This window comes from Ursus maritimus, unplaced genomic scaffold (assembly GCF_017311325.1).
Source record: "Ursus maritimus isolate PB19 unplaced genomic scaffold, ASM1731132v1 scaffold_5, whole genome shotgun sequence".
NCBI lineage: Eukaryota > Metazoa > Chordata > Mammalia > Carnivora > Ursidae > Ursus > Ursus maritimus.
In genome coordinates this window covers 85,868,652-85,940,740 of record NW_024426663.1, presented here as the reverse complement: position 1 = coordinate 85,940,740, position 72,089 = coordinate 85,868,652, and the positions used below count along the sequence as shown (strand labels likewise).

The following is a 72,089-nucleotide window of genomic DNA, read 5'->3' as shown; positions in this document are numbered from 1 at the left end:
GGGCTCGATTCAGGGACTCCAGGATCATGACCAGAGCTGAAGGCAGATGGCTAATGGACTGAGCCACCCAGGTGCCCCAAACAAAATTTAATTAAAATAAATTTGACATCCTCATTTGGCTTTCAGCTATCAATGAGTCATCACCTCCTTGCACTTTTTCCATATTCTACCACTCATATGGCTCTAAGTACAGAATCCTTTTTGCAGTGCTCTGAGTTCACCAAGAATCAGGTTTTCAACTTAATTTTTCTGCCTGGAATATTTCTCAAACTTTTGCCTACCTAACATAGGAGGAATTAAATAAAAAATAGTGGAAGGAATAGTGGGACAGGAGAATGGAACAATGCATGCTTATTCAAATGTGAACTTTCTATCAGTATTCACGGTTGGCTTCCTAGCAACTGTTTGAAATTTAAGTTTATTAGCTGTATAATTTGGAAAATCACTGATAAAGCTATTCACAAGAAACAGTCATCCTTGGGGGTTGTTATTCTTAAATTTGCCATACCAGGCAATTAATCATAATTGTTGACTTATTAAATTTCTTGGGAAGATATCTCCTGAGAACTTGGCTTTTATGTGACATATCTGCTTTCCAAGATAAGTTCTGTGCTTACTCTACTAAGTCATTGAGCTGGCAAAACTTTAAAGCTGTCGGGGAGAGAGAAGTGATCTAATGAGCTAGTTTTGTCCCTATTTATTACCCAGAAGAAAACAGGAAAATATAATTCTTTGAATTCTGTGTTTGAATAAACATGATCCAGCCAGCCCTGGATTTCATCATTCACATGGTAGCTTATTCAAAATTAGTGGGTAATTCGTTTAATTTTGGAAAAGGAAATTGCATTAAAGCCTTATTTATTTCTGTGTATATATGACAGGAGGTGATAAGGTGAAGGCATAAATGGGAAGTTAGATATTCTACAGATTTTGAAATGCATCAGTTTCAGAAAAAAAAACATATATATACATACAGTAACTCATGGAAAAAGGAAATGCCTTAATACTATAGAAAATATTAAGGACATAACTCACCCAAAGCATAGCTTATTATAGCTTTTGCATAAGAATAAGTTATATATATATATCCTCAAAGTATTCATATTTTCCATTCGTTCTGATAATAAAATCTGATTGTTTTTTACTAAATTTAGATTTGAATGCTCATGAAATTAATCCAGTAGTCTAGGAAAAGTGAAAGTATCCCATATGGTATTAAGTTATTTCATGGAAATTTAATTGATTTTATACTAGGAAGACCTCACTTTTTTTACCCTTACTCATCATAATTAATGTTCTGTTATTTCAGGATTTCTAAAAATAATGGTTTCATTTTTGTCTTATCTTGTTCTTCTCTCTTGCTAATATACAATATATAGATACTTGATCCAAGAGTAGACTTTATTTTTTTTTATGATTTTTTATTATATTATGTTAGTCACCATACAGTACATCCCCGGTTTCCGATGTAAGGCTCGATGATTCATTAGTTGTGTATAACACCCAGTGCACCATGCAATACGTGCCCTCCTTACTACCCATCACCAGCCTATCCCATTCCCCCACCCCCTTCCCCTCTGAAGCCCTCAGTTTGTTTCTCATAGTCCATAGTCTATCATCCTTCATTCCCCCTTCTGATTACCCCCCATCATTATCCATTTCTTCTACTACCAATCTTCCTATTTCTTATGTTCCATAGATGAGTGAAACCATATGATAATTGCCTTTCTCTGCTTGACTTACTTGACTTAGCTTATCTCCTCCAGTGCCATCCATGTTGCAGCAAATGTTGAGAAATTGTTCCTTCTGATAGCTGAGTAATATTCCATTGTATATATAGACCACATCATCTTTATCCATTCATCTGTTGAAGGGCATCTCAGCTCCTTCCATGATTTAGCTATTGTAGACAATGCTGCTATGAACACTGGGGTGCATATGGCCCTTCTCTTCACTACGTCTGTATCTTTGGGGTAAATACCTAGTAGTGCAATGGCTGGACCATAGGGTACCTCCATTTTTAACTTTTTAAGGGACCTCCACACTGTTATCCAGAGTGGCTGTACCAACTTGCATTCCTACCAACAATGTAGGAGGGTTCCCCTATCCCACATCCTCTCCAACAATTCTTGTTTCTTGCCTTTTCCATTTTTGCCATTCTAACTGGCATAAGGTGATATCTCAGTGTGGTTTTGATTTGAATGTCCCTGATGGCTAATGATTTTGAACATTTTTTCATGTGTCTGTTAGCCAATTGTGTGTCTTCATTGGAAAAGTGTCTGTTCATATCTTCTGCCCACTTTATGATTTGTTTATTTGTTTCTCATGTATTGAGTTTGTGAAGTTCTTTGTAGATCTTGAATACCAGTCTTTTACCTGTAGTATCATTTGCAAATATCTTCTCCCATTCCGTGGGCTGCCTCTTAGTTTTTTTGACTGTTTCCTTGGCTGTGCAGAAGCTTTTTATCTAGACGAAGTCCCACAAGTTCATTTTATCTTTTGTTTCTCTTGCCTTTGGAGATGTGTCATGAAAAAGGTTGCTGTGGCCGATGTCGTAGAGGTTGCTGCCTCTGTTCTCCTCTAGGATTTTGATGGATTCCTGTCTCACATCGAGGTCTTTCATCCATTTGGAGTTTAACTTTGTGTATGGTGTGAGAGTGGTCACGTTTCATTCCTTTGCATGTAGCTTTCCAATTTTCCCAGCACCATTTATTGAAGAGACTGTCTTTTTTCCACTGGATGTTTTTTCCTGCTTTATCAATGATTAGTTGCCCAAAGTCCCAAGGGTCCATTTCTGGGTCCTCTATTCTGTTCCATTGGTCTATGTGTCTGTTTTTTTGCCAGTACCATGCTGCCTTTGTGATCACAGGTTTGTAGTACAACTTGAAATCCAGCATTGTGATGCGCCAAGCTTAGTTATACCTTTTCAACAATTCCTTGGTGATTTGGGGCCTTTTCTGATTCCACACAATTTTAAGGGCTCTTTGTTCCAGTTCTTTGAAAAATGTCATTGCTATTTTGATCGGGACAGCATTGAAAGTGCAGATTGCTCTGGGTAGTGTGGACATTTCAACTATGTTAATTCTTCTAATCCAAGAGCATGGAATATTTTTCCATCTTTCTGTGTCTTCTTCAATGTCTTTCAAGAGTGATTTGTAGTTTCTAGAATATAGATCCTTTATGTCTCGGGTTAAGTTAATTCCAAAATAACGTATGATTTTTGGTGCTATTGTAAATGGAATGGTTTCCCTAATTTCTTTTTCTTCAGTCTCATTGTTCATGTATAGAAATGCAACTGATTTGTGAGCATTGATTTTGTATCCTGCCACATTACTGAATTGCTCTATAACTTCTAGCATTTGGGGGGTGGATTCTTTCGGGTTTTCCATATAGAGTATCATGTCATCTGGAAGAGAGACATTTTGACTTCTTCTTTGCCGATTTGGATACCTTTTATCCCTTTTTGTTGTCTGATTGCTGTTGCAAGGACTTCTAGTACTATGTTGAATAATAATGGCGAGAGTGGGCATCCTTGTCGAGTTCCTGATCTTAAGGGAAAGGCTTCCAGCTTTTCCCCATTGAGAGTGATATTTCTGGTAGGCTTTTTATAGATGGGGTTTATGAGATTGAGGAATGTACCCTCTATCCCTACACTCAGAAGGGTTTTAATCAGGGAAGGATGCTGCATTTTGTCAAATGCCTTTTCTGCATCTACTGAGAGGATCATAAGATTCTTGACTTTTTCCTGTTGATATGATCTATCACACTGATAGATCTGTGAATGTTGAACCACCCTCCATCCCAGGGATGAATCCCACTTGGTCTTGATGGATGATCCTTTTAATGTACTGTTGGATCCTATTAGCTAGGATCCTGTTGAGAATTTTGGCATCCATATTCATCCGGAATATCGGTCTGTAATTCTCCTTTTTGACGGGGTCTTTGCCTGGTTTGGGGATCAAGGTAATATTGGCCTCATAGAATGAGTTTGGTAGATTTCCTTCTCTTGCTATTTTTTGAAATAGCTTTAGAAGAATAGGTATTATTTCTTCTTTGAATGTTTGGTAGAATTCCCCGGGGAATCCATCAGGCCCTGGAGATTTGTTTTTTGGAAAGTTGTTTATCACTGACTCAATCTCTTCATAATTAATGGGCCTGTTTAAAAAATCAATTTCTTCCTATTTCAGTCTTGGTAGTTTATAGGTTTCCAGGAAGGCCACCATCTCTTCCAGATTCCTTAATTTATTGGCATATAGCTGTTGAAAAAAGTTTGTAATGATCCTTCCTATTTCATTGGTGTTGGTTGTGACCTCAACCTTTTCATTCATAATTTTATTGATTTTGGTCCTTTCTCTGTTCTTTTGAATAAGTCTTGCCAGTGGCTTATCTGTTTCATTTATTCTTTCAGAGGACCAGCTTCTAGTTCTGTTGATTGGCTCTACTGTGCTCCTGGTTTCTGATTCATTGATCTCTGCTCTAATCTTGATCAACTGCTTTCTCATGCATGGATTAGGCCTGTTCTTCTGTTGCTGTTCCAGCTCCTTGAGGTGAGAATATAAAAACTGCATTTCAGATTTTTCTATTCCTTTGAATGAGTCTTGGATGGCTAAGTATTTTCCCCTTAGGACTGCCTTTACAATGTCCCATAGGTTTTGGACCATATTGTTTTCATTCTTGTTGGTCTCCTTAAATTGTTTAAAGTGATTTTTGACTTCCTGGCTTATCAAATCATTTTTGAGCAGGATGGTTCTTAGTCTCTAAGTGTTTGAGTTTCTTCCAAAGTTTTCCTTGTGGTTGAGTTCCAATTTCAAAGCATTGTGTTCTGAGAATATGTAGGGAATAATTTCAGTCTTTTGGTGTCAGTTGAGATCTGTTTTGTGACCCAGAACATGATCTATTCTTCAGAATGTTCCATGTGCATTAGAATAGCATGAGTATTCTTTGGTTCTTGGGTGTAGTGTTCTATAAATATCTATAAGGTTCCATCTTGTCTAGTATGGCATTCAAAGCTCTTGTTTCTTTGTTGATTTTCTACTTAGGTGATCTATCTATTGCTGATACTGGAGTGCTGAGGTCCCCTACTATTAATGTATTTTTATCTATATGTCTCTCTATTAGGGTCAAGACTTGTCTTGTGTATCTTGCTGCTCTCCTGTTGGGGGCATATGTATTTATAATTGTCATATCCACTTGTTGGATACATCCTTTAAGAATAATATAGTGCCCCTCTGTATCTATAACTATAGTCTTTAGTTTAAAATCCAATCTGTCTGATATGAGAATTGCTACCCCAGCTTTCTTTTGTTGTCCATTGGGATGAAAGATGGTTTTCCATCCCTTTACTTTCAGTCTGGATGTATCTTTCGGTTCAAAATGAGTCTCTTGTAGACAGCAAATGGATCGGTCATGTCTTTTTATCCTATCTGCAACCCTGTGACATTTTATGGGAACATTTAGGCCATTCACATTGAGAGTGATTATTGAGAGATATGATTTTACTGATGTCATGTTGTCTATAAAGTCTTTGCTTCTATACATTGTAACTTTCTGTTCTGTATCACTCTTGGGACCTTTTTACTTTTATAGAACCCCCCCCCCTTAATATCTCCTGTAGGGCTGGTTTTGTGGTTACGAAATTGGTTAATGACTGGCAATTCTGGAACGTCTTTATTTCTCTATCCATTCTGAATGACAGCTTTGCTGGATAAAGGATTCTTGGCTGCATGTTTTTCTCTGAAAAAGCTTTCAAAATGCCCCCCCAACCCTTTCTCTCATTCCAGGTCTGTGTAGACAGTTCTGACGTAATTCTGATACATTTGCCTTGGTACGTGAGAAATTTCTTTGCCCTGGCCACTTTCAATACTCTATCCTTGGATCTAATATTTGCGAAATGTACTATGACGTGACATGGCGTAGGTTTGTCGTGGATGAGTTTGGGAGGGGTCCTCTCTGCCTCTTGGACATGAATGTTTGTTTCCTTTGCTAGATTAGGGAAGTTTTAAGCTACAATTTGTTCAAATAGCCCTTCTAGACCTCAATTTTTCTCCACCCCCTTGGGGATGCCAATGATTCTGACATTGGAATGTTTCATTGAGTCAGTAATCTCTCGTAACCTACATTCTTGAGACTAGATTTTTTTTAGCCACGTTTCTGCTTTAGCTTTCTCTTCTACCAACCCATCCTCTTGTTTGCTGATTTATTCTTCTGCCTCATTTACCCTGGCCATCAGAGCATCTAGTTTTGACTGCATTTGATTCATAGCATTTTTAATTTCTGCCAGATTTGCGCTCTTTTCCACCCTTAGAGATTTTATATCCTGGTTAATATTTTCATTAATATTTTTTTCAAGTCTACACATCATCTTGACCATATCTCTCAACTCCATTTCTGATAATTTGGTTATATCCATATCCATCAGTTCCATCGCAGAGACCACAGACTCATTGTCTTTTCTTTGCTGGGGGGGATTTCTCCTTCTCATCATTCTGATGAAGAGAGGTTGTGGGGTTGTCCAGGGCCCAAATTATTGACCAGGACCCATGCAGTGTGCACTTGTTTTATAGGGACCTTAGGGATGTGGGCTTCTTGATATTTCACCCTGCTTTCTGGGGGAGGGGCTTGCCACACTGATACTCAGGCCACCTTCTTTGGGTAGAGTCTCCCTGTCCTCTGCGGGGGGTGGGGGTGGGGATGTGCTTTTGTTCTCTGGTGGCTTTCCATGGCGGTTTGCTGTGCCTCTTCTGAGAGTCAGAGCAGCAGTGGCTGAATCCCCACCTCTGTCTCAGAACAGAGAGTTCACAGTGTGCTCTCCACTGAGCTCTTCTGGCCACTTTAACTCTGTTTCTCTTGGTACTGCTAAACCCTATAGCATTCCGGGATGTGTGCCCCACTGCTGGCTTCCCAGCCCTCACTTCCATGGCTGGCGTGTCTCTGTCCTTTGTGTTTCTAACACTGCCAGCCACCAGCCACCAGCCACCAGCCACCAGCCACCCCTGTGCATGCCGGGGCTCCGTTTCAGTGTGGTTCGTGTGTACTCTGGAGCTCAAGTTTTCAGACTGGTCGTGCGTTCCCAGGCTCACATCTCAGTCTGCTCCTGGCGCCTGCGGGTCCACGAGTCCGCTTGCTTCCCAGTGCAGATGGCTACCGCTTCCCAGTGCCTGAGCATGGATGCTCCCTCCCCCTTCCATTTATCTTCTGATATCTGTGCACAGATTCACTGCTCCCTGCTTTGTACCTCAATACTCAGTGCTGGAGATATTCATTTGTAGAGATCCAGATGTATCTTCCTGTGTCTCAGGCTGATTCCGTGGGTGTTCAGGATGGTCTGGTACCTATCCAGCTCGACTCAGGGGATCAGCTGAAAAAGGGGACCCCTACTCCTCCACCATCTTAACTCCTCCCTGTAGCAATTATTTAAATCAGGTTATATGAGCCATCCAACTTTGTTCTTCTTAAGTACTTGCCTTTCTTGTGTTTTTGATACTTGCCATTCTTACATGTGTGAGATAGAATCTCATTGTTTGGATTTCCATTTCCCTGATGATTAGTATTATTGAACGTTTTTTTCCATATCTCTGTGTGCCTTCCTTTGCAAAATGAGTTTTCAATTTATCTTCCCATTTTTAATTCAGACCGTGTGTTTTGTGTGTTTTGAGATACACAAATATATGCATTTTATATGTGATATTAACTTCTTATAGGATATACCTTTTCAAATATCTTTTATATTCAGTATATATATTTGAGTATAGTTGATACACAATGTTACATTATTTTCAGATGTATAACATAGTGATTTAGCATCTTTATATGCTTACCACAAGTGTAAGTACCATCTATCACAATGAAATGTTATTACAATATCTTGGACTGTACTGCATATGCTGTGTCTTTTGTTCCCGTGAGTTATTCATTCCATAACTTAAAGCCTGTATCATTCAATTGCCTTCATCCACTTTTCTCACCCCCTTCCCCTTTCCGTCTATCACTCATCAGAGGGACATCCTCTATATTTATAGGTCTGATTCTTCTTTTTCTGCTTTTTGAGTCTTTAATTCTTTTTTTGTTGTTCTGTTTTTTTAGATGCCATATATGAGTGAAATCATATGGGATTTGGCTTTCTTGATCTAACTTATTTCACTTACCATAATTTGCTCTAGGCACATTCTTGTTGCTGCAAATGAAATATCTCATCCTTTTTAGGGTTGCATAATATTTGTGTGTGTGTGTGTGTGTGTGTGTGTGTGTGTGTGTGTGTGTGTGTGTGTGTGTGACCTTCCTTATCCATGTATCTATTGATGAACACTTAGGTTGCTTCAATATCTTCTCTATTGAAAGCAATGCAGCAATGAGCATAGGGGTGCATATATATTTTGAATTAGTATTTTTGTTTTCCTTAGGTGAGTGACTGATAGTGGATATATAGTATTTTTATTTTAAAATATTTACAATTTTTATTTTTAATTTAAAAAAAAAAATCTCCATAATGTTTTCCATAGTAGTTATACAAACTTACAGTCCTATCAACCATCAATGAAAGTTCCTTTTTCTCTACATTCTCACCAGCCCTTGTTATTTCTTGTAATTTTAATTCTTGCTTTCTGATAGATATAAGGTGACATCTCACAGTAATTTTAATTTCCATTCCGCTGATGATTACTGATGTTGAACTTTTTGGCTCATATGAAGATGTTGGCCATCTTCATATCTTTTTGGAAAATATCTACTCATGTCCTCTACCTTTTGGCATTGAGTTGTATGAGTTCTTCATGCATTTCGCAAGTTAACCCCTTATTATATCATTTGCAAATTTCTGCTATTTAGTAGGTTGTATTTTTGTTTTTGTTGTTGTTGTTGTTGATGGTATCCTTCATTGTGTGAAAACTTTATTTTTGCGAGGTCTCAGTAGCTTATTTTTGCTTTTGTGTTCCTTACCTTAGGGGACATATCAAGAAAAATATTTTTATGGCCCATGCCAAAGCAATGACTGCTCAGGTTCTCTTGTAGAATTTATATGGTGTCAAGTCTCACATTTAGGATTTCAGTTCATTTTGTATTTATTTTTTGTATAGGGTTAGGAAGTATTCCAGTTTTATTTTGTTGCATGTAGCCATCCAGTTTTCTCAGCACCATTTGTTGAAGATACTTTATTTTCTCCATTGTCTATTCCTGCCTCTGTTGTCATACTTTAGTTAGCCATACAAATGTGGACTTTTATGGCCTCTCTACTGTGTTCTATTGATGTATGTGTCTATTTTTGTGCCACTCCTCTACTTTTTTGTCTTACTCCAGATTTGTAGTTTATCTTGAGATCTGGGAATGTGATACCTTCAAGTGTGTACTTATCTCTCAGGATTGATTTAGCTACTCATGGTCTTTTGTGGTTTTACACAAATTTTAGTATTATTTTTATTTTTTTTCATTTTAGTATTATTTTTCTTGTTCTGTGAAAAATGTTGGTATTTTGATAGGGATTTCATTGAATCTGTATATTGCTTTGAATAGTGTGGCCATTTTAACAATATTGGTTCTTCTAATCCATGAACATAGACTATCTTTCCATTTGTTTGTGTCATCTTCAATTTCTTCCATCAGTGTTTTACAGTTTTTGCAGTACAGGTCTTTCACCTTCTTGGTTATGTTTATTCCTAGTATTTTATTATTCTTGGTGCAATTGCAATTTTTTTAAAATTCACTTTCTGCTACTTTTTTATTGAAATGCTACAAATTTCTGGGTATAAATGTTTCCCTTAAATTTACTAAATTGATTTATTCTAATAATTTTGGTGGAGTCTTTAAGGTTTCTATGTATAGTATTATGTCATTTGCAAATAGTAACAGTTTATCTTCTTCATTACCAATACGGATGTTTCTTATCTATTTTTCCTTGTCTCATTGCTGTGACTAGGGCTGTCAGTACCATGTTGAATAGCAGTGAGTTTGGACATCCTTGTCTTGTTCTTTTTTTTATTATTATTATTTTTAATTTATATTTTTTAATGATTTTTTATTATATTATGTTAGTCACCATGCAGTACATCCCCGGTTTCCGATGTAAGGCTCAATGATTCATTAGTTGTGTATAACACCCAGTGCACCATGCAATACGTGCCCTCCTTACTACCCATCACCGGCCTAACCCATTCCCCCACCCCCCTCCCCTCTGAGGCCCTCAGTTTGTTTCTCATAGTCCATAGTCTCTCATGTTTCATTCCCCCTTCTGATTACCCCCCTTTCTTTATCCCTCTCTTCCCCTACTGATCATCCTAGTTCTTATGTTCCATAGATGAGAGAAATCATATGATAGTTGTCTTTCTCTGCTTGACTTATTTCACTTAGCATTATCTCCTCCAGTCCTTGTCTTGTTCTTGATCTTCACGAAAAAGCTCTCAGTTTTTTACTATTGAGTATAATGTTAGTTATATGTTTTTCATATATGGACTTTGTTATGTTGTGGTATTTTCCCTCTACATCCAATTTGTTGAGATATGTTATCAAAAGCTTTCTTTGCATCTATTGAGGTATTCTTAGGATTTTTTTCTTCCTTCATTTTGTTTATGTGGTGCATCCTATTGGTCGATCAGCAAATATCAAGCCATCCTTTCAACCCCACAATAAATCCCATATGATCATGCTGAATGATCATTTTAATAAATTGTTGAAAAATATTTGTTATTTTTTAAATGTTCATCAATGAAATATTGACCTGTTGTCATGTCATCATTATCACCTTCTTCTCCTTCCTCTTCCTCTTCCTCTTCCCCTTCTTCTTCCTCTTCCCCTTCTTCTTCTTCTTTCTTCCTCTTCTTCCTCATCTCTTTCTTTCTTTCTTTCTTTCTTTCTTTCTTTCTTTCTTTCTTTCTTTCTTCCTTCCTTCCTTCCTTCCTTCCTTCCTTCCTTCCTTCCTTCCTTCTTTCCTTCCTTATTATGTCTTTGGGTTTTGTATCAGAGTAATCTTGGCAATATAAATTTATTTGGAGCTTTCTTCCTTTTCTATTATTTTAAAATAGATTGTAGAAAATAGATATGAAATATTCTTTAAATGTTTGATCAAAGTCATCTGTGAATCCCCCTGCTCCTGGACTTCTATTTTTTGGTAGTTTTTTGATTACCAATTCAATTTTATTACTGGTAATGGGTCTGTTCAGATTTTCTATTTCTACCTGATTGTTTTGGAAAATTGTATTTCTCTAGACATTTATCCTTTTCTTGTAAGTTGTCCAATTCATGTTCATTACAGCTTTTCTCTAGACATTTATCCTTTTCTTGTAAGTTGTCCAATTCATGTTCATTACAGCTTTTTGTAGCATTCTCTTATAATCTTTTTTATTTCTATTGTGTCAGTTGTTTCTTCTCTTGTTTATGATTTTATTTTTTTGGCTTCTTTCTCTTTTATTTTTGATGGGTCTGTTTAAGGGTTTATCAATTTTATTTATCTTTTTGAAGAATTAGCTCTTGGCTTCATTGACTATATGTACATATTTTTATATATTATAATACAATTATTTTATATATTTGTCTCAATGTCATTTATTTCTGGTCTGATTCTTATTATTTCCATCCTTATATTCAACTTCAGCTTTGTTTGTTCTTTTTCTAGTTCCTTAGTTCTAAAGTTAGATTGTTTATTTGACCTTTTTCTTGATTCTTGAGGTAGGTCTGTATCACTTTATATTTCCCTCTTATACTGCTTTTGCTCTGTCCCAAGATTTTGGGTGACTGTATTTATATTTTCATTTATCTTCATGTATATTTTGATTTCTTCTTTGATTTCTTCATTGACCCAGTGATTATTTATTAGCATTTTTTATTAAACCTCCACTTTTTTGTGTGTGTGTGATTGATTTCTAGTTTCATACTATTGTGGTCCAAAAATATGCATGGTATTTCAATCTTCTTGAATTAAATATATATATATTTGACAGAGAGAGAGACAGCAAGAGAAGGAACACAAGCAGGGGGAGTGGGGGAAGGGAGAAGCAGGCTTCCCTCTTAGCAGAGAGCCCAATGCAGGGCTTGATCCCAGGACCCTGGGTCATGACCTGAGCCGAAGGCAGATGCTTAATGACTAAGCCACCCAGGGACCCCCAATCTTCTTGAATTTATTAAGTCTTGTTTTGTTGCCTGATTTTATCTATTCTGGAGAATGCTCTCTCTCTTTTTTTTTTACATATATTTACTTTTATTGAATTTGTTAATGTTATAGAGTTCTTTCACTTCCAAATCATGCCTGAGAATTCAAGAAAAGCAATGGCACAATGGGCAGCCTCACCCACCCATACTGTATATTAAAACTTGATTCATGTGCATTTTTATAATTTCACAATCTTTTAAAAAGTTATAACAAGAGTTGGAATTTTAAATCTCCTGCAGGTCTTCAGAGTTCTAATATCATACACCATTAAATAAAAGTTCCACATATTCTTTTGAGTTCATTCCTCAATAACACAACCCCCAACAAAATTTTGCTGGAGAAAAAAATGCATACTTTTCAGGTGAAATATGTGGCTCAAGTCCAAGAGATAATTTGTAAAGATTTTTGGCTCCCAAGTGAAGTCTTCAGTTTAACCAAGAATCCCTCTTTCCTTGCTTAATCCTCCAACCTCTCCTTGGCTGACTAAGCTATTCACCCCAATACACCAGAACGTAGGCACCCTGCCTGCCACCTCAAGCAACACCAACATGTAATTTTTAGTTCTTAAAGGGACCTCAGGAAGCTATGCAGGATTATTGAAGTCTTTCCATCTAATGAGATAGTCTGGTAATTTACTAGTTTTGTATCTTTGGTTCAAAAGAAATATTCCAAAGTGGTATATGACCACTTGATGCAGAGTCTGGGTTTCTCTCTAATTAATCCCTTTGCCAAATGCAGAAGTTGCAGACTTGCTACTGGTAAGAGTGAAGCAAGTGAGCGAGTAAAACTATCCTAGTGTGGGGGCATCTCCTACAGAAGTTCTGTCTTAATGAAACTGTCAGTACAGGAATCGGCTCCTGGGAGGTCACAGTACCTCCTGACAGGACCTGCCCACCACATCTGGGCCAAATGTTGGTGTTCTATGTGCAAATGAAAAGAATGTGTGCTCTATAGTTTTTGGATAGAATGTTCTGTATATATCTGTAATGTCCATCTGGGCTAATGTGTCATTCAAAGACATTGTTTCTTCACTGATTTTCTGCCTAGATGATTTACCTATTTATATAAGGAGGATTAAAATCCCCTGCTTTTATTGTATTATCATCAATTTCATACTTTATGTATGTTAAAATTTTCTTTATGCATTTAGGTGCTCCAATATAAGGGGCATAGATATTTATAATTTTTACGTCTTCTTATTCAATTAACTAATTTATCACTATGTAATGGCATTCTTATTCTCCTGTTACAATCTTTCTTTTAGAGTCTATTTTTTCTGAGATGTCTTGGTGGCTCAGTTGGTCGAGCATCCGCCTTTGGATCAGGTCATGATCCCAGTGCCCTGGGATTGAGCCCTGTGTCAGACTCCCTGTTCAGTGGGAAGACTGCTTGTCCATCCCCCAAACCCTGCTTGTGTTCTTTTTCACTCTCTCTCAAATACATACATATATAAAGTCTATTTTATTTCTGATATGTGTTGCTATTCCAGATTTTGTTTTTGTTTTTGTTTTTGTTTTGTTTTTTGCTTCTATTTGGAAGGTAAATATTTTCCCACATCTTCTCTTTCAGTCTGTCTGTGTCTTTAGGTGTGAGGGGAGTCTTGTAAGATGCATTTATATGGGTCATATTTTTAATCCATTTCACCAGCTTTTTTTTTTGCAGCATCTAAGCTTTTTTTTTTTAGATTTTTATTTATTTGACACAGAGAGAGAGAGAGAACAAACAGGGAGAGCAGCAGGCAGAGGGAGAGAGAGAAGCAGGCTCCCATTGAGCAAAGTGGCCAATGTGGGCTCAATCCCAGGACCTTGGGATCATGACGTGAACTAGTGGCAGAGGTTTAACTGACTGAGCCACCAAGGTGCCCTGTACCTAGGCTATTAACATTTAAAGTGATCTTGATATGTATTTATTGCCATTTTAAAAATTGCTTGTGTTTGTTTTATAGTTTTTCCTTCCTTTCTTTCTTCTTATCTTGCTCTCTTTCTTCGTCACTGATTCATTTCTATAGTGTTATGTTTGGCTTTCATATGCTTCATTTTATGTGCTTCTATTATAGATTTTATTTTTGAGGTTACTATGAAGTTCATACATAACGATTTTAAGTCCATTCTAAGTGGTCTACATTAAGTTGGTGGGCATTTAAATTCAAACAATTGACTTAAAACTTCCTTTTTATAATTCTTTCCTCTACATTCTATGTATATGTTGTCATATTTTACACCTAATTATATTACCTCCTCCTTTCTACTTAAAGAAGTCCCTTTGGCTCCTGAGTAGCACAGTCAGTTAAACATCTGACTCTTGCTTTCAGCTCAGATCGTGATCTCAGTGTTGTGAGATCAAGACACTCATCAGGCTCCCTGCTCAGCTTGGTGTTCGCTTGGGATTCTCTGTCTTCCTCTCCTTCTGCCCCTCGTTCTGCTCTCTCTCTCTCTCTCTCTCTAAAAAATAAATAAAATATTTTTTAAAAAATCCCTTTAACTTTTTTGTAAGCCTGGTTTAGTAATGATAAGATCTTTTCATTTTTGTCTGGGAAAAACATTTATCTTTTCTTCAATTCTGAATTATAATCTTGAAGTGTAATATATTCTTGTTTTAGTTTGTGCTTGTTTTCCTTTTAGCATTGAATATATCATACTATGGCCTTTAGGCCTATAAAGTTTCTACTGAAATATCAGCACATCACCCTTGCATGTAACATTTTGCTTATGTCCTACTGGTTTTAAAATTCTATCTTCACCTTTAACCTTTTGCATTTTAATATTATGTGTCATGGTGTGGACTTCATTGGACTCCTCTTGATTGGAAATTTCTGTGCTTCTTGAACCTGGATATATATTTTAAACCCTAGATTAGATAATTCTTCAGCTATCATTTATTCAAATAGGTTTTCTGTCTTTTTCTTTTCTTGTTCTGGGACCCCTATAATGCAAATGTTTGCTTGATATTATCTAAAGGGTCATTTAAATAATCCTCATTTATAAAAAATTGTTTAATTGGTTTTTTGGGTTTTTGTTGTTGTTGTTGTTTTCTGCTGTTCAGCTTGGATACTTCCCATTACCCTATCTTTCAAATTGTTGATATGTTCTTCTGAATCTGCTAATCTGCTGTTGATTATTGCTGGTTCATTTTTATTTCCATTATTTCATTCTTCATGTCTGATTGGTTCATTTTTACATTTTCTAACTCTTTATTGAAGGTATTACTGAGTTCATTTAGTCTTCTCTCTACCATGGTGAGCATCTTTATAATCATCACTTTAATCTCTTTATCAGACATATTGTTTATTTCCATTTTTTTATTTTTTTTTAATTTTTTAGTTCTTTTATGAGGTTTTGTCATGTTCTTTCTTTTTGGAACATATTCATCTGTCTTTCTGTCTTCCTTGAATTTCTTTCTTTGTTTCTATAGATCATCCAGAACAGCAACTTCTGAAGTTTAAATCATGGTCTTATGTATAGTTGTCCTCTATGTAGACTCTGAGTGCTTGATGACTTCTGCTGGCTGAATGGGGCTCTGGTTTGCATGACTTTGGGGATATGGAGTTTTACACCCAGTTCTCACCCTGCCAATACAGCTAAAGATGAAGTGAGGGCAAGCTGGGTTGTGCCAAGGCTGTATAAAACAGAGGGCACCTTGACAGAAGAGCTAAAGCTAAAGTGGGTGTAAGCTGATGTGTCCCAGCTCTCTCCACAAAGAAGGTGCCCTGGAAGGGAATCAAGCTGAGGCAGGAGCAATCTGGGAGGTCCTGAGTCTTTCCTTTCAGGCAATTAAGCTATAGCTAAATTAAATAATTAAATTAAATTAAGCTATAGTTAAAGTGGGTACAAGCCATGGGTCCAAGTATTCTATACATTGAGGCCACCCCGGTAGGAGAGCTGAAGTTGAAATGGCTGCAAGTCATGGTGTCCCAGGATACTCCATGAAGGATGTACCCTGGTGAGGCTGTTGAACCTCAGGTGGTTTGCAGCCTGGGAGTTCCCTGAGATCTCACTGAAGAGGGTGCTCTTGGAAGACACCATAAGCTGAAGTGAGAACATCCTAGATGGTGCTGGTGTTCTATACACAGAGTGCACCTTGGCAGGATAGGTGAAACTAAAATGGATATAAACTAGAGTGTTCCTGGAATCCAGGCACAAAATGTGCTCTGAAGGGTTGGCTGGGCCTGAGGAGGTAGCCCTGGGGCACTGCACCAAGATGTCACCATGGCACAACATTAGAGCTGAAGTAAATGTAAGCCAAGGTGTCCCAAAGCTCTGCACATTGAGGGTACCCTGACTTGGCAGCTGAAGGTAAAGTCAGTGCAATCTAGTGTATTCCAGGGGGGTACCTTGGCAGGGTGGCTGGAACTGAAGAAAGCATGTGTCAATGTTTCTTGGGTTGGGGTGCTTCACACAGGGGAACCCTGTTGGGGCAACTAGATCCAAAAGATGTTTCAGCCAGGAGTTCACAAGATGCTCTTTGCAGTGGTGCTCTAGAAAGCTATCTAAAGACAAAATGATGTGGGCATGGATTGTTCCAGGAGGTTTTTTGCCTATGTCATCTTGGTGCAAAGACTGGAGCTATAGTGAGTGCTATCCAGAGGTGGTGTGGACTTGGCACTTGGATCTTACTGAGGTGGCAGGCTGTTTAGGGCACCTAGTTACTGCATTGGTCTGTGTTTTTGGAGAGGAGGGGGAATGTAGACTTTCTCTATCAACCCCTCCCACCAGAAGAGAGTTCCAACAGCTCCCTAATCCTTTGGCAGAGTTCTCGGGCTGGCTTTTTTTTAAGATTTTATTTATTTATTTATTTGACAGAGAGAGACAGCCAGTAAGAGAGGGAACACAAGCAGGTGGAGTGGGAGAGGAAGAAGCAGGCTCCCAGCAGAGGAGCCTGATGTGGGGCTCGATCCCAGAACACCGGGATCACACCCTGAGCTGAAGGCAGACACTTAAAGACTGAGCCACCTAGGCGCCCCTAGGGCTGGCTTTTTATATACTAATAGCTCTTTTATATTACAAAGTTTTTGTTGTTGTTGTTTTAAGATTGTATTTATTTATTTGACAGAGAGAGAGCACAAGCAAGGGGAGCAGCAGGCAGATGGAGAGGGAGAAGAAGGCTCTCTGCTGAGCAAGGAGGCCAATGCAGTGCTCAATCCCAGGACCCATGGATCATGACCTGAGCTGAAGGCAGACATTTAGCTAACTGAGTCACCCAGGCTCCCCACAGGTTTTGTTTTTGTTTGTTTTTTGTATGTGTGCCCAAGAACAAGTGAATCTGCTCCCAGTCCCTCAGTACCATCCTTCTCCAGTTCTAAGCATCACAGGCGGTGGTTCCCTTTGTTACCATGTCCCCATCTCTCTTGTAGTTCTCTCAGGCCATTCTCTCTATCTTAGGTTGTGCAGAAGCCATTCAGTCAGCCTTCAGTTCTTCAAGAGAAATCACTTTATAAATAGGTGTAATTTGGTCTGTTTCATGGGACAGATGAGTTTAGGGTCTTTCTATGTTGCCTTTATAAATTCGAACCAGTAGGTTGCGTTTTCATTTTGTTGGTTGTTTCCTCTTGCCGTGGAAAATGTTTTTATTTTTCCTTTTTATATTTTTTAAAAATTGTAATTCGAGTAGAAGATTATATAATTTTCAGATTATTCAAAGTTCACCAAGATGAGTATAGTCTTAAAAAATGTTTTTAGTTTGATGCACTCCAATTTGTTTATTTTTGCTTCTGTTTCACTTCTTGGAGAAGGTGTATCCAGGGAAATATTGCTAAGGTCAGTGTCCAAGATATTACCGCCTATGCTTTCTTTTAGGAGCTCTATGGTTTCAAGTGTTATATTTCAGTATTTAACCATTTTGGATTGATTTTTCTGTATGGTGTACAAGTGGTCTGATTTCCTGTTTTTGCATATAGCTGTCCAGTGTTCCCAGTGGTGTTTATTTAGAGACTTTATTTTCCCCATTGTATAATCTTCCCTTTGTCAGAGATTAATTGACCTTATAATTGTGGGTTTAATTCTGGGATATTTCGTTGTATTGTGTCTTTTTCTGTGCTGATATCATCTGTTTTTATTACAGTTGCATTGTGGTATACCTTGAAATTTGATATCACCAGCTTCATTCTTCTTTCTCAAGATTGCTTTGGTTCTTCAGAGTCTTGTGGTTTCATACAAATTTTAGGATTGTTTGTTCTAGCTTTGTGAAAAATGCTGTTGGTATTTTCTTAGGTATTGCATTAAATCTGTAGATTCCTTTGGGTAGTATAGACATTTTAACAATATTTGATCTTCCAGTCTATGAGCATGGTATATCTTTCCTTTTTTTTTCTTTTTCTTTCTTTTTTTTTTTTTTTTTGGTCTCATCTTCTATTTCTTTTGTCAGTGTTTTATGGTTTTCAGAGTAGAGGTATTTCACCTCTCAGGTTAGGTTTATTCCTAAGTATTATGTTGGGTGTAACTGTAAATGAGATTGCTTTCTTAATTTCTCTGTTTCATTATTAGTGTTTAGAAATATAAGAGGTTTATGCACATTGATTTTGTATCCGTTGACTTCACTGAATTCATTTATCAGTTCTAGCAAATTCTTGCTGGACTCTTTTGAGTTTTCTGTATAGAGTACCATGTCATCTGTAATTAGTGCTTTACTTCTTTATTATTTGGATGCGCTTTTATTACTTCTTGTTGTCTTATTACTGTGGCTAAGACTTCCAATACTATGTTGAATCAAAGTGGTGAGAGGGGACACACTTGACTTGTTCCTGATCTTAGGGGAAAAGCTTTCAGTTTTTCACCATTGAATATGTTTGCTCTCAGTTTTTTATATATGCCCTTTATTATGTTGATGTCTGTTCCCTCTAAACCAAATTTGTTGAAGGTTTATATTATGAATGATATTGTACTTTGTCAAATTATTTTCGTGCATCTATTTATTTGTGATGTATCACATTGATTTGTAAATATTGAATCACATGTGCAGCCTAGGAATAAATCACATGTGATTGTGGTGAATGATTCTTTTAATGTGTTATTGGATACAGTTTGCTAGTATTTTATTAAGGATGTTGGCATCTATGTTCCTCAGACATATTGGTCTGTAGTTCTTTTTTTGTGGTGTCTTCATCTAGTTTTGCTATCAGGATAATTCTGTCCTCATAGAATGAATTTAGAAGCTTTTCTTTCTCTTCTAGTTTTTGGGACAGTTTGAGAACTGGAATTAACTCATCTTTAAATGTTTGGTAGAAATTGCCTGTTAAATCATCTGGTCCTGGACTTTTGTTTGTTGGGAGTTCAATGATTACTAATTCAATTTATCTGTTTGTAATTTGTCCTTTCAAATTTTCTATTCCTTTCTGTCTCAATTTTGGTAGTTTATATGTTTCTAGAAACTTATCCATGTCTTCTAGGTTGTTGTATTTCTGCACTGTTGGTTGTTAATTCTCCTGTCTCCTTTGTGACTTCATTTATTTGAGTCCTTATCTTTTTCTTCTTGATAATTTTGGCTACAGGTGCATCTATTTTGTTGATTGCTTTTTCAAAGAACTGAGTCATGGTTTCATTGATGTGCTATCATTTGTTGTTGTTTTTTTAAATTTCTATATCATTTATTTCTGCTCTTCTGCTGGTTTTGTGTTGTGTTTGCTCTTCTTTTTCTAATTCATTTAGGTGTAGGGTTAGATAATTTAGTTGAGATTTTTCTTGTTTCTTTCTTTCTTTTTATTGGGGGGGGTAATTTTATTTATTTTTTTAATGTTTTTTTTATTATATTATGTTAGTCACCATACAGTACATCCCTGGTTTCTGATGTAAAGTTCGATGATTCATTAGTTGTGTATAACACCCAGTCCACCATGTAATACATGCCCTCCTTACTACCCATCACCAGTCTATCCCATTCCCCCACGACCTTCCCCTATGAAGCCCTCAGTATGTTTCTCATAGTCCATAGTCTCTCATGCTTCATTCCACCTTCTGATTACCCCCCTTTCTTTATCCCTTTCTTCCCCTACCGATCTTCCTAGTTCTTATGTTCCATAGATGAGAAAAATCATATGATAATTGTCTTTCTCTGCTTGACTTCTTTCACTTAGCATTATCTCGTCCAGTGCCATCCATGTTGCAGCAAATTTTGAGCAATGTTCTTTCTGAGAGCTGAGTAATATTCCATTGTATATATGGACCACAACTTCTTAATCCAGTCATCTGTTGAAGGGCATCTCGGTTCCTTCCATGATTTGGCTATTGTGGACAATGCTGCTATGAACATTGGGGTGCATATGGCCCTTCTCTTCACTATGTCTGTATCTTTGGGGTAAATACCCAGTATTGCAATGTCTGGGTCATAGAGTAGCTCAATTTTTAGCTTTTTAAGGGACCTCCACACTGTTTTCCAGCGTGGTTGTACCAACTTGAATTCCCACCAACAATGTCTACAAAGGACTTCTCAAACTCACTATGAGAGAAACAAATAAACAAATCATAAAATGGGCAGAAGATATGAACAGACACTTTTCCAATGACGAGATACAAATGGCTAACACACACATGAAAAAATGTTCAAAATCACTAGCCATCAGGGAAATTCAAATCAAAACCACACTAAGATACCACCTTACACCAGTTAGAATGGCAAAAATTGACCAGGCAAGAAACAACAATTGCTAGAGAGGATGTGGAGAAAGGGGATCCCTCGTATATTGTTGGTGGGAATGCAAGTTGGTACAATCACTTTGGAAAACAGTGTGGAGGTCCCTTAAAAAGTTAAAAAAAACACCACAGCACTGCAGATTGGATAAAAAGACATGACCCATCCATTTGCTGTCTACAAGAGACTCATTTTGAAGCTAAAGATACACTCAGACTGAAAGTAAAGGGATGGAATACTATCTTCCATGCCAATGGACGTCAAAAGAAAACTGGGGTAGCAATTCTCATATCAGACAGATTGGATTTTAAACTAAGTCTAATAGTTAGAGACACAGAAGGGAACTATATTATTCTTAAAGGATGTATCCAACAAGTAGATATGACAATTATAAATATATATGCCCCCAACAGGGGAGCAACAAGATACACAAGCCAACTCTTAACCACAATAAAGAGACATATAGATAAAAGTACATTAATAGTAGGAGACCTCAACACTCCACTATCAGCAATAGACAGATCACCTAAGCAAGAAATCAGCAAAGAAACAAGAGCTTTGAATGCCATACTCAACGAGTTGGACCTCATAGATATATATAGAACACTACACCCCAGAACCAAAGAATACTCATTCTATTCTAATGCCCATGGAACATTCTCAAGAATAGACCATGTTCTGGGACACAAAACAGGTCTCAACCGATACCAAAAGACTGAAATTATTCCCTGCATATTCTCAGACCACAACGCTCTGAAATTGGAACTCAACCACAAGGAAAAATTTGGAAGAAACTCAAACACTTGTAAACAAAAACTATCCTGTTCAGGAATGACTTGATAAAACAGGAAATCAAAAATCAATTTAAACAATTTATGGAGACCAACTAGAATGAAAACACAATGGTCCAAAACCTCTGGGATACTGCAAAGGCAGTCCTAAGGGGGAAATAGCTTATCCAAAACAATAGAGAAAGGACCCAAATTAATAAAATTATGAATGAAAATGAGAGGTCACAACCAACACCAATGAAATTGGAAGGATTATAGAAGCTTTTATCAACAGCTATATGCCAATATATTAAGCAATCTGGAAGAGATTTTTCTTGTATCTTGTGATAGCTTTTATCTGTAAACTTGCACTTAAAACCATTTTTACTGGGGCGCCTGGGTGGCGCAGCGGTTAAGCGTCTGCCTTCGGCTCAGGGCGTGATCCCGGCGTTATGGGATCGAGCCCCACATCAGGCTCCTCTGCTGTGAGCCTGCTCCTTCCTCTCCCACTCCCCCTGCTTGTGTTCCCTCTCTCGCTGGCTGTCTCTCTCTATCAAATAAATAAATAAAATCTTTAAAAAAAACATTTTTACTGTATTCCAAATGTTTTAGATCATTTTGTTTTCATTTTATTTGCTTCCATGTATTTTTTATTATTTTATTTCCTGATTGACCATTCATTTTGTAGCATTTACTTTAACCTCTATTTATTTGTGCTATTTCCAGGTTTTTTCTTGTGGTTGATTACTAGTTTCATAGTGTTGTGGTCAGAAAAGACACATGGAATTACTTTGATCTTTTTGAATTTGTTGAAGCTTGGTTTGTGGGCTAACATGATCTATTCTGGATCATGTTGCATGTGCACTTCCAGAAGATGTGTATTTTTCTATTTTAAGATAGAATGTTCTCAATAAATATGCTAAATCCAGCTGCTTCATTGTGTCATTAAAAACTCTTTTTGTTCTTTGTTGATTTTCTGTTTTAAAAAAAACTCTCTGTTGATATAAATAGGGTATTAATGTCCCCTATTATTATTGTATTATTATCAATTACTTCCCTTAAGTTTGTTATTAACTGTTTCATGTATTTGGGTCTTTCCATGTTGGGTGCTTAAATATTTACAATTGTTATATCATTTCATTGGGTTGTCCCTTAATAATTATATAGTGTCCTTCTTTGTTTCTTATTACAGCTTTTGGTTTAAAGTCTATTTTGTCTGATGTAAGTATTGGTACTGTGGGTTTGCTGAGGTATTGACATTCATAAATGTTTCTCCATTCCCTCACTTTTTAAAAAAAGATTTGATTTATTTATTTGACAGAGAGAGACAGCTAGCAAGAGAGGGAACACAAGCAGGGGTGTGGGAGAGGAAGAAGCAGGCTCCCAGTGAGCAGGTAGCCCGATGTGAGGCTCGATCCCAGGACCCTGGGATCATGACCTGAGCTGAAGGCAGATGCTTAATGACTGAGTCACCCAGGTGCCCCTCCATTCCCTCACTTTTATTTATTTTTTTGTCGTATTTTCTTCTTTTTTTTATAATAATTTTTTTTTAATTATATTATGTTAGTCTCCAGATGTCTTTTGGTCTGAAATGCGTCCCTTGTAGGCAGGATAAAGATGGATCTTAATTTGTTTTGTATTGTTTAATCCGCTCTGTCATCCTGTGTCTTTTGACTGGAATATTCAATCCATTTACATTCAAAGTAATTATTTATAGAAATGTGTTTAACGCCACTATGTTACTTGGTTTGTGGCTGTTTCTAAAGATTTTCTCAGATCCTTTCTTCTCTTGTTCTCTTTCATGGTTTGCTGGTTTTCTTTGTTGATATACTTGGATTTCTTTCTCTTTATTCTTTGCATATTTATTAACGGTTTTTGATTTGTGGTTACCATTATGGTTTTTTCCAATTTTTTTAATTTTATTTTTTTTAATTTAAATTCAATTTAATTAACATATAGTGTATTATTAGTTTCAGAGTAGAATTTAGTGACTCATCAGTTGCATATAACACCCAGTGCTCATTACATCAAGTGCCCTCTTTAACGTCCACCACCCAGTTACTCCATCCCCCTACCCACTTCCCCTCTAGTAACCAACAGTTTGTTTCCTAGAGTTCAGAGTGTCTTATGGTTTGTCTCCCTCTCTGTTTTCATCTTATTTTTCCTTCCCTTCTTCAATGTGTCTCTTTTTTTCCTTAAATTCCACATATGAGTGAAACCATATGATACTTTTCTTTCTCTTACTGACTTATTTCACTTAGCGTAATACCCTCTAGTTCCATACACATCATTGCAGGTAGCAAGATTCCATTCTTTTTGATGGCTGAATAACATTCTATTGTATATATACCATATCATCTTTATTCATTCATCTGTTGATGGTCATCCAGGCTCTTTCCATATTTTTGTTATTGTGGACGTTGCTGCTGTAAACATTGGGCTGCAGGTGCCCCTTAGAATCACTATGTTTGTATCCTTTGGATATATACCTAATAGTGTAATTGCTGGGTCATAGGGTAGCTCTATTTTTAACTTTTTGAGGAACCTCCATACTGTCTTCTGCAGTGCCTTCACCAGCTTGCATTCCCACCAAAAGTGTAAGAGGGTTCCCCTTTCTCCACATCCTCACCAATATCTCTTGTTTCTTGAGTTAATTTTAGCCATTCGGACTGATGTGAGATATGTTAGCATAGTTTTAATTTATATTTCCCTGATGTTGAGTGATGTTGAGCATCTTTTCATGTGTCTGTTGGCCATTTGTATGTTTCTTTGGAGAAATGTCTGTTCATGTCTTCTGCCCATTTCTTGACTAGATTTTTTTTGGGGGGGAGGGTTGAGTTTGAGAAATTCTTTATAGATTTTGGATACTAGCCCTTTACCTGATAAGACACTTAAAAATATCTTATCCCATTATGTAGGCTGCCTTTTAGTTTTGTTGACTGTTTCCCTTTTATCTCAATGAGTCCCAATAATTCATTTTTGCTGTTGTTTCCCTTGTATTTGAAGATGTATATAACGTTTTCTACATATTATAGCAGTCTATATTAAATTGATAATTGTTTAAGTCTTTATCTATTATTTTCTCCTCTCCCCCTTATGTTTTAATTATATGGTGTCATATTTTGTATCATTTTATTTTGTAAGGACCTTGATTGATTGTTCACAGAAATACTTATTTTACTGCTTTTGTGTTCCTTATTTTTCATACACTCACTTATGTTCTTTCCTTTGAACTCAAAGAATCCTATTTATTATTTCTTGTAGGACTGGCTTAGTGATCCTGGACTCCTTTAGTTTTGTTTGTATGAGAAACTTATTGTCTCTCTTATTCTGAATGATAGTCTTGCTGGATAGAATATTTCATCTGCAGATATTTCATTCAGCACATTGAATATATCATTCCACTTCCCTCTGGCCTACAATGTTTCTGGTAAAAAATTCACTGATAGTCTTATGGGGTTTCTTTTATACGTAACTGTCTTCATTCTCTTGTTCTTTTTTTCTTATCTCTTGTTTTATTTTTTTTTCCTTTAACACTAATGTTTGTCATATTTTTAAGAGTTTATTTATTTTGAGAGAGTGTGCATGTAGGGTGGGGAGGGGACGCATGAGATGTGAGAGAGAATTTCATGCAGGTTCAACACCCAATGCAAAGCCTGACATGGGGGTCAATCCCACAACCCTGAGAACAAGCCTTGAGATGAAATCAAGAGTCAAATGCTTAATGAACTGAACCACCCAAAAACGTACTGTTTTTGCCATTTTCATTGCTCTGTGTCTTCTTGTGGACCTCCTTGGGCTGACTTTTTGTGGGATTCTTTCTGCCTCTTGGACCTGTATATATGTTTCTTTCCACAGACTGGGGAAATTTTAAGCTATTTTTTCTTCTCATAAATTTTCTGCCCCATTTCTCCCTCCCCGTCTTCCAGGATTTGTAAAGTGGAAATGCTATTATACTTAATGTAGTCACTGAGCTCACCAAATCTATTTTCATTTACATAATGCTTTTTTTTTCTTTCATTTGCTCAGCTTGATTACTGTCCATTACACTGTCATTTATTTCATTAATTCTTTCCTCTGCATTCAGCCTCCTATTTATTCCATTAAGAGTATTCTTAATTTCATTGATCACGTTCTTTTTCTCTGAATGGTTCTTTTTTAGTTCTATGTTAAGGACCTCACTGATGTCCCTCACTGATGTCCTCTACTCTAGTCTCAAGTCTAGTGAGTATCTTTATTATCATTAACTTAAATTCTCTACCAAGGATGAACTAAGGTGATGGAATAGTAAGCAGACCCTAGGCTTGCCTCATACCTGAAACGCAGCTAGATAAATATAAAAATTTTCTGAACACCCAAGAAGTAAACCTGAGGACTGATAGAACAAAGTGCACAGCTAGAGTGAGTGAGAATGCCACATCATGGAAGGTAGGAAGCACAGAGACATGGTTTGGGTGAGAAACAGCAGGTGCTCTGGAGGGGAAGACCTGGTCATGAAGACAAATAAGAGCACGTAGAGGACCACACAAGGAGAACACTTTCCCACAGTCATTGACTGGAAAAGGAAGAGGGGGGATGATATTTGTGAGCTTTTGCAAGCAACAGAGCTCAAAGACTGGTTTTTGAAGTCTGCAGTATGGCTGGTGTGGAACCCTTTGGACACTGCAATGCTCCTGTAGAGAAAGCAGACAGGTAACCTGGGGGGAGACAGTAGGATCTGAGGACCAACTAAGATGCATTGGGAGAGACTATTCTTTTTCCTGGAGGATACCTGAGAGCTGACATTGCCTCTCCAGGGACAAAAGAGCTGGCAGGTGCCATTACCCTCCCCTGCCCTTAGCATCAGTGTAGAGACACCAGCTGAGAGTGCTTAACCAGGACACTGGCTGTTTAGTTTCCTTTGTTCCAAATTCCATGCTCTTGCACTCTGGTGTGACTGCCCTTCTGGGTTAATCCTATATCAAACTCTGTGGTGAGGCCCTGACTCTGAAGACCAGCACATGTGTCTGCCATACCATGTCCTTAAATTTGGAGTGGGTTTGTGTGTGTGTGTGTGTGTGTGTGTGTGTGTGTGTATCCTTCGAGAATTTATTGAACTGCTACGGTACATCATTAGTTTTTGATGTAGTGCTCCATGATTCATTGTTGTATAACACCCAGTGCTCCACGCAATACATGCCCACCTTAATACCCATCACTGGGCTAGCCCATCCCCTCGATCCCCTTCCCTCTGAAACCCTCAGTTTGTTTCCCAGAGTCCATAGTCTCTTGTAGTTCATTTCCCCCTCTGTTTGCCCCCCCTTCATTAATGGGTTCTTTTTTTAAAATTAATGTATTTTTTGATGTAAAGTTTAATGATTCATTAGTTGCATATAACATCCAGTGCACCATGCAATATGTGCCCTCCTTACTACCCATCACCAGCCTATCTCATTCCCCCACCCGCCTCCCCTCTGAAGCCCTCAGTTTTTTTCTCAGAGACCATAGTCACTCATGCTTCATTCTCCCTTCTAATCACCCCTCCTTTCTTTATCCCTTTCTTCTTCTACCGATCTCTCTAGTGCTTATGTTCCATAGATGAGAGAAACCATATGATAATTGTCTTTCTCTGCTTGACATATTTCACTTAACATTATCTCCTCCAATGCCGTCCATGTTGCAGCAAATGTTCAGAACTCATTCTTTTTGATAGCTGAGTAATATTCCATTTATATATGGACCACATCTTCTTTATCCATTTGTCTATTGAAGGGCGTCTCGGCTCCTTCCATGATTTAGCTATTGTGGACAATGCTGCTATGAACATTGGGGTGCATATGGCCCTTATCTTCACCATGTCTGTATCTTTGGGGTAAATACCCAGTAGTGCAATGGCTGGATCAATGGAACAGAATAGAGAACCCAGAAAGTGGACCCTCGGCTCTTTGGGCAACTAATATTTGATAAAGCAGGAAAAAACATCCGGTGGGAAAAAGACAGTCTCTTCAATAAATGGTGCTGGGAAACAAGTGTTGTTTCTTGCCTTGTCAATTTTTGCCATTCAAACTGGCATAAGGTGGTATCTCAATGTGGTTTTGATTTGAATTTCCCTGATGGCTAATGATGTTGAACATTTTTCATGTGTCTGTTGGCTATTTGTATGTCTTCATTGGCAAAGTGTCTCTTCATATATTCTGCCCATTTTATGATTTGTTTATTTGTTTCTCATGTATTGAGTTTGTGAAGTTCTTTGTAGATCTTGGATGCCAGTCTTTTATCTGTAGTGTTATTTGCAAATCTCTTCCCGCATTCTGTGGGCTGCCTCTTAGTTTTTTTGACTGTTTCCTTGGCTGTGCAGAAGCTTTTTATCTTGATGAAGTTCCACAAGTTCATTTCATCTTTTAAATTTAGAGTTTTAAAACTCAACTGGCCTGGCTGGATACAGCCCAAAGTGCACTGAATTGCTCCAGGAAGACAAGCAATCCAGGGACAGACAGAATGAAAATGATGATCTGAAAAATGCCTAGGATGAATGAGAGAAATTATTTGCTCTTCTGGGAGAGCTTCCCTGACAGCAACAAGAACAAACATCCCTCTCCAGGGACAAAGGACCTGGCTGGAACCATATCTGTCCTCCATCCCTCAGCATAAAGCAACATCAATAAACAGCACAGAGACCACACTGGTTGTTTAACCTGTTTAAAGCAAGTCCCATTCCCTTGTGTTGTGCTGGTAGTAGTTTTCTCAGGCAAGTGTGCCTAAGAATGAGTACAGTGGTCCCCTCCCACAGAAGACAAGGACAAACCCCTGCAGGCACCACATCTGTTGATGACAGGTTCTTCAAAGCTTCAGTTCTAGTGGAAATTGTATCAGATCTCTTTTAACAAACAGGCCAGAGAATACCTAGTTAAAATTTGCCTGACCCTGCCCAAAGTCCAAACACTTGTCCCTGCAGGTAAGGAGAAATTCTGCAAATGACTCACCTGAGGGATAGAGGATCCATAACACAGGAGCAGACTGCATGAAACACAAACCAGAGACACTTCTTGAACCACTTGTCCAAACACTTCCAAACACTTGTCCCTGCAGGTAAGGAGAAATTCTGCAAATGACTCACCTGAGGGATAGAGGATCCATAACACAGGAGCAGACTGCATGAAACACAAACCAGAGACACTTATTGAAGCACCAGGCCCAGGACATTATATGACCTCTTCTTCATAAAACCATTTTTCTTGAGGAGCAGGAAACAACACAAAGAAAACATTGACCAAACAAAATTCCAAGATGGAGTAATTCATCCCAAAACAAAATCAAAACACAAAACAAAACAAACAAACAAGAAAAAGTCACAGTTGGGTATGTAATTGAAACAGATATAAGTATTTTGATCGGGATAGCATTGAAAGTGTAGATTGCTCTGGGTAGCATGGACATTTTAACTATGTTAATTCTTCCGACCCATGAACATGGAATATCTGTCCATCTTTTTATGTCTTCCTCAATATCTTTCAAGAGTGATTTATAGTTTCTAGAATATAGGTCCTTTACGTCTCTGGTTAATTCCAAGGTAACGTATGGTTTTTGGTGCTATTGTAAATGGGATGGATTCCCTAATTTCTCTTTCTTCAGTCTCGTTATTCGTGTATAGAAATGCAACTGATTTCTGAGCATTGATTTTGTATCCCGCCACATTACTGAATTGCTCTATAACTTCTAATAGTTTGGGAGTGGGTTCTTTTGGGTTTTCCATATAGAGTATCATGTCATCTACGAAGAGAGACATTTTGACTTCTTCTTTGCCGATTTGAATACCTTTGATCCCTTTTTGTCGTCTGATTGCTGCTGCAAGGACTTCTTGTACTATGTTATGTGCCTGACACAGAATGTAAAGCAACAATTTTAAGGATACTTGCTGGGCTTGAAAAAAAGCATGGAAGACATGATGGATACCCTTACCCCAGATATAAAGGAGCTGAAACCATATCAGGCTGAAATGAAAAACACAATAACCAAGATTCAAAACTGACTAGATGTAATGACCACAAGGATGGAAGAAACAGAAGAATGAATCAGTGTTATGGAAGATAGAATTGTTGGGAAATTAAAATCTGAAAGAAAGAGGGAAAGAAAATCATGGGTCATGAAAATAGACTTAGGGAACTCAGTGATTCCATCAAAGGTACCAACACTCATATTGTAGGAGTCCCAGAAAAGATGACGACGAAGAAGAAGAAGAAGAAGAAGAAGAAGAAGAAGAAGACGACAGAGGAGGAGGAGGAGGAGAACGAGAGAGAAAGGCGTAGAGGGTTTATTTGAAGAAATTATAACTGAAGAATTCCCTAATATGGGAAGGGAAACAGACATCCAAATCCAGGAGTCACAGAAAAATTGTATCAAAATCAACAAAAGCAGGCCAATGCAAAAATACTGTAAGTAAATTAGCAAAATATAGTGATAAAGAAAAAAAAAGTCCAATACAGCCAAGGATACTCTATCCAACAAGGCTATCATACAAAATTGAAGGGGAGATAAACTGTTTCCCAGACAAACAAACTAAAAGAGTTTGTGACCACTAAACTACCTCTGCAAGAAATATTAAAGGAGAAACTTTGAGTGGGAAAGAAAGACCAAAAGTGACAAAGACTGAAAGGAACAGAGGAAACAAACAAACAAAAAACAGAAACATGGCAGTAATAAATGGCACTAAATTCATCTCCATCAATAATTAATCTGAATTTAAAAGAAATAAATGCTCCTATAAAAGGAGCTAAGGTGTCATAATAGATTAAGAAATAAGACCCATCTATTTTTCTCCACCCCCTCGGGGATGCCGATGATTCTGACATTGGAAAGTTTCATTGAGTCAGTAATCTCCCATAACCTACATTCTTGAGATTGGATTTTTTTGAGCCCAGATTCTATTTTAGCTTTCTCTTCTACTAACCCATCTTCCAATTTGCCAATACGTTCTTCTGCCTCATTCTCCCTGGCCGTCAGAGCCTCTAGTTTTGACTGCATTTGGTTCATAGAATTTTTAATTTCTGCCAGATTTGCTCTCATTTCTGCCCTTGGAGATTCTATATTCTCATTAATGTTTTCATTAATACTTTGTTCAAGTCTACACATAATCTTGACCATTGTTACTCTGAATTCCATTTCAGATAATTTGGTTATATCCATATCCATTAGTTCTGTGGCAGAGGCCACAGACTACGAGTTCTCAACATTTGCTGCAACATGGACGGTGCTGGAGGAGATAATGCTAAGTGAAATAAGTCAAGCAGAGAAAGACAATTATCATATGGTTTCTCTCATCTATGGAACATAAGAACTAGGAAGATTGGTAGGGGAAGAAAGGGATAAAGAAAGGGGGGGTAATCAGAAAGGGGAATGAAGCATGAGAGACTAGGGACTCTGGGAAATAAACTGAGGGCTTCAGAGGGGAGGGTGGTGGGGGAATGGGATAAGCTGGTGATGGGTAGTAAGGAGGGCACGTATTGCGTGGTGCACTGGGTGTTATATGCAACTAATGAATCATGGAACTTTACATAAAAAAACAGGGATGTACTGTATGGTGACTAACATAATATAATTAAAAAAACATTTAAAAAGTAAAAAGAAATAAGACCCATCTATATGCTGCCTAAAAGAGATTCACTTTAGACCTAAAGACAACTGCAGACTTTAAGTGAGGGAAAGCTTTTACCCTGGAAATGTACATCAAAAGAAGGAAGTAGCAGCAATACTTATTATATCAGACAAATTAGATTTTAAACCAAGATGAAGAAGGGTATAATATCATAATAAAGGGTCATATGCAACAAGAAGACCTAACAATTATAAATATTTAAGCACCCAACATGGGAGAACTCAAATATATAAAACAGTAATGACATAAAAGAACTCATTGATAATAATCCAATAATAGGTGACTTCAACACCCCCACTTACATCAATAGACAGCTCATCTAAACAAAAAATCAGCAAGGAAACAATGGCTTTGAATGACACAGTAGACAAAATGGATTAACAGATATATTGATAGCATTTTATCCTAAAGCAGTAGATTACATATTCTTACCAGTGCACATGGGATATTCTCCAGAAAATATCCCATACTGGATAATAAATGGGGCCTCTGCAAGTAAAAAAAAAAAAAATTGAGACCATACCATGCATATTTTCTGACCACAATGCTATGAAACTTGAAGTGAACCACAAGAAAAAAAAAAATCGGAAAACCACAAATACATGGAGGTTAAAGAACATCCTAATAAATAATGAATGGTTCAACCAGGACGTTTTAGAAGAAATTAAAAAAAGTACATGGAAAAAAATGTAAAGGAAAATACAATGTTCCAAAATCTTTGGGATACAGGAAAAGCAGTCATAAGAGGGAAGTGTAAAACAATGCAAGCTTACCTCACGAAGCAATAAAAACATCAAAACACAACCTAACCATAAACCCACAGGAGCTAGAAAAAAAATAGTTTGAGCCTAAATCCAGCAGAAGGAAAATAATAAATATAAGAGCAGAAATAAATGATATACCAACAAACAAATAAAAAGTAGAACAGATTAATTAAACCAGGAGATGGTTCTTTGAAAAAATAAATAATAAAATTGATAACCCCCTATCCAGAATTATCAAAAAGAAAAGAGAAAGGACACAAATAAGTGAAATCACAAACAAGAGAGAAGTAACAGCCAGCATCACAGAAATATAAACAATTATAAGAGGGGCACCTGGGTGGCTCAGTCAGTTAAGTGTCTGCCTTCAGCTCAGGTCATGATCTCAGGGTCCTGGGATCAAGCCCTGCATCAGGCTCCCTGCAGGGATCCTGCTTCTACCTCTTCCTTTGCTGCTTCTCCCACTTGTACTCTCTCTGTCAAATAAATGGATAAATAAAATCTTTTAAAAATTTTAAAATCGACAATTATAAGAGAATATGATGAAAAATCTCTATGCCATCAAATTGGACAATTTGGAAGAAATGGTTAAAATCCTACAAACATACGAACTACCAAAACTGAAACAGGAATAATTAGAAAACATGAACAGGCTGATAATCAGCAAGGAAATTGAATCAGTTATCAAAAATCTCCCAACAAACAAAAGTCCCAGGCCAGATGGTTTCCAAAGGACTGCTACCATTTAAAGAAGGGGTAATACTTGTTTTTTCAAACTATTCCAAAAAATCGAAATGGAGGGAAAACTGCTAAACTCATTCTATGAGGCCAGGATTACCCTCATTCCAAAACCAAGGATTTGACTAAAAAAAAAGAATCACGGGCCAATACCTTTGATAAACAAGGATGCAAAAAATTCTCAAAAAAATATTAGCAAATTGAGTCCAACAGTATATTAAAAGAATCATCATTATGATGAAGTAAGATTTATTCCTGGGTTGCAAGAGTGGTTTGGCATTTGCAAATCAATTAGTGTGATACACCAAATCAATAAAAGAAAGAATAAAAAGCATATGATCCTCTCAATAGATGCAGAAAAAAACATTTGGCAAAATACAACATCCATTCTTGATAAAAACCCTTAACAAAGTAGGGATAGTGGGAACATATCTCAATATAATAATGACGATATATGAAAAACCCACAACTGGAGCACCTGGGTGGTACCTTGGCTCAGTTCATGATTTCTAGGTTCTGAGATAGAGCCTTGCTTGCAGATCCCTGCTCTGTGGGGAGTCTGCCTCTCTCTCTCCCTCTGCCTCTCCTTGCTGCTCATGCTCTCTCTTTCTCAAATGAATACATTTAAAAATCTTCTAAAAATAACCTACAGCTAAAGTCATTCTCAGTGGGGAAATACTGAGAGCTTTTCCTCTATGGTCAGGAAAAAGACAGGGATGTTTACTCTCACCACTGTTATTTAACATAGTACTGGCAGTCCTAGCCTCAGCAATCAGAAAACAAAAGGAAATAAAAGGCATCCAAATTGTCAAGGAAGAAGTCAAAATTTCTCTATTTGCAGATGACATGATATTCTATGTAGAAAACCCAAAACTCCACCAAAAAAATTACTAGAACTGATATACCATTCAGCAATGTTGAAGGATATAAAACCAATGTACAGAAATCTGTTTCATCTCTAGATGCCAATAATGAAGCAGCAGAAAAAGAAATTTAAAAAATCGATTCTATTTACAATTGTTCCAAAACCCATAAGATACTGGGATAAACCTAACCAAAGTAGTAAAATATATGGACTCCGAAAACTATAAAACACTAATGAAAGGAATTGAAAAGGACAAAAAGAAATGGAAAGACATCCATGCTCATGGATTGGAAAAACAAATATTGGTTAAGATGCTATAATACCCATAGCAATCTACACATTCAATACAATTTGTATCAAAATACCAACAACAGGGGCACCTGGGTGGCTCAGTTGGTTAGGTGTCTGACTCTGGATCTTGGCTCCAGTCATGATCTCAGGATGGTGGAATTGTGCCCCCCACTGGGTTTCACAGTCAGCATGGAGTCTTCTTGGGACTCTTTCACTCCTTCTCCCTCTACACCTCCTCCCCACTCTCTCTCAAATAAATGAATAAAATCTTAAAAATGCCAACAACCGTTTTTTTAAACTTCATTTTGTTTCTTTTTAGTAGATATTTTTAATTATCTGTTTTCATCCAATTTTTCCCTTATATTCAATGATTTTATTCTGGTAATCATTTCACAATGCATACATATGTCAAATCATTATGGTGTACACCTTAAACTAATATATTATATATAGCTTAAATAGCAATTAAAAAATGACTACCAAATAGTTCTCTTTTACCAATGTCTAGACAGTGCAAGATAAAATAACATGTCAAATTCATTTATCTTCCTGAAATATTTGTATTCCTCTTAGGTTGATTAACTTCAAAAAAGTTTTTTAATGCTAAAATCATGCTTAAATTTTATGCAGAAATTTTATGTTTACTTAATGATACATCTGTTCTTTTGTTGATTTTTATTTATTCATGGATCTTTGAAATTTTATCTGTGACTATATTACCTCTGCTTGAAAATATATATTGTTGAGTTTTCATTTGAATTCCAGTTAGCATACACTGTAATATTAGTTTCAGGTAAACAATATAGTGATTCAACTCTTCCATACAACACCTGGTCATAACAAGTGCATGCCCTAATCCCTAACACCAATTTAACCCATTCCCTCAACCACCTACCTTCTGGTAACCATCAGTTTGTTCTCCATTGTTAAGGAGTCTGTTTCTTCATTTGCCTTCCTTGTATTCCCCTTCACAAGAAAATATGTTAAATTAATTTATCAAAGTATAGTCTCTACACAATTTGAATAAATTTAATTTATACTTGATGAGTTATCAGATGTTTGCACCAAAAACAAATAATTGCAATGGAGGTGGCAAACGTATTGCTTACCCTCAAATATTTTCACATGCCCCTGTATAGTCTATCCTTCCTGCTGTATTTTCTCATTATAGATTAGTTTTCATTATCTGGAATTTTGAATGTAATTGAATAGTATGTACTCTTTTTGTTTGACTCATTCATTCAGATTAATGTGATCCATACAATTGCTGCATATATCAGGGAATCATTTATTTTTCACTAACTTATACTGATTGCATTGATATAATCCAATTCATTTTTTCATTCATATGTAGAATTGCTTTCTCCAATTTTTCAGTCACTACGGGTAAATCTACTCTGAGTATTCATGGATTAGTCTTTGTGAAAATATATGTTTGGTTTCCTTGTGGAAAGAAAAAAAAGGAAAAAAAAACAGATGTCGGATGTGGAATGGCTGGGCCATATATTAGGTATATGTCATCATTTAAAAAAAGGATTTTCCAAAGCTCTAATTATATCAGTAACTTTTTCAAAGTGATGTGTGTGGTCTCCTTGTGCCACATCTTCATTAACACATAGCAATATTCAAAAGGCACATGAATCCCAATGTTCATAGCAACAATGTCCACAATAGCAAAAATATGGAAAGAGTCCAGATGCCCATCAAAAGAGGAATGGGTAAAGATGTATTACATATATCGCACGCATGCACACACACACACGCACACACATATATGTATATATAATACTCAGCCATCAAAAAGAATAGTACAATATACAAAAGAATAATACTCAGCCATCAAAAAGAATATAATCTTGCCATTTGCAACAACACGGATGGAACTACAGAGTATAATGCCAAGCGAAATAAGCCAGTAAGAGAAAGAAAAGTATCACATGGTTTCACTCATATGTAGAGTTAAAGAAACAAACAGATGAACATAGGAGAAGGGAAGAAAAAATAAGATGAAAACAGAGAGGGAGACAAACCATAAGAGACTCTTAACTCTAGGAAACAAACTGATGGTTATTAGAAGGGAAGTAGGTGGGGGATGGAGTAACTGGGTGGTGGACGTTAAGGAAGGCACTTGATATAATGAGCACTGGGTGTTATAGGCAACTGATGAATCACTAAATTCTACCTCTGAAACTAATAATGCAGTATATGTCAGTTAAATTGAATTTAAATTAAAACAAACACTTAGCAATGGCCAAACTATGGAAAGAGCCCAAATGTGCATTTAATGATGAATGGATAAAGAAGTTGTAGTGTATACATTCATATATACACCTATATATGTAAACACAGACATAGACACACACAATGGAATATTACTCAGTCATCAAAAAGAATGAAATCTTGCCATTTGCAATGATGTGGATAGAGCTAGAGTGTATTGTGCTAAGTAAAAAAAGTCAGTCAGAGAAAGACAAACACCAAATGATTTTACTGTTATGTGGAATTTAAGAAACAAAACAGATTAACAAAGGGGAATGGGGGAAAAAAAAGAGGAAGGCAAACCATGGAGACATAAACTGAGGGTTGCTGGAGGGGAGGTGGGCTGTGGATAGGCTAAATTGGTGATGGATACTAAAGAGAGCACTTGTGATTAGCACTAGGCGTTATACATAAGTGATAAATCACTAAATCATACTCACAAAATTGATAATACACTCTACGTTAATCAAGTAGAATTTAAGTAAAAATTTAAAGCAAAAAATAAATGTTAGTATTTTAATTTTAGAAATATCAGTGAATGTGGGCAGTAATATGTGTTGTTGTAATTTGCATTTTCCTTGAGGTGAATGTTGTTGAACATCTTTGTATGTATTTGATCCCTTTTTTTATTAAATGACTTCAAGTTATTTGTTCATTTTTACTGTGTTATAAACCTTTTAATTATTGAACTTTAGATATTCTTTATAATTCTAAATACAATCTATTTGCTAGATATGTTTTGGAAAACTGTCTCATTCTGTCACTTCTCGCTTCATTTTCTTAGCAATGTTTGTTTCTATGCTAATTACAAACATTTTCTATTATTTTAATAAGTCTTTAAATCAGTTAGTGGATTTTATCCAAATTTATTCTTTATTTTCAAAGTTGTATTAGCAACAATAGATTCTTCACACATCCAGAAAAGTGTTAGAATCAACTTATCAATTCCTCCCCAGAAAAGTCCTACAGAGATAATTTTGAATTACATTGTATTCTTAATTGTAAGTTTTCTGGTAAAAGCTTTACTCCATTCTATATACTTTACTCCCAATATGTTGGAATTTTTTTTTCTGAAGAAAAAGATGTAAGATATTAAAAATAAACTGATAAAAGCAAAATGAAGAAAAAAATTCTAAATATCCTGAAAAATTGGCTTTATAGGAATATAATAAATAATGATATGAAACAATATTCACAATCCTGGAAAACATTTTAAAATATTGCCAAATGGAAATTCTATACCTGTGTAAAATATCCTTCAAAATCATAATTGAGTTAGTATTTTATACAAATATTAATAGCATATTTGGAAGTATCCATATGCTCATCAATATTCATATATTTAGAAGATACATTTTTAAAAACTTATTCATAAAACAATAGAAAACATGAAGTACTCAAAAATAAATTTAATAGAAAAGATGTAAAACTGATATGGGTAAAATGGTAAGATACTCTTGATACAAGAATATTGTTAAGAAATTACATGTGGGACTGCATCAAGATAAAAAGCTTCTGCACAGCCAAGGAAACAGTCAAAAAAATGAAGAGGCAGCCCACAGAATGGGAGAAGATATTTGCAAATGACACTACAGATAAAAGACTGCTATCCAAGATCTACAAAGAACTTCTGAAACTCAATGCACAAGAAACAAATAAACAAATCAAAAAATGGGCAGAAGATATGAACAGACACTTTGCCAATGAAGACATACAAATGGCTAACAGACACATGAAAAAATGTTCAAAATCATTAGCCATCAGGGAAATTCAAATAAAAACCATATTGAGATACCACCTTATGCCAGTTTGAATGGCAAAAATTGACAAGGCAGGAAACAACAAATGTTAGAGAGGATGTGGGGAAAGGGGACCGCTCCTACATTGTTGGTGGGAATGCAAGTTGGTACAGCCACTCTGGAAAACAGTGTGGAGGTCCCTTAACAAGTTAAAAACTGATCTACCCTATGATCCAGCCATTGCACTACTGGGTATTTACCCCAAAGGTACAGACGTAGTGAAGAGAAGGGCCATATGCACCACAATGTTCATAGCAGCATTGTCCACAATAACTAAATCATGGAAGGAGCCAAGATGCCCTTCAACAGATGACTGGATTAAGAAGATGTGGTCCATATATACAATCGAATATTACTCAGCCAACAGAAAGAACGATTACCCATTTGCAGCAACATGGGCAGGACTTGAGGAGATAATGCTAATTGAAATAAGTCAAGCAGAGAAAGACAATTATCATATGGTTTCACTCATTTATGGAACATAAGAACTAGGAAGATCAGTAGGAGAAGAAAGGGAAGATGAAAGGGGGGATAAAAAAAGGGGGCAATGAACCATGGCAGACTATGGACTCTGGGAAACAAACTGAGGACTTCAGATGGGAGGGGGCAATGGGATAGGCTGGTGATGGGTATTAAGGAGGGCATGTATTGCATGGTGCACTGGGTGTTATACGCAAGTAATGTATCATGGAACTTTACATCAAAAACTAGGGATGTACTGTATGGTGACTAACACAATATAATAAAAATATTACTATTAAAAAAGAAATTACATGTATTCTCTTGAAAGAAAGCCTCATTCTTATAACTATTATTTATTTTTAGAGAGAGAAAGTGGGAAGGGCAGAGGGTGAGGGAGAGAGAGAATCTCAAGCGGACTCCCTCCCCACTGAGCGTGGAGTCCAATACGGTGCTCCATTTCACAACCCTATGATCTTAACCTGAGCCAAAATCAAGTGTCAGATGTTTGACTGAGCCACCCAGGTGTCCCAGTAATATATACTATAGTATATGTACTATATTAGTATACATATTAGTATGGTTTGTATAGTAGTATAGTTTTACATTTTTAAAAACAAACTGATATTTAAAAAAATAATACAACTGAGGGCTCCAGAGGGGAGGGGAGTGGGGGAATGAGATAGGCTGGTGATGGGTAGTAAGGAGGGCACATATTGCATGGTGCACTGAGTGTTATACGCAACTAATGAATCATCGAACTTTACATAAAAAACTAGGGATGTACTGTATGGTGACTAACATAATATAATAAAAAATATTATAAAATTAAAAAAATACAATAACAGAAAAGTGAATAAAATATATTGAGGAAGATTTCACATATTTTAAATGACAAATATTAACTACAAATATGAAACATTTATTATAAAATACTTATTAAAGTAATCAAAACATTTGTCACCTCTCAGATTGGCAAAATTCTATCATTTTGAAAGACATCACTTGAAGAGGATATGGAGGAGGAACTGTTGTTGGAAGTGCAAATCATGATATTGTGGGGAAATTTTAAGTATCTAATAACTGTATTAATGTATTTCTCTTGGATCGCCAATTAGACATTTGAGAATTAAGCACACACATAACACCCCACATTCACATATACTCATTCACATGTAACATATTTATAAAAGTTTCTTAATTATGGTCCTTTTTAAAGTGGAAGAATTAGAAATAGAATGTCCTATACTAAGGAAAGTTTTAAAATACACAACATCTTGGGGCACCTGGATGGCTAAGTCAGTTAAGTGTCTGCTTTCAGCTCAGGTCATGATCCCAGGGTCCTGGGATAGAGCCCCATATTGGACTCCTTGTTCAGCAGGAAGCCTGCCTCTCTCTCCCTCTGCCTGTCCCCACTGCCTCTCATGCTCTCTCTGTCAAATAAATAAATAAAATCTTTAAAAAATAAAATAAAATACACAACATTTTATGGAGTTTGAATAAGAAATAAAAATTATCTTTATTGGCATCATATATACTTCAATACTTTAATGATAAACTAAAAAATAATCTAGCATCATTATAGTGTATATACTATGCTAGATTTTTTTTTGTAGAAAAGAGAGTGTATGCTTCCTTTTTTAAAATTTCTTCTTATTTTTGTGTCTACTCTGCTTGCCTTCAGACAAAGTAAATTCAGAATACCAAGTAGACACCTCAAGATAATATAGAAGAAATAATTTTAAATTGTTTACCTATATAGGAAAGGAAAATAGCACAGACAGACAACAAATGATCCGTATTTCTGAACATTTATTTTCTTACATAATTTTGATTTTTGATATGTGATATAAACTATTGTTAGAAATGAAATACCATTAATTCCTATGATTTTATAATCATATAGAATAAATTGAATTGTAGCTGAGCAAAATTTCAGTGAAGTGTACTTAGTGATTGGAAGAAGATACTTTAGAAAGCCTTAAGTTTCTTCTGGGAGGTCAGAGACTCTGCCTCAGCAAAGTAACTATTTGAAGTGAAATCCTGAAGGAAGAACAGCACATGTGAAAGGCTGCAGGAAGAAAGGAGAGTAGAATAAGCAATATGTACCACAGCTAGAGGGGGAAAGAGCATGGTGAGTATGTGGTGATACGACAATCTTGTATGGCTTCAACTTTAACCAAAAAAGGAGCAAGGAAATAAGAGAAGGGCAGTCATGCAGGGTTTCTAGGTCAGGATCAGTGATTTAGTTTATATCATTAAATTAGAACAAAGCAATTGATCTGTTTTTTCTTTAATATTTATTTATTTGACAGAGAGAGAGTGGGGAAGAGAGAGAAAGCACAAGCAGGGGGAGTGGGAGAGGGAGAAGCAGGCTCCCCACTGAGAAGGGAGCCTGATGCAGGGCTTGGCTTGAGCTAGAAGGCAGATGCTTAACCCACTGAGCCACCCAGGTGCTCCAGCAATTGATCTGTTTTAAGCAGAAAGGAGAAAGGTTTTGTTTGACATTATAAAATATTCCCTGTGGTTGTGACACAAGGAAGATGTCCTGTAAAGTAAGAGTCAGACACCTGAGAAGGATAAGGAGGTAACCAAATATGGACATTTATAACTCAGATTCTGATATTGTCTGTGGAAATGAAAATATATTGTTGCATTCAAAAATAGTTTTGTAACAAAAATAAGAATTGATAATGGATAGCTCTGAAGAGGGTTGGAATAGGGGAAAACAGAAAATTTAAGGTGTCAAGCTATTAAACAATTTGGGTACACAACCCAAGACATTTGAGGGTATTTTCCTCTAAGGATGGTGGAATAATGCTGAGTTTAGTTTTCTATATAAAAATGTCCACAATTTCAAACTTGTGTCACAAGGAGATAATTAAGGAGAAGATGGATCTTTTAGATGGAAATTTAGTACAGTAGTATTTCAAAGGAGCACATAAATTCAAAATTAGTATTTAAAATATAAATAGTAATATTTGTTTCATAAAATTTACACCACAGAAAAAGGAACAAATAAGATGTTTACAAACACTTTTATATCAGGAAGTTATTTAAATACTTACTAAAGTTACCATTATATGCATATCCATACAGCAAAAATACCTATAAATGTATTGTCAAGACTTAGAAAAGAGCTGTAAGTAGATTCCCTCCTTATAAAATCTTTCTTGCCCCCTATACATTCTGGAAACTGTCTTCAAATACTCTTAAAGTTTTATAATAAAAAAATAGTTTAATAGACACATGAAAATGTGTTTAACATCAATAATCATCAGGGAAATATAAATCAAAACCACAATGAAATACCACCTCACACATGTAAAAATGGCTAAAATAATAGAGGCAAGAAGTAAGGATTGATGAGAATGTGGAAAAAAATAAACCCTAGTGTAATGTTAATGAAAATGCAAATTGGTGCAGCCACTGTGGAAAATTGTAAGGAGGTTCCAAATAAATAAATAAATAAATAAATAAATAAATAAATAAATAAATATCACCGTATAATCCAGTAATTCCACTGCTGGGGATTTACCCAAAGAAAATGAAAACACTGATTCAACAAGATATATGAACCCTCATGTTTATTGCAGCATTATTTACAATAGCTAAAGTATGGAAGAAACTTAAGTGTTTATCCAAAAATTAATGAATAAAGAACATGGTAGTCTACAAACACACACATACAAATGCATAATGGAATATTACTCAGCCATAAAAAGAATGAAATCTTGCCATTTACAACAACATGAGTGGACCTACGGGGTATAATGTTAAGTGAAATAAGTCAAATAGGGAATATGTATAGCATTCGATTTCACTTATATATGGAATTTAAGAAACAAAACAAAGGGACAAATAATAAAAGAGAGACAAAAAAAAAAAACCCAAAAAAACAGATTCTTAAATACAGAGAACAAATTTGTAGGTTGCCAGAGTAGGGAATGGGTGAAATAGATAAAAGAAATTAATAGTACACTTAATGGGATGAGCACTGACTAATGTATTGAATTGTTGAACCATTATGCTGTACACCTTAAAGTAATATAACACTGTATGTTACAGTAATTATAGAATAGCTATTTCAGCAGGGTTTAACTCAAAATATAAAATAACAGAAATGTCCAAAACAAAAAAATATATATATTTTTTCAATATTTACCATTTTTATATTTTTAAAAGTTTTATTTATTTTAGTGATCTCTACACCCAATGTTGGACTTAAATTCATGACCCTGAGATCAAGAGTTGGATGCTCAATCAACTGAGCCAACCAGGCACCCCTCAACAATTATTATTTTGAAATGTGGCTGGAAATCCATTCTAAATTGCTCATTTTAGTTGATTTCTTAAATATCCTTCATGTATCTTACCAAGAGCAATCTTTTTTGAGCTAGAATCTTCCTGAAAGCTTTCTTCACATCTTTGTTTCTCAGGGTGTATATGAGAGGATTTATTAGTGGAGTGACCACACAGTAGAACACTGAGATGACTTTACCAATAGTGAAGTTGTACTTGGCTGGAGGGCGAACATAGGCAAAGATAATGGTGGCATAATAAATGGTGACCACAGTGAGGTGGGAGGTGCAAGTGGAGAATGCTTTCTTCCAAGACTCACGGGAGGGCAGTCTCATTATTGTGACTATAATGTGGCCATAAGAAGACATAGTGAGAAGGAAAGAACTTAAAATCACAACAGAGCTACATGTGTAGCTCAAGGCCTCCACCAAAAATGTATCTGAACAGGATAGTTTAAAAATGGGGTCTGAGTCACAGAAGAAATGGTTGATCTGAGGGCCACAAAAGTTGAGCTGAGAGATGAGTATGGTAGATAGGAGAGGGGAAAGGAAGCCCCCAATCCAAGATCCAGATGAAAACTGCAGACACACAGGAATACTCATGAGGAGTGAGTAATGGAGAGGACTGCAGATGGCCAGGTACCGGTCATAGGCCATCACTGCCAGCAAGATGCACTCTGTAGCTCCCAGGGAGAAAAAGAAGTAGTACTGGGTTAAACAACCAGAAACTGAGATGGTAACAACTTGGGAAAGGCAGGTAGCCAGCAATTTAGGCACTGTGGCTGTGGTGTACCAGATCTCCAGGAATGACAAATTTCCTAAGAAAATGTACATGGGTGTCTGGAGTGTGGAATCTAGCACAACTATGAAAATGATGAGAGTGTTTCCTATGAGGGAGAGCAGATATACAGTAAGAAATACCACAAACAATGTGAGCCGCAGACGGAGAACACCAGGAAACCCAAGAAAAATGAACTCTGTCACTGTTGTTTGGTTTGTTACATCCATATCTCATCTTCTCTGATCTGGAATAAACCAACAAAGCCCAGAAGATAATATATGAGCAAGAAGCAAAATTAGAACATTTTTATACTCATTTATTTTATGATGATAATGAACTATAGTACCAAGAAAAATTAATGCCTAAAAATATAGTTGGCATATTTATAAAAAAAAAATTTCCATGGGCTAGCTCGCTCGGTTTAGAAAACAAGTCTCTGCAGTATTCTTTTTTTTTTTTTTTAAGCCACAACATAGGGCTGAGCTGAGATTAAGAGTCAGATGCTTAACCAACTGAGCAACCCAGGCACCTTTAAATATTCTATTAATTTACATTTTATAAATGAAGAAACTAAAGGGACAAACATTTTCCCCACAGTTACATCACTTTAACTGATGGGGCAGGTTTTAAACTAAGCCATGTTGATTCAAAAGATAAAGCCCAAGTAATAAGTAAAATGTGATCATGTAATTGTTTTATCACTGAAGAATTTACAAATAGACATTGAAAGATGGTGAAGAAATCTTAAGACAATGCAGATCAGTTAGCATTAGATCCTTGGGGAAGGTGGGGTGTCTCTAAGAATGGAAAGTCTAGGCCATAATTACTTGCCATATCAAGATGAATGTTGCCTGTGATTTTATCTTAAAAAAATCCTGATTTATTCCATTACTCAGGGTTTGGTAGGAGATTGGTATGTGAGTAAACTTTATCTCCAGAAAACACAAATAAGGGTCAAATTCAAAAGTTATAAGGGAGATATTTTGTTTACAAATATTTTAAACCTTCTTAATCTTTGGTTTGTTTGTTTTTAAAACAGTAATATCCATATATTTTCCTACATTTGTTAGAAAAGGTCAAGCTAATACATTTTTAAATATCCATTCATCCATCAATAGGCAATGAGGTTTTTGAGACATCTTGGTTATTTAGAAGAACACAACATAAGATCTACTCACTTTCCAAGTATTTAAGTGTGCAATGAGCATTGATAACTCTAGTTATGCTGTGTTCTTATGAAAATTTAAAAAAAGGAGTCAGAAATTTTGTCTTAAAAAATTCTAATGGATCTATTTATGTATACATCTGTTTTAGTGTAAAAGTATCAAGATGATAAGTAAAGTATAGCAGAAAAAGTAAAATCTTAGTAACATAATGAAAACTTTCCTGTAAATGTAAATTACACATACTTTTTTTAACTATTAAAAATTTACCTGATATAAAGTTACAGACTTGGTATTCCCTACATACAAGGAAAGAAGTTGAATTCAACATGTAGGCAATTGTGCCCATGTGTATGTATTAGTGCATTAAACCTTTATTCAGTCTCAGCACCACAAAATCTATTTAAAAGTATATATATAGGTTTTATGTCATAACATTAATAGCTCATGTGGTGCAATTTTGATACAGTAGAGATTTTCTCAGGATATACATCATAGAAATTACTGGTTAGATATGGTTTAACAGTCAATTTATATTCCTATGATCAGGAGACTTTTTTTTTTGTCCCATGACATCAACATATAAGTATTAATCCCCTAAAAGTGCTAACATTTTTTTTCCATTTTACTCTAACAAAAGTTAAATTGTAGTTTGTCACTGTAAACTATTAATAAAAAATATTTTGGAAAAAAACTATAACTAGCAAATACATAAAACTAATAATTTAAGAAAACCCATTAGATATAAGTTAGGAATAACTTTTTAAAATAGATTTCCTGATTTCTGGTTCCATAAGAAAAATATTACCATTTATATTATCATTTATTTCCAAGGGATGAAGATATAATCTATATCACAATTATGAAAAATATATCGCATGACTACTTTTATCCTAGAATTAACAAAAAATGTAACAATTTGAAAAAATAATAATGGTAGAACCTTGGCAACAAAATCAGGTCAACAGCATTTCAGCGTTTATTTTTCTAAATATGTCATAACTGTGTAATTTTGTCTTCAATAAAAATAGGATTATACATTTTTAATGGCATGCAAATCTAAGAGGGAACTGGACATTAATAAAAATCATTTTAAACTAACATTTTTATCCAATTAAACTAATATTTAAATATGAAAAATAACATTCATATAATTTTAATTACTTATTGTTTTTAATTTACAAGTTATGTCCTCATCCTACATGCAAAATAAATGCCAAAATATATCACCTTTAAATACAGAAATATCCAAAATTATAAAAGTACTGTTATGTAACTCCATCACTCTCTAAACAAATGAGAAATAACGTGCATTACATCCCCTGAAAGATACTCACTGTTTGATTATGTATCAGCATTGGAATGCTTTAAATTTAAAATTTATTTAAACTTTCTGTCTCAGCAAGTCTATGCATTAGACCATACTATTTTCAACTGGGTCATAAGTGAATAAAGCTAAAAATTATCTTTACTTCAATGACATTGGCTGTCCCACATCAACTATGATGTAGATGAACCCTAAAATTCCTTTGTGTATTTTATCTTCACTGTTTCTTTTTTCTTTTTCTGTAAGCAGGATCCAGGAAAGACACTATCTGAGGTCCCTTGTGAGAATTATTTTGATTTCACCAGCCTGGGTTCTTGGAGATCTGCCCTCCAATTTTGGGCATTCACAAACATTCCATGAGAACTTTCCTTTGATGAGAGTCATGCTTCCTTTGGGACTAAAGGAAAAACAAAGAAAGTGTGGGAAGCAGCAGATATGTCTCCCCCTAAATTGAAGACATACCTTCCAATTGTCTTCTTTAACTGCCACTGACCATGATATTCATCCTTCATTTATAATTGCAATCCCTCTATATCTCAGGCACTGCAACCATGACCAGAAGGTCATATTCTTGAGCATAGAAAGTACACATTAGACTAGAATTTAGTCTTCCATGCCAATAATATAGCTACAAAATAAATCAAAAACAAAATTTGCCTAGCATTCTATTTATAGGAAAAACAAAACAAAACAAAACAAAAAACAAACTCAGTGATAAAGCATTTACCCAGTGTGTAAAAACAATGCTGTCCAATGTGGTAAAAAACAAGGTTAAGTCATTTCAAAGGAATGCTATGTTACAGGAGCATAATAAATATGTTTAGAGAATATAAAAGATAAGAAACCATGGGAACAGAAGAAGAAAAAAATGACAATCTAAATAACCAAATAAAAGAAATCTAGATGACTTCCACATATGTATGGAAAACAGGGAACTTAGAATATAAGTTCAAGCATGCTTAACTCAAGTAAAATAATGTTTTGACATAATTTTGTGAAAATTTGTCACCCTATTTTTATTTTTTTAAAGTCAATATAATGCACAAATGACAGATGGAGCAAACATTTATGTATTAAAGATTGTAAAGCAGTCATTATCATAGAGAAAGTGGAAGGTGCCAGAAGATATTTGAAAATGTATGGAGGAATTTTTCAAAGTAACATAGGATGTTGGTGGCATGCATTGATATAAGCATAAAGAATGCTAACCATCTAGGATGGCAAATATTGCACCCAAGATATCAATAGTGGTCATATTGAAAATCACTCTCTGAAGGCAATAGATATTAACTTTTTGAGCTAATTGACAACCTGGAAAATACACAGATTTTAAGTACAGAGTTCAATGAGCTTTGATAATTGTATACATACTAGTAAGTAAAACCACAATCAAGAAATATAGAAGTCTAATTCAATGCAGAAATGTTCCTTTTGCCCTACACACTTAATTCATTTTCTTCTTTTTTATTTAAATTTTAGTTAACATACAGTACAATATTGGTTTCTGGAGTAGAATTCAGTAATTCGACACTTACATACAATACCCAGTGGTCATCATAACAAATGCCCCCCTTACCATCTACTCCATCTCCCACCCACCTCCCTTCATCAACACTCAGTTTGTTCTTTTTTAAGAATTTATTCAGTTATTTGACAGAGAGAGCACAAGTAGGCAGAGCAGTGGGCAGAGGTAGAGGGAGAAGCAGGCCACCCACTGAGCAGGGAACCTGACATGGGGCTAGATCCCTGGGGTCATGGCCTGAACTGAAGGCAGATGCTTAACTGAATGAGCCACCCAAGCGCCCCCCTCAGTTTGTTCCTTAGTGTTAAGAGTTTCTTATGGCTGGTTTCCTTCTCTGCCTTCTTTTATCCCCACCTTTCCCATATGTTCATCTGTTTCCTTCCTTAAATTCCACACAAAAGTGAGGTCATACCATATTTGCCTTTCTCTTACTGACTTACTTCACATAGCCTAATACACTCTAGCTCCATTTACATCATTGCAAATAGCAAGATTTCATTCTTTTTCATGGCTGAGTAATATTCCACTGTATATATATATACCAATCTTCTTTATCCATTCATCAGTCGATGGACTTTGGGCTCTCCACACAGTTTGGTTATTGTTGATAATGCTGCTATAAACATTGGCGAGCATGTATCCCTTCAAATCTGTATTTTTGTATCCTTTTGTATCCTAGTAGTGTAATTGTTAAATCATAGGATAGTCATATTTTTAACTTTTTGAGGAATGTCCAGACTGTTCTCCAGAATGGCTGCACCACACACAACTTCATGGTCAACTAATCTTCACAAAAGCAAGAAAGAATATTCAATGGGGAACAAAAGTCAGTCTTTCCAACCAATGGTGTTGGGAAAACTGGACAGCAGCATGCAGAATATTGAAATTGTACCACTTTCTTACACTATGCACAAAAATAAATTCCAAATGGATGAAAGATGTAAATGTGAGACAGGAAACCATCAAAATCCTAGAGGAGAACACAGGCAGAAGCCTCTTTGACCTCAGCCATAGGAACTTACTAAAAATGGCATGGAAAGCAAGGGAAACAAAAGCAAAAATGAACTATTGGGATTTCATCAAGATTGAAAGCTTATTCACAGTGAAGGAAACAATCAACAAAACTAAAACACAGCCTATATAATGAGAAAAGATACAATTTTTTAAAAGATTTATTTATTTTAGAGATGGAGCAGCTGGGAGGGAGAGACAGTGAAGCAACATGAGGCAGACTTCATGCTGACACAGGGTGTCATCTCCCAGCCCTAAGATCATGACCTGCACCAAAACAAAGAGCCCCACACTTAATTGCATCACTGAGGTGCCCCTAGAACGGGAGAAGATATTTGCAAATGACATATCTGATATAGAGTTAGTGTCCAAAACCTATGAAGAATTTATCAAACACAATACCCCAAAAAACAAGTAATCCAGTTAAGAAATGGACAGAAGTCATGAATACACACTTTTCCAAGGAAGACATCCAGATGGTTAACACACATGAAAAGATGCTCAACACCACTCATCACCAGGGAAATGCAAATCAAAATCATAATGAGACACCTCAAACATGTCAGAATGGCTATAATTAACAACACAAGAAACTACAGGTTTTAGTGAGGATGTGGAGAAAGGAGAAACATCTACACTGTTGGTTGGAATGCAAACTGGTGCAGCCATTCCAGAAATTCATTTCTCTCCTTATATACAAGCAATCACTGCTCTCATTTTTGTCTCTATTGCTTAGCTTTGTTTTAAATATATTTTCATATATATGTGTTTGTCTTCTTCTATCTATCATAATGAGTTAGAGATTGATTCATGGTGTTGGATATTTTTAAGTCTGTTTCTTTTTATTTCTGAATTATGTTCCATTGAAATGGGAGGGAGGGACACTGTTTGCAGGTAGAGGAGAAGGAGAAGACCCCACGCCAGGCACTCCAGGAACTGGGGACCTGCATTAGGAAGATAAATCCTCATAATATTTGGCTTTGAAAAACAGAAAAGCCTAACTTTGAATGTTCTTACAGTCAGAACATCTTAACAACTGGATTTTAAAAATCAGTGAGCTAAGATCTAAGAGAGCCAGAAGGTGAGAGGCAACTGAGTCTCCTCCCTTAAAGAAACAACATGATAAATAACCCTGGTGAGACACATCATAGAAGCATTAGTTTGAGAAACACCTAGAGTATATAAAAGGAAGATTTATCTATCAACTCACTGCTTGAGGAGCAGATACCTTTGGGAGACTTCTCCAAGAACAAAGGAGAAGGGGGGTCTCCATTCCCTCCCCTTTTGGAGAGACATCTGCAGAAGCCAGCACAGCATGAACACATTCCATTTAGATTACTAAGTGTGCACTGCCTCCACCTTCATGTTCTACTGTAGTCCTTTCCCCTCTGCCTTTATACGAGTTTTCCTAGGGGCCTGCAAGTCCCCTCCAGCCATGTTGGTGTGGGCCATGTTGGCATGCTGCACCTTGCCCCAATGTTCTTCTGCAGACCTGCCCCCTCCCATACTCTCCTGGCAGGAGTTTATCCAAAGAGCCACCATGAGCCTTGCAGGGTGCAAGCAAGGTGTCAGAGGCCGGAACCACTCCAATGTGACTCCTGACCTGGGCATAGGGGAAGAAAACTACACACACACAATTTCAACAGTGTCTCCAGCAGTGAGCTGGGGGAGACATCTCATCTGAGTGTATACCCCACCCAAAAATGAAAGTTTCTCTAGGGACAATACAAGGAAATGCCTTGCCATTCAATGCTTTTGCAGCTCCAGCAAGTGCCTGGTCTGACTCAACTCAAGCCCAAGGTGGACCCAGACTGGTCCATTAATAACACTGGGACAAAACCCTGCCTACAAATGGCAAAGAGCAAGTACCGATCATCAGACTAAAGACAAATGTGGATCAGCCACAACAGTAGGTATACATAACACATAGCAGATACCACTAAAGCACCAGGTTCTGGAGAATAGAGACATTGCATCACAGGGAAATACAAGACCTCATCTTCATAAGGCCACAACTTTCAAGAAGAAGACACATAGTTAAATTTCCTAACACATGGAAACACCCATAGAAATTTAAACAAAACACAGAGAGAGGAATATCTCTTAAATGGAAAAAAAAGGACTAAATCACAGCAAGAGAGCTAAATGAAGAAGAGATAAGTAATATGCCTGATAAGGAATTTAAAGTAGTGGTTATAAAAATACTCATTGGACTTGAGAAAACAGTGGAGGACTCAGTAAAACCCTCAACAAATAAATAGAAAACATTAAAAAAAAGAGCCAACCATAAATGAAGAACACAATAACCAAAATTAAAAATATGTTAGAGGGAATAAAAGAAGACCAGAGGAAGAAAAGAGTGATCAATGACCTTAAGAAAAGAATAATGGACTCTGAGAAACAAACTGAGGGCTTCAGAGGGGAGGGGGGGTGGGGGACTGGGATAAACTGGTGATGGGTAGTAAGGAAGGCACGTATTGCATGGTGCAGTGGGTGTTATACGCAACTAATGAATCATCAAACTTTATATCAAAAACCAGGGGTGTGCTGTATGGTGACTAACATAATATAATAAAAATATTATTATAATAAAAAATTAAAAATTAAAAAAAGTTAAAAATTAAAAAGAAAAGAAAAGAATAATGTAAAGTAAGCAAGCTGAACAGAAGAAAGGAAAAAGAATTTAAAAAAATGAAAATAGACTAAGAGGACTCAATGACATCATCAAGAGTAATAACATTCATATTATAGGGGTTCCAGGAGGAAAAGAGAGAGAAAAAACAGAAAGTGTATTTGAAAAAATAATAGCTGAAAATTTACCAAATCTGGGGAAGGAAACAAACACCCAGATCCAGGAGGAACAGACAGTCCCCAACAAAATCAACCAAAGGAGGTCCCTACCAAGAGAAATAGTAATTAACATGGCAAAAAGTAGTGATAAAGGGAGAATTTTAAAATCAGAAGGAGAAAAAGAAAAGAATAATCCCTGGGCATAGGGGATTACTATGGGGGGGGGGGAGGTTACTAGTAAGAACAGCAGCAGATTTTTTCAGCTGAAACTTTGCAGGCCAGAAGATATTGCCATAATATATTCAAAGTACTGAGAGGGGAAACAAACAAACAAATAAACAAACAGCAACAACAATCTTCAGCCAAGAATACTCTATCTGGCAAGGCTTTCATTCAGAATAGAAAGAGAGATAAAGAGTTTCTCAGACAAACAAATGTTAAAAGAATTAAGCAGCAACTTTACAGTAAATGTTAATGGGGACACTTTGAGAAAGGAAAAAAAAAGTAAGCAGGAGTAAGAAGAGTAAGAAATACAAAAGCAGTAAAATTAAGTATATCTTTCATATCGATGAAATAATTCAAAAAATTCAAAAAAAAATGTTGTAAAGTATGATACCATACACCTAAAATGTGGAGAGGAGAGGTAAAAAATTGGATTTTAGAATGGGTTGAAACAGAAGTGATCATCAAATTAAAATAGACTGTTACAAGGATCAGCTGTTATGTATCAACCTAATGGTTAACACAAATCAAAAACCAGTAATAGATGTGCAAGAAGTAAAGAGAAAGCAATGAGTATACCACTAAAGAAAGCCAGCCAACTATGAGAGAAGAGAGCAAAATAGAAAAGAAAATAGGATAACTACAAAAACAACCATAAAACAAATAACAAAACTACAAAAAGAACATACCTATCAATAATTACTTTGAATGTAAATGAACTAAATGCTCAGTCAAAAGCGTATCACATCCAGCGACAAAGTGGTTAAAAAAACAAGACCCTTCTATATGCTGCCTACAAGAGACTCATTTCAGACTCAAAATACAAGCAGATAGATTGTAAAAGGATGGAAAAGCATTTATCATGAAAATTGAAGTGAAAAAAGCCAAAATTGAATACTTATATCAGAAAAAAAAAGACTTAAAACAAAATTTGTAACAAGAGACACAAAAGGACGTTACATAATTATAAAGGGAACAATCCAAGAAGAAGATAGTACAATTGTAAATATTTATGCACCAAACATGGGAGAACCCAAATACATAAAACAGCTAATAACAAACATAAAAGAACTAATTGATACTAATACAATAATAGTAGGGAACATTAATACTACACATACATCAATGGATAGATCATCCAAACAGAATGTCAACCAGGAAATATTCTTTAAATGACATTTTGTACCAGATGGATTTAACAGATATTCAGAATATTCCATTTGAAAAGAATGGAATGCAAATTCTTTTCAAGTGCACATGGAACATTCTTGAGAATAGTTCACATATTAGGTCACAAAACAAGTCTCAGCACATTCAGAAAGATTTACTTTATACCTTGCATCTATTCCAAGCACAACACTGTGAAACTAGAAAAAAAACTGCTAGAAAAAAAAATCTGGAAAGAGCACAAATACATGGAAGTTAAAAAGCATGTAACTAAACAATGAATGGGCCACCCAAGAAATCAAAGAAATCACAAAGTACATAGAGACAAGGGAAAATGAAAACACAATGGTCCAAAATATTTGGGATGCAGCAAAAGCTGTTCTAAGAAGAAATTTTATAGTAATGCAGCCCTATCTCAAGAAGAAAGAAAAATCTCAAATTAAAAAAAAAAAAACAATTTTACAGTGAAAGGAGCTAGAAAAAACACAATAACAACAACCCCCCCCCAAAAAAAAACAATAGAAGGAAATAGTAAATATTAGAGTAGAAATAAATGTAATAGAAACTAAAATAATACTAATACTAATAATACTATTACTAATAGAACACATCAATGAAACCAGGTGCTGGTTCATTGAAAAGATCCAACATTTGTTAAACCATTAGCCACAGTCATTAAAAAGAGAGAGAGAGAGAGAGAGAGAGATCAAATTAAATAAGAAGTGACAGAGGAAAAAATATATATGTATAACAAAATGACACTACAGTAATATAAAGGATTATGAGAGACTATTATGGGTTATGGACAAAATTGGACAACCTAAAAGAAATGGATAAATTTGAGAAACTTCTGAAGTCTGAAGCAGGGAGAAACAGAAGGGTTTTTTTTGTTTTTGTTTTGTTTTGTTTTGTTTTTTCATTATGTTATGTTAGTCACCATACAGTACATCATTAGTTTTTGATGTAGTGTTCCATTATTCATTATTTGTTTATAACACCCAGTGCTCCATGCAATACGTGCCCTCCTTAATACCCATCACTGGCCTAGCTAGTCCTTCCCCACCCCCCTACCCTCTGAAACCCTTACTTTGTTTTACAGAGTCTATAGTCTCTCATGTTTCATTCCCCCTTCTGTTTACCCTCATTTCCTTCTTCCCTTTCTTCTCCTACCGATCTTCATATTTCTAATGTTCCATAAATGAGTGAAACCATATGATAATTGTCTTTCTCTGCTTGACTTATTTCACTTAGCATAATCTCCTACAGACCTGTCTATGTTGCTGCAAATGTTGGATAATCGTTCCTTCTGATGGCTGAGTAATATTCCATTGTATTTATGGACCACATCTTCTTTATCCATTCATCTGTTGAAGGGCATCTTGGCTCCTTCCATGGTTTGGTTATTCTGCACAATGCTGCTGTGAACATTGGGGTGCATATGGTCCTTCTCTTCACTACATCTGTATCTTTGGGGTAAATACCCAGTAGTGTCATTGCTGGGTCACAGGGTAGCTATAATTTTAACTTTTTGAGGGACTTTCACACTGGTTTCCAAAATGGCTGTAACAACCTGCATTCCCACCAACAGTGTAAGAGGGATGCCCTTTCTCCACATCCTCTCCAACATTTGTTTTTTCTTGCCTTCTCCATTTTTGCCATTCTAACTGGTGTAAGTTGGTATCTGAATGAGGTTTTGATTTGAATTTCCTAATGGCTAATGATGTTGACCATTTTTTTCATGTGTGTTAGCCATTTGTATGTCTTCATTAGAAAAGTTTCTGTTCATATCTTCTGCCCAATTTTTTATTTGATTATTTGTTTTTTGGAGGTCGAGCTTGAGAAGTTCTTTATAGATCTTGGATACAAGTCTTTTATCTGTGGTGTCATTTGCAAATATCTTCTTCCATTCTGTGGGTTGCCTCTGTTTTGTTGACTGTTTCCTTTGTTGTGCAGAAGATTTTTATCTTGATGAAGTCCCAAATGTTCATTTTTTCTTTTTTTTCCCTTGCCTTTGGAGATGTGTCATGAAAGAAGTTGCAGTTTATGATGTCAAAGAGGTTACAGCCTATGTTCTCCTCTATGACTTTGTTGGATTCCTGTCTCACATCAAGGTCTTTCTTCCATTTGGAATTTATCTTTGTGTATGGTATGAGAGAATGGTCAAGTTTCATTCTTCTGAATACAGCTGTCCAATTTTCCCAGAGCCATTTATTGAAGAGACTGTCTTTTTTCCACTGGATGTTTCTTTCTCCTTTGTCAAAGATTAGTTGACCATAGAGCCAAGGTTCCATTTCTGGAGTTTGTATTCTGTTCCATTGGTCTATGTGTCTGTTTTTTTGTGTTTTTTTTTGTTTGTTTGTTTGTTTTGTTTTTTTGGGGTTTTTTTTGCCAGTACCATGCTGTCTTGGTGATCAGAGCTTTATAGTATACCTTGAAATCAGGCAACATGGTTCCCCCAACTTTGTTTTTCTTTTTCAACATTTCCTTGGCAATTAAGGGTCTTTTCTGGTTCCACACAAATTTCAGGATTGTTTGTTGCAGCTCTTTGAAAACTGTCACTGGTATTTTGATCGGGATGACATTGAAAGTGTAGATTGCTTTGGGTAGCATAGACATTTTAACCATGTTTATTTTTCTGATCCATGAGCATGGAATATTTCTCCATCTTTTTGTGTCTTCTTCAATGTCTTTCAATAGTGTTCTGTAGTTTCTAGAATATAGATCTTTTACCTCTCTGGTTAAGTTTATTCCAAGATATCTTATGGTTTTTGATGGTAAATGGAATCAATTCCCTAATACCCAAAAGACTCTACCCCCAAATTACTAGAACTCATACAACAATTCAGTAATGTGGCACAATACAAAATCAATGCTCAGAAATCACTTGCATTTTATACATGAACAATATGACTGAAGAATGGGAAATTAGAGAAACAGAAAATTTCAGCAGAAAAATTACAAACAATAAAGTTGAATTAGTGATCAAAAACTTTCAACAAAAAAAATCTAGGATGAGATGGCTCCACAGGTGAATTCTACCAAACATTTAAAAATGAGTAAAGACCTATTTTTCTTCAACTATTTCAAAAAATGGAAGAGGAAGAAAGGCTTCCAAATCCGTTCTCTGAAGGCAGCATTACCCTAATACCATAACCAGATAAACATACACACAAGGGAGAGAGAAAACTACAAGCCAATATCTCTGATGAACATGGATGCAAAAGTTCTCAATTAAATGCCAGAGAACAGGAGGAGCTAAGATGGTGGCATATATTAGGAGGACCCTAGGCTCATCTCTTCCCTCAAATCCAACTAGATAACTATCAAATCATTTTAAATATCCCATAAATCAAGCTCATAGAACAACTCATAGAACAAATTTCACAACTTAAGGGAGAGATGCCACATCAAAGAAGGAAGGAAGGGTGGAGGCATTGTTTGGGGGAGAAATGGATCAGGAGTGCTGTGGAGTGGAGGAATCCATGGTTGTAGAGAAAAATGAAAGAGGAATACACAGGGGAATGCAAAAGGAGACTAGTTCCCCAAAACCATTCTCTGGGAAAATGAAAGGGGCTGATTTTCATGAGTTCTTGCAACCAGTGGGATGTAGACTGGAGTTTTAAAGGTGCCTCAGACCTAACACTGGCTGCCTAACTTGCTTACACCAGGTTCCACAGGTCTGACCTTTGCTGCTACTGCCCTTCTCACTGAAGTCTGCTTCAGTCCCAGTGTGGCAAGACACAGTCCTAGAAGACCAGTGCATGTCCCTGTCTACAACATGTCCATAAACCTTGAGTTTTCAAGGTCAGTGTGCTTGGCCCAGGAGGAACTGTGCTGCTCCTAGAGAAAAGGCAGACAAAAGATCTGGAAGTAGACATTGTGAAACAGTCATCTGAAAAATGTTTGGGTCATACAAGGAGAAGCACTCTGAGAAGTGCTTCCTGGAAATTCAGTGTGCATAGAGGCACCACTCCCCTGACAAAGGACTTGGCTGGTGCCATTTCCCTCCCTGTCTCCTCAGCACAAAAGCAGAGCCACCTGCAGTAAGCAACACAACACCAACACTGGCTGCCTACTTTGTTTACACCACCCCTACCCCTGCACTCTGACAGTACTGCCCTTCTCAGTCAAGCTTGTCTCAGCCCCATTGTGGCTGACCCCTTCCCCATAAGTGCAACTGAAAACTTTGCTACAGCATGTTTCCCAAGCAGAGAATTCTACAGGGATTCAGTTCTATTGGGAGTAGTATCAAGTCTCACGTAACAAGCCAACCAGAGCACACCTAGTTAACACTCACCACACTCTGGCCAAAGACCAAACATTGCCTACTGCAGGTAAGGAGAGCCTCTGCAGATGACTGGCCTGAAGGACACAGTAACCACAAGACAATAGTAGAGAAAAACAAAACCAAACAGACAAACAAATGAAAATAAATAAATAAATAAATAAATAAATAAATATCCCACAACAACTGAACCCATGCAGGACAGAGAAGAGACATCCTCTAAAGCACCAGGGCCTGGACACTATATGGCCTTTTCTTCATAAAGCCATTACTGTCAGGAGCAGGAAACCTACCTGGCTTTCTAACCCAGAGAAGAAGGCAGACACTTGGACAAAATGCTAAGATGAAGGAATTTGTCCCAAATGAAAAAACAAGATAAGGTCATGGCCAGAGATCTAAGTGACACAGAAATAAGTACCATGCCTGGTGGAGAATTTAAAGCAACAATTATAAGGAAACTTGCTGGGCTTGGACAAATAATGGAACACTTCAGGGAGGACTTTTACCACTGTGATAAAAGAATTAAAAAACAGTCAGAAATGAAAAATGTAACTGAGCTTTAGGACAGATTTGATGTAATGAATGCAAGGATGAGAGAAGGAGAGGGATGAATAAATGATACAGAAGAAAAAATAATGGAAAATAACGAAGCCGAACAAAAGAGAAAAAGAAGAACTGTGAAAATCAAGAATAATTTAGGGAACTCAGTGACTACACCAAATGTAACAACATTCCTATTATAGGAGTCCCAGCAGAAGGAGAGAGAGAGAGAAAAGGGACCAGAAAATATTTTTGAAGAAATAATACCTGAATAATTCCCCAATCTGGGGAAGAAAACCAACATCCAGATCCAGAAGACAAAGCAGGCCAACACCAAGACATATTGTAATTAATTTTGTAAAATATAGTGATAACAACAACGACAAAAATTAAAGCAGCAAGACAAAAGAAGTCCCTAACTTACAAGGGAAGACCCATCTTGCTAGCTGCAGATCCCTCAACAGAAACTTAGCAAACCAGAAGACAGTGGCATGCTGAATGGGAAAAATATGCAGCTAAGAATACTTTAATCAGCAAGGCTTTCATTGGGAATAGGAAGAGAAATAAAGACTTTCATAGAAAAACAAAAACTAAATGAGTTTGTGATCACTAAACAAGCCCAACAAGAAATGTTAAAGGGAACTTTTGAGTGGAAAATACCCAAAGTGACAAAGATAAGAAAGAAACAGAGAAAATCTCCAGAAACAACAAGTAAAGTACTAAAAATGATGCTAAATACTTATCTATCTATAATTATCCTGACTATAAATGGACTGAAATCTCCAATCAAAAGACATAGGATGACCAATGGATGAGGAAAAAAATGACCTATCTATATGCTGCCTACAAAAGACTCATTTTAGACCTAAAGACACTACAGATTGAAAGTTAGGAGGTGAAGTATTTATCTTACCAATGGATGTCAAAGCAAAGCTGGAGTAACCATATTTATATCAGAAAAAAATAGATTTAAACAAAAAAACTGTAACAAGAGGTGAAGGTGGGAACTGTGTCATAATAAAGGGGTCTAATTCAACAAGAAAATCTAACAATTGTAAATATTCATGTCCCCAACATGGGAGCACCCAAATATATAATTAATTAATAACAAATAAATTAATAACAAACTAAAGGAAGTCATTGATATTAATATGATAATAGCAGAGGACTTTAATTCCCCACTACATCAATGAACAGATCATCTAAACAGAAAAATCAACAAAGAAACAATCTCTTCGAATGACACACTGGACCAGATGGACTTAACAGATATATTCAGAACATTACATCCCAAAGCAGCAGCATACATATTCTTTCTGAATGCACATAGGACATTCTCCAGAAAAGAACATATATTACATTACAAATCAAGCCTCAAAGAGGATAAAAATACTCAAATCATGCGTATTTTCCAAATGCAACACTATGAAACTTGAAGTAAACCACAAGGAAAATGTTGGAAAGACAACAAATACATGGAGGTTAAACAACATGCTACTAAATAGTAAATGGATTGGGGACCCTGGGTAGCTCAGTCAGTTAAGTGTCTGACTTCAGCTATGGTCATGATCTCAAGGTCCTGGGATCAAGAGTCAGCTTGTCCATCTCCCTCTGCTCCTTCCCCCACTCATGCTCTCTCTCAAATAAATAAATAAAATCTTTTAAAAATAAAAAATAAATGGGTCAACCAGGAAATCAAAATTTTAAAAAAGTACATGAAAACAAATGAAAATGAAAACAAAATGATTAAAATATTTGGGATGCAGCAAAAGCAGTCCTAAGATGAAAGTATATAGCAATATAGGCTTAACTCAAGAAGCAAGAAAAATGACATTTAAACAACCTTACTTACACCCAAAAGAGCTAGAGAAAGAACAACACACAAAGCCTAAGGCCAGAAGAAGAAGGAAAATAATAAAGATAAAAGCAGAAATAAATGATGTACAAACAAAACAAAAACAAAAACAAAAACCAACCAACCAAACAAACAAAACACTAATAGAACAGATCAGTGAAACCAGGAGCTGTTTCTCCAAAACAAAAACAAAAACAAAAAACAAAAAACAAAAAACAAAAAACAACAACAACAACAACAAAAAATCTGACAACCTCTAGCCATACTTATCCAAAAAAAAAAAAAAAAAGAGAGAGAGAGAGAGAAAGAGAGAGTGAGGACCCAAATAAAATCACAAATGAGAGAAGAGAAATAACAATCAATGCTACAGAAATATAACATAATATTACAAAAAACTATATGCCAACAAATTTGAGGACTTGGAGGAAATGGATAAATTCCCAAGAACATATAAACTACCAAAATTGAAACAGGAAGAAATAGAAAACATGAACAAACTGATAATCAGCAAGGAAATTGAATCAGTAATGAAAAACCTCCCAACAAACAAAAGTCCAGGACCAGAAGCCTTCACAAGTGAATTCTACCAAACATGTAAAGAAGAGTTAATACATTCATAAGCTATTCCAAAAAATTGAAAAGGAGGGAAAACCTCCAAATTCATTCCATGATGCTAGCATTATGCTGATACCAAAACCAGATAAAGACACTACAAATATAAATGCATTATAGGCCAATGCCTCCGAGGAACATAGACCCAAAAATTCCACACAAAATACTAGCACACACAATCCCAAAATGCAAAATTCATTCACCATGATCAAGTGCAATTTATTCTTAGGATGCAAAAGTGGTTCAATCAAAGTGATACATCACATTAACAAAAGCAAGAAAAAATGATACTTTCAATAGATAAAGAAAAAAGCATTTCACAAAGTAGAACACACATTCATGATAAAAATCTTCAACAAGTGGGTTTAGAGGGAACATACGTCAACCCAAGTAAAGCCTTATATGAAAAACCCACAGCTAATATTATCCTGAATGGGGGAAAAGTGAAAGATTTCCCTCTACAGTCACTAATAAAATAGGGATGTTCACTCTCACTACTTTTATCCAGCACAGTACTGGAAGTAAGAACTAAAGGAATCAGACAAGAAAAAAAAAAAAAACAACACCACAAATTTTTGTTTTGATTTTTAAGATTTTATTTATTTATTTTAAGAGAGAGAATCAACACAAGAGAGACCACATAAGTGTGGGGAGGGGTAGAGGGAGAGAATCTTTAAACAGGCTCCCTGCTGAGTGCAGAACCCAATGCAGGGTTGGATCCTATGACCCATGAGAGCATGAACTGAGCCAAAACCAAGAGCCGGATGCTCAACTGATTGAACCACCCAGGTGCCTTAAAAACAAACAAACAAAAAATACAAGGCATCTAAGTCAGCAAGAATGAGTACAACTTTGACTATTTGCAGATGACATGATATTATATAGAGATAACCCTAAAGACCCCACCAAAAAACTGCTAGAATTGACATATAAATTCAGTAATGTCACAGGATATAAAATTAATGTATACAAATCTGTTGCATTTCTATACACCAATAGGGAAGCAGCAAAAAGAGGAATCAAGGAACCAATCCCATTTACTATTGTAGTGATACCTAAGAATAAATCTCATTAAAGAGGTAAAAGATCTGTACTCTGAAAACTACGAAACATTGATAAAAGAAATTAACACTTTCATAAATAAATGGAAAAACATTGCATGCTCTTGGATGGGAAGAACCAAGGTTAAAATGACAATATTAACCAAAGAAACCTATGCATTTAATGCAATCCCTTTCAAAATACCACCCACATTTTTCACACAGCTAGAACAAACAATCCTAAATTTGTATGGAACCACAAACGATGATTGATAAAGAAATCTTGAAAAAGAAAAGCAAAGCTGGAGGCATCACAATTCTGGACTTCAATTAATAGTACAAAGCTGTGGCGATCAAGAGAGTATGGCAGTGGCACCAAAAAAAACAAAAAACAAAAACAAAAACAAAAAAAAAAACAAAAACAAAAAACAAAAATAAAAACAAAATGAAACCCATATAGACAATGGAACAGAATGGAAAACCCAGAAATGAACCCACAACTATATGGCAAATTAATCTTTGACAAAGCAAGAAAGAATATCCAACGGAAAAAAGACAGTCTCTTCAACAAATAGTGATGGAAAAACTGGACAACCACATGCAAAGAATGAAATTGGACCACTTTCTTACACATAAACACACTCCCAAAAACTGAATTAAAAATGGATGAGAGACCTAAATGTGAGGCAGGAAACCATTAAAATCATAGAGGAAGTGACCTCTTTGACATTGGCCATACCAGCCTCTTACTAGATATGTCCCCTGAGGTAAGGGAAACAAAAATAAACTACCAGGATTCATCAAGATAAAAACTTCTGCAAACAATCAGCAAACCTGAAAGGCAATGTGTGGAATGGGAAAAGATATTTGCAAATGATATATCTCATAAAGGGATAGTATTCAATATACATAAAGAATTTGGCTAAAATTAACAACACGGGAGAAATTGTTGTTGGCAAGAATGTGGAAAAGGGGGAATGATCTCACACTTTTGGTGAGAATGCAAACTGGTGCAGCCACTCAGGCAAACAGTATGGAGTTTCCTCAAAATTTAGGACTAGAACTATCCTATGTTCCAGTAATTGCACTACTAGGTATTACCCAAATGACACAAAAACATTAATTTGAAAGGACACACACACCAATATTTATAGGAACATTATCAACAATAGCCAAATCATGGTAACAGCTCACTGTCCATCAACTAATGAATGGATAAAGAGGTTGTGGTATATCTACAATGGGATATTATTCAGCAATAACAAAATAATGAAATCCTGCCTTTTGCAACAATATGGATGGAGCTAGACAGTATTCTGCTAAAATGAAAGTATAGAAACCATATGATTATTTCAACAGATGCAGACAAAATATTTGACAAAGTACAATGACTAATCGTGATGAAAACTCTCAACCAAGTATGTTTAGAGGTCACATACATCAACATAATTAAGACCGTATATGAAAAACCCACAGGTAGCATTGTACTAAATGATATAATGACAAAAGACTCCACTAAAAGACTACTAGAATTGATCAATGAATTTAGTAAGATCACTGAATATGAAATCAATATACAGAAATATGTTGCATTTCTGTACACTAATATTGCAGTAGTAGAAAGATAAATTAAGATAACAATCCCATTTATAATTGCACAAAAAGTATTATAATACCTAGGAATTAAACTTATCCAAGGCATTGAAAGAGTTGTATTCTGGCAACTCTAAAACAGTGATGAAAAAATAGAAGATGACAGAGACAAATGGAAGAATGTTCCATGCTCATGGATTAGAAGAACACATGTTGTTAAATGGCTATACTACCTAATGAAAACTACAGATTTAATGTATTTCTTATTAAAATATCAACAACATTTTTCATAGACCTAGAACAAATAACCCTAAAGTTTGTATAGAACCACAAAAGATCCTAAATAGCCAAAGCAATTGGGGAAAAAAGAAAAGGAACAAATCAGGAGGCATCACTATCCCAGATTTCAAGATATACTACAGAGCTATAGTAATCAAAATAGAATGGTATTGGTACAAAAATAGACACATAAATCAATAAAATAAATAGATGATTTCTCATCATACATCATGGAGGCTAGAAAGCAGTGGGATGACATTTTTAAAGTTCTTAAATAAACGCTGGGTGGAAAAGCAATTGGCAGTGGAGTAGGAGGACCCTAGTCATGACTCATCTCAGGACCAAAACTAGACATCTATCACATGATTCCAAATACCCCAGAATTCTACCTGAACACCGACAGAACACATTCCACAGCTAAAGGGAGAGAAGAGACCACATCAAAGAAGGTACAAGACATGGTTTAAGAAACAGATTGTAGGTTTTTCTGGGTAGGGAGATGTGGTCATGGAGAAGGGTGAGAGATAGAGCAACACATGGGGAAGCACAAGGAAAGTTTCCCCAGAGTGATTGCCTTTGAAAATGAGAAGGGCTGAATTTCATGAGTTCTTGCAACAAGCATGGCTTAAAGCCTGGAGTTTTAAAGGTCAGTGGGCTTAGGTGGGATAGATCCTGGAGGGCAGTGTCCTGCTCCTTTAGAGAAGGCACACAAACAACCTGAGGGCAGATGGCATGGAAACAATGATTTGAAGAACACCTGGGACACACCAGAGGAAATTTTTCACTCGTCTCAGAGCTTGTGTCTAAGAGTCAGCTTTCATGGAGATGCCCCTCTGTGAACAAAGGAGCTGCCTGGCACCATTTCCCTCCCTAGCACTCAGCTTAAACACAGAGTCACCTGCAGGAAGCAGCATATCATAAACACTGGACATCTAACTTGCTTACACCAAGCTCCATCATCTGGTGTCTGGCAGGACTGCCCTTCAAATTTGCCTCAGTTCTAGCATGCCAGCCCCCTCCCCTAGAAGACCAACACAAACCCCTGCCCACACCGCAACTACCAACCAGAGAGTTCTGCAGGGCCTCAGTCATGGTAGAAATGGCATCAGATCTCATTTCAGAAGCCAAACAGAGCACACTTAGTTAAAACTTGCCACATTCGGGCCAGAGACCAAACAATGCCCACAGAAAACAAGGACAGCCTCTGCAGGTGACTGGTCTGAAGGATGAGCAGCCAGAACACAACAGCAAAGAGCACACAGCACACACAGAGACACTCCCTGAAGCACCAGGACATGAGCACTACATGAGTTCTTCATAAAACCATTACTTTCAACACTAGGAGGCATAAATGGCTCTTCTAAACAAAGAAGAAGGCAGAGAACTAAACAAAATGCCAGAGGAATTTATCTCAAATAAAATAACAAGATAAGGAAAAGTCAGAGATTTAAGCAAAACGGATGTAAGTAGTATGGCTGATGGAAAATTTAAAGCAACAAGCATAAGCATACTCTCTTAGCTTGAGAAAATAATAGAAAATAGCAGTGGAATCTTTACCACAGAGATAAAATAATTAAAAAAGAATCAATTAGAGATGAAAAAGGCAGTAAACAACATAGGAAACAGGTTTGATGCAATGAAAAGCTAGCTGGAAAGAGCAGAGGAATAAATTAGTGACATAGAGACAAAACAATGGAAATGATAAAGCACAACGAAAGAGTAAAAATAATTACAGAACATAAGAATATCAAAGTAATAACATTCATATTATAGAGTCCCAGCAGAAGGAGAGAGAAGAAAAGGAGCAGAAAATTTATTTCAAGAAACAATAGCTGAAACATTCCTAATCTGAGGAAGGAAACAGACATCCAAACGCAGAAGGCAGAGAGAACTCCCATCAAGATCAATAAAAACAGGCCAATACCAAGACATATTTTAATTAAATTTGGAAAATACAGCTATGAAAAAAAAAACTTAAAATTCACAAGACAAAAGGAGTCCTTAACTTACAAGAGAACACTCATAAGGCCAGCTAGAGAGTCCTCAACAGAAATTTGGGAAGCCATCAGAGATTGGCATGATATATTAAAAAGGCTAAATAGGGGCGCCTGGGTGGCTCAGTCGTTAAGTATCTGCCTTTGGCTCAGGGCGTGATCCCGGGATCCTGGGATCGAGCCCCATGTCAGGCTCCTCCGCTGGGAGCCTGCTTCTTCCTCTCCCACTTCCCCTGCTTGTGTTCCCTCTCTCACTGGCTGTCTCTCTCTCTGTCAATAAATAAATAAAATCTTTTTTAAAAAAGTGAGGGGATAGAAAAACATTTATAATGCAAATGGATGTCAAAAGAAAACCATAGTAGCAATACTCATATCAGGCAAACTGGACTTTAAACAAAGGATTATAACAAGACATGAAGGAGGGGACTATATCATAATAAAGGAGCAATCCAACAAGATCTAACAATTGTAAATATTTATGCACCTAACATGGGAACACCCAAATATATAAAACAGTTAATAATAAACATAAATAAACTCATTGATAATAACACAATAATAGTAAGGGACTTTAAAACCCCACTGACACGAATGGAAAGATCATCTAAACAGAAAATCAATAGGAAAACTTTGGCTTTAAATGACAGTCTGGACCAGATGGACTTAACAGATACATTCAGAACATTCTATCCTAAAGCAGGAGAATGCACATTCTTTTGAAGTGCACGTGGAAAATTCTCCAGAATATATTGCATATTAGGTCACAAAACAGCCCTCAGGAAATACGATTTCCTGGTTTGGTTTTTATTACTTTCTGTCTCTGTACCATAGTCCTTACTACTCAAAGATTAAATGTTACAAATTCAAGTAAATAAAAAAAAAAAGAAATACAAAAAATATTGACATAGATGGAGCTAGAGAGTCAAAGACAAAGCATGATTTTACTCATATGTGGATTTTTAAAATTTATTGTATAATAATTTTTTATTATATTAGTCACCATACAGTGCATCCCTAGTTTTTGATGTAAAGTTCCATGATTCATTACTTGCGTATAACACCCAGTGCACCATGCAATATGTGCCCTCCTTAATACCCATCACCAGCCTATCCCATTCCCCCACCCCCCCTCCCCTCTGAAGCCCTCAGTTTGTTTCCCAGAGTCCACAGTCTCTCATGGTTCATTCCCCCTTCTGTTTACCCCCCTTCATTCTTCCCTTCCTTCTCCTATCAATCTTCCTATGTCTTATGTTTCATAAATGACTGAAACCATATGATAATTCTTTCTGTGCTTGACTTATTTCACTTAGCATAGGAATTTAAGAAATAAAACAGAGGAGTAAAGAGATTAAAAAAAAAGTTAGAGGCAAACCAATAAACAGATTCTTAATTATACAGAACAACCTGATGGTTACCAGAAGGGGGGTGGGTGGATGGGTTTAATAGGTGATGGGAATTAAGGAGGGCACTTATTGCATTAAATATGTGCATTGCTTTGCGTAGTATAGGTATTTTAACAATATTTGTTCTTCCAATTCATTAGAATGAAATAGTTTTCTATTTCTTTGTATCATTTTCAATTTGTTTCATCAGTGTTTTGAAGTTTTCAGGATATGGGTCTTTCACATCTTTGGTTAGGTTTATTCCTAGCTATCTTATGATTTTGGTGAAATTATGAATGGGATTAAATCCTTAACTTCTCTTTCTGCTGTTTCATTATTGGTTTACAGAAATGGAATATATTTTTGTACATTGATTTTGTATCCTATGAATTTTCTGAATTTGTGTATCTGTTCTGTTTTGGTAGAGTTTCTAGTTTGACTTCTTCCTTGACAATTTGGTTGTCTTTTATTTCTTTTCTTAAGATTTTATTTATTTATTTAAGGGATACAGAGCATGAGTGGTGGGAGGAACATAGGGCAAAGGAGAAGCAGACACCCAGCTGAGCAGGGAGCCCAATGCGGGCTGGATCCCAGGACCCTGAGATGATTACTGGAGTTGAAACAGATGCGTATCCAACTGAGCCACACAGGCACCCCTGTCTTTTATTTATTTTTGTTGTCTGATTTCTGTGACTAGGACTTCTAGTACTAAAGTAAATAGAAGTGGTGATAGTGGGCATCCTGTTTTGTACCTGACTGTAGAGGAAAGACACTAAGTTGTTCCCCATGAAAGATGTTATTAGCTGTGGGTTTTCAAAGATGATTTTTTTCGTTGTTGAGGTATGTTCCTTCTAAACCTATGTTGTTGCTGTTGTTGTTTGTTTGTTTGTTTTACCATGAATGCATATGATGCTTTGTCAAATGCTTTTTCTGCATCTACTGAAAGGATCATATGGTTCCGATCCTTTCTTTTATTAAGGTGGTATATCACATTGCTTGATTTGCAAATATTGAACCACCCTTGCAACCCAGGAATAAATTCCACTTGATCATGGTTAATGATTCTTTTAATGTACTATTGGATTCAATTTACCGGCATTTTATTGAGAATTTTTGCATGCATATTTATTTAGGTTATTGGCCTATAGTGTTTTTATTTGTTTGTTTTGTTTTTTAGTGGAGTCTTTATCTGGTTTTGGATCAACATAATGCTGGCCTTATGGAATGAATTTGGAAATTTTCCTTACTTTTCTATTTATTGGAACAGTTTGAGAAAATAGATTTTAATTATTCTTTGAATCTTTGGTAGAATTCCCCTGGCCATCTTTTTAGTTAGTGGTATTTATTTTTGCAATATTTTTTTCTCTCTCTTGTTCATATTCTTTCTATAGACTTAATTTCTAAGTAGAGTCAGAAAGATTCCTCTGGATTATTACCTTATTGTGGCACAAGGTTGCTTTTTTAATGTGGCTCAATAGTTGATGTGTAACATTGTTAAATCATTGTTTTTGTTCATTTTCAAAACATATGTTATATTCTCTAAAATCTCTAATATTCCCAACCTCCTTGCCTTAAAAAAATATACTTATATTCACTTTTACAGTTTACTTTTTTAACAGAGAAGACTGAAAGGCAAATAATAGTTTAGTCTTCAAATCAGTTTGCATGCTTGTATCAGAATACAGTATTATGCAAATAGAAACTTATTCTTAATTTCAAATGTATTAGTCTGAACATTAGCACAATGTATAATAATGAAAGCCATAAAAAATACCATTCAAAAGATTGAAAATCTAGGCATGATTCCCTAACTTCAAACACAATATTGTTATTTTCTATTATTTGGAATGTTATAGCTTTCTGTTGTAATGTGATTTATCTCCCTCATCTAAAAAACAAACAAAAACAGATGAGAACAACCTTAGGGCTTAGCTTCTGTATTTTATGTATCATTCATACTATATTTCATTACAGTTATAGATAAACTCACAATCATCCTAAATTTATTGTAATTCAATATAAGGAAGGCAAGCCAAGAAAACTGAATGAAACAAAATATAATGTAAAAAATATACATTTAATATTGATTAGGCAGAGATTTCCCCGTTGGCTGTTTTTATAATAGACAGAGTTTTTATATCCACATTTGTTGTTCAAAAGAACAAATTGGTAGAAGGGTAAACAAATACAATTGAGAGTTTGAAGGGAATTCCATGTCAAACATAAGCTTCTTTAATTGAGCTTAAACATAAAACAGCATTCTTTCATGTCTTTTCTGCTTGTCTTTATGGGTTCGTTGAACTGAAATATTTGATGTTGAATAATGGAGAAAACTTTACATTTTAATCAGGATAAATAACTGAATTTTTTCACTAAGGGATTTCTTAAATTTTTTAGTACGTGTAGTATGCTTATGTGAAAATATAAAGTGTCCAAAAATCAATTTGATATTTCTAGTTGTTAAACAATCATGCACTTCTGCCAAGGGAATGGGATATTCCTACTTTACAAAAACTTATCTACACTGAAAATATAATTGGGATATTGATTCATCTTGATAGTAACACATTTATCATTCCTAATATTTATCCTTACCTTCTTCAGCTGAAGGAACCTCCACATTGGAGATGGCCAACCACACTAGTATGACAGACTCATCCTCATAGGATTCTGATATGCAACTTCAAATTTTACATGCCATTCTACTCTTATTGGTCTACTACTCTAATGGGAAATACCCTTATCACCACCATAACCTCTCATAACCAGAATCTTCTCACTCTTATGTGCTTTTTCCTGAAGCACCTCCCACTTTTAGATCCCTTTTTAAATCTGTCACTTTACTTAAATCTATTATTAATTTACCAGCACAAACCAGGGCGAACTCTTTTTTGCGCTGTCACAGAGGAGACTTGGTACTTTAAATGGCATATTCAGAGCTGGTCTAACAGTGATAGCCTATGACAATTATGTGGTCATTTGTCATTGCTTGCACTATGAGGTCATCATAAACAGGAAGTTCTGTGTGCACCTAGCAGCAGCTTGTGGCTCAGTGGGGGCATAAGTGTGGGCATGTAAATCTTCTTATTAACTTTTTTCAGCTTTCTCTTACAGTAATTTTTTTGCTATGTTTCTTCTTCTAAAAAGATCTCATGCTTTGGCACACATATTGCAAAAAACTGTTACAACTGTCATATTTCCTAGGTCATGGTGTTTTATTTCCATCATAATGTCCTACCCCTACATATTTCTGGCTGTCCTGAGAATCCCATCAGCACAATGTATAGCAAAAGACTTCTCTACCATCTACTTCATCTCTTAATCATAATCTTATTTTCTCCACTGCCAGTGCACCTTATTTGAGGCTCAAGTCAGATATTCCATCTCTTCTGGGTGTTTTGTTATCTTTTCCCTGTGCTGTGCCTCTCCAAATCTGAACCCCGTGATCTAAAGCTTGAAAAGTACAGATATCAAAGATGTTTCAAGAAAGGTAATTTGGGACAATATCATGTCATATTGTAACTCTTATCTGGTCTTATGTACAATATTTACTACTGGTACTTAGCAAGATTTCAAGTAGAGATGATACATCATTTCGATTCATCTAGCTGGGTCACAAATCTGGAATGGTTCTGAGTGTGACTCCACATTGAAGTTGATCTGTTTCCAGTCCAAGTACTAATAGTGATCAGAAGGGGTACCTGCACCCCTATGTTTAAAGTGGCTTTAAACTCAATAGCCAAAATATGGAAAGAGCCCAGATGTCCATTGACATGAATGGATAAAGAAGATGTGGTCTGTATGTACAATGGAATATTAGTCATCAGAAAGAATGAAATCTAGCCATTTACCATGATGTGGGTGGAGCTAGAATGTATTATGGTAATCAAAATCAAGTCAGAGAAAGATAAATACCATATGATTTCACACATATTTGGAATTTAAGAAACAAAACAGATGAACAAAGGGGAAAGAAAGAAAAAAATCAAGGGAAGTAAACCTTAATAGACTCTTAACTATAGAGAACAACTAAGGTTTGATGGAGGGATGTTGTTGGGGAGATGGGCTAATTTGGAGGATGGTTAGTAAGTAGGGCACTTCTTGTGATGAGCAATGGGTGTTATATGTAAGTAATGAATCACTAAATTCTACTCCTGAAACCAGTGTTACCCCATTTGTTAACTAATTGGAGTTTCAATAAAAACGTAACACAACAAAAATAAAATAAATAAAATAAGATAAATAGAAATTAAAATATTTCATTTTTGATAAAACCTAATCAATCAATTTGTGTTTAACAATTATTGTTGGTATCCTGGCCACAAAATCTTTGCCTATCCTCAGTGTTTGGTTATTTTTCCCTGGGTTTCTTCTAGAATCTTTATGATTTCTCTTTCATGTTTATATCTATTATTAATCTTTAAATACTTCTGTTTACTATAAGAGGTAAGGGTTGATTTTTTGGTATGAGTATCTAATTATAAAACCATTTTTAAAAGATTTTATGTATTTATTTTAGAGGGAGCAGAGGGAGGAGCAGAGGGAGAGGGGGATAGAGAATCTCCAGCAGACTCCATGCTAAGTGCAGAGCCTGATGTAAGGCTTGATTCCAGGACCCTGAGATCACTACCTGAGCCAAAATCAAAAGTTGGATGCTTAACCAACTGAGCCACCCAGGTTCCCCTAAAAAAATACATTTTTAAATAATATATCCTTAACCAACTGAGACACACGAGTCTGAGCCCCAAATCAGGCCCCCCACTTCTTCTCCCATTCCCCCTGCTTGTACTATCTCTCTGTCAAATAAATAAATAGAATCTTCAGAATTCCATAGGCTTTTTTTTAATTGTTCTAATAAATGTGTGTTTCTTCCTGGACATTTATCTTGTTATATTGTTTTGTAAACTTTTCTGCACATGAATACTATCTTTCCCTCATTGTTTTGGTATTATAGAATGTGTTACAGTTAGGTATGACAAGTCCTCAGGTTTTCTTCCTTTTTAAAAGTTGTTCTGATTATTTTAGTGCTTTACTTTTACAGGGGGCCTGTGTTTCTGGGCTTTAACTATCATGAGTATTTATCTAGGGCATTGATATTGTTTGATCTCCTCTGCCACCTATTCTATTCCCTTGTCTCAACATTCCTATTTTCTGAATTGCTGTGCTTCTTCATTTTCCCACCTTTCTTTGATGAGTCTATACATCTAGAAAGAGTAGATTGGGAAGAATGCCATTTTCTTAGCTGGAAAGCTCTGGCATATTTTTATCCTTAAAAGAAGACTTTTGAGGAAGTTTGTTAGTGTGTTTCACAATGTTTTTTCTTCCTTTTTCTTTGTTGCAGCCAAATAAAACCTTTTCTTGGATATTCTCTGTAAGTATCTGGTGAGATTATTAGAAATAATACCCCCAAAAATGTAGTTACCCTTCCTTAGAATGTGGTTCTCAGGATATTCTCTCATGTAATAGTTCACACTGATCTTCCAAAAATATATATGTATCAAAATTACATTTTTCTTTTTTTTCTTGTTTATTTTATTTTATTTTTTATAATAAATTTCTTTATTATGTTATGTTAGTCACCCTACAGTACATCCCAAGTTTTTTATATAAAGTTCCATGATTCATTACTTGAGTATAACACCCAGTACACCGTGCAATATGTGCCCTCCTTAATACCCATCACTGGCCTATCCCAATCCCTACCCCCCTCCCCTCTAAAGCCCTCAGTTTGTTTCCCAGTGTACATAGTCTCTCATGATTCATTCCCCCTTCTGTTTATCCTACCTTCCTTCTTCCCTTTCTTCTCCTACTGATCTTCGTATTTCATATGTTCCATAAATGAGTAAAACCGTATGATAATTGTCCTCCTCTGCTAAAACTTAATTTGCTTAGCATCATCT

At 36.0% G+C, this 72,089-nt stretch overlaps 1 protein-coding gene across 1 annotated transcript; it reads right to left on the bottom strand.

Moving 5' to 3' along the window:
- Nucleotides 1-42,677: 42,677 nt before the first annotated feature.
- Nucleotides 42,678-43,634, bottom strand: LOC103680574 (olfactory receptor 6F1-like). The gene has a single exon (XM_008710074.1). It carries the CDS (start codon nucleotides 43,632-43,634, stop codon nucleotides 42,678-42,680), a length of 957 nt encoding a protein of 318 aa, XP_008708296.1.
- Between the last annotated feature and the right edge of the window lie 28,455 nt (nucleotides 43,635-72,089).

Coding starts and splice junctions, on each gene's coding strand:
- LOC103680574 (XM_008710074.1), bottom strand. CDS start 43,634: ATGGATGTAACAAACCAAACAACAGTGACAGAGTTCATTTTTCTTGGG.